Source organism: Panthera onca, chromosome A1 (assembly GCF_046562875.1).
Source record: "Panthera onca isolate mPanOnc1 chromosome A1, mPanOnc1 haplotype 2, whole genome shotgun sequence".
NCBI lineage: Eukaryota > Metazoa > Chordata > Mammalia > Carnivora > Felidae > Panthera > Panthera onca.
Window position 1 is genome coordinate 104,635,477 of NC_138339.1, and position 72,089 is coordinate 104,707,565.

The following is a 72,089-nucleotide window of genomic DNA, read 5'->3' on the forward strand; positions in this document are numbered from 1 at the left end:
AATTTCAAGTTCCTGTAGGGTAGAAAAAGGGTTGTATGATCTTGGTGGTTCCTACACCTGCCAGGCATCTGATGTATTCTTGTTGCTGGGCGTGGGGGTGAGGTGAGAGTACAAGACAAAGGAACCAGGGTGAATATTATCATTCAAGATTCCCCTATTAGCAGGATGCCGGGGTGGCTCAGTTGGTTAAGCATCTGACTCTTGGTTTCGGTTCAGGTCGTGATCTTGTGGTTTGTGGGATCAAGCCCCACATTGGATTCTGTGCTGGTCCCCCAGATCCTGCTTGGGATTCTCTCTCCAACTCTGCTGCTCCCCCGCTAACACTGTCTCTCTCTCTCTCTCAAAATAAGAAAACTTTGAGGAAAAAAAGACTCCTTATTAGCAAGTAATGGCCTGCAGGAGCGATTATAGCTATACATTGGTGGTGATGAGTGCTTAGTAAAGAAACTGAATATGAGACTGAAATGAATATGTATAGTTTCTGAGGGGCAAGAGACAATATGGGGGAAAGCTCCAGAATACTGTAGTGCTTAGATATGAGTAGGGAAGTTAAGAAGCAGTCACCTTAATCAGGTTTTCATTGAATGAAAAATGGGGCAGAATGGTAGCAGCACCCACAATGAAAGCGGAGACTGAAGGAGAAACTTGCATTAGAAGAAATGTGGCTGGTTTGGTCTCCACTCTATTCACTTTCGAGTCCCAAGGGTCTCATGTTCTAGCTACAAAAACATCTTCGTAATGCAAAAAGTATAGGTGTAGAGAGCTACTCTTCAATGAAGTTTATAGTTTCGGTGAAATCCAAGTAACATAAACATATCTACACCCTATTTTGTATCAAAAAAGTTCAATACGTGTAAGAGTTATCATTTCCTCAGTGTCTGTATATTTTAGGGTTTTGGCTAAGTCTCTTATAAACATCATATGAAGTCCTCAAACTACACTGAGAATGGAGTGTTGTGATGTCTGTTTTATAGAGGAGAGACCTGAGATTAAGGAATTTGTCCAAGGCCACAGAGTCAATAAGGGGAAAGAGCATGAAAGTGAGCCAAATCTGTCTGACACCAAAGCTCAGGAAGTTAGTCACACCTGGCTATCGATGACTACAAATTCACCATCTTTGACCTTTTGATTTAGAATTTGTACTGTGCATTCCTTAGTACTTGTGTTTTATGCTATTGACCCGTGATCTTCCTGACTTCTCTCATTATTTTTTTCATCTCTTTTGGATCTCTCATTTAAATAAACAAACTTGGCCAATTTAGAAGTCTTCCTTTTGAACCTGAGCTGGAAAACACAAACACAATAAAACCAATGAGAGTGCCATCTCTGTACATGTTTTTTTTCTGGGTCCTGGATTGTGCCGGACTTTCCGAGAGGCCGAGAAAGGGGGTCCCAGTTGTTTGATGATGAGAAGCAAAAAGGCCAACCTGACAAAACAGATCTCTCTGGTAGTTTCTCTTCTGTAACAATTAACCAAATTTGATTATAACTTGCTTGGACTCTGGCGCTGATGATCTATGCACACAAAGCTTATCCAAGAGTGCTCATTCAATAGTCCATTGTCAGCAATTAAAAAATGTAACTGGAAGTAGCCTGCAGGATAAGAGGAAGATTCTAAGACATGTGAAACAATATTCATGAGGTCTGCTGGGAGAGAGATGAGAGAAAGACTGACCAGGAGGACCTTCTGGGAAAAGCATACCACAGCACACCCTGTCAGTGCTCAGGTAACAGCAAGAAGCATGGGCTTCCAGAAAAAAAAGAAGTACACAGAGTGGGTGGGGTTGCACTGACGACAAGCTTCCCCTCAGCCAGCCCTCCGCTTTACTCCTACAGCCCCAATCTCTCTCCTGTTAAGAACTGTTTCTCTTCCATGAGTTTAACCAGCAAAAAAATGAACCCTATGGAGCAGAAAAAGCCATAGGAATGAGAAGGAGCAAGAAGGAGAATTCACAGCCTCTATTAAGCCTTTCCCCATACTGTATTAATAGTTCTTTAGTTGGAGGAACACTTCAAACGTGTACATTATAATATACACATCCTGAAATGTGTGAAAAACCTCAGTACCAAGGAGAAGGGGAAGTGGTTTTGCAGAGTATAGATGAATAATAACGAAAGCCACCCGAGCAATGCCATGGGCTGTGAGGGCTTACAAATGGATGTACAATAATAACAAGGAGGCTGGATAGAATATCAACTGAGTAAGGGGGAATGTGAGCTTTACTGAGTGGGAGTCTACCCGGAATAATGAAAGATGGCTATAAAAAGATCAGCACCATAGACAATGTGAATCTGCAGACAAGAATCTTTTTGGTCTTCCTGGAATCATATACATCAGATGGACAATCATGATAGGCACAGAAATAGGTAAATAGAAAGGTCTAGGCTAGACCCTCCCCAGAATCCTGAAGAACCTATGGCCCATCACTCATGAACAACACTCTCCAGTCTTCAAGTGAACCAAACCTGGAATGTCCAAACTAAAGAAAAGAAATGACCTTCATTTTTACAAAGATACTCAGTAAGGGTAAAACCACAGAGAGACTAATGGACTCCTTTAAGTGGAAGACAATTTACATTATTAAGAATGCCTTTCCTGTTATTATCTCAAATACTTCCCAATATGGCTTGAACTCACATAGATTTAGGCAACAGTAATTCAAAAGGAACAGTTATAACTCTGTCTTTGAGATAATCTTCCTACTATGAGGAGGGAAAAATCCAGAAAACATCAGTGTTTCCCACAAAGTCTTATTTTTACCTGGTACCATGTATGTCTTTCTAGTTAAGTGAAGGCTTTAAGGGAGAGAAAAGTCTCATGCCTTATTAGATTAGATTTATTGTCTTTATTTTGTTTCTCTCCATTAGCTCCACAAGGGAAGGGATTTTGTTTTGTTTCATTTACTGCTATTCCCAGCATCTAGAAAAGTGCTTCACACATAAGAAACATTCAATAGATTTTCCTGAAATAACAAATTGGACTTGGAATATCATCTAATCATTCTGGCTCCCATCTTACTCTTACACAATCCACCCTCATCTGAAGACAGAGTACTACTTCCAAAACATGAATCTTTGTTTAAAAAAATGTTTATTTATTTTGAGACACACACACACACACAGAGTGAGTGACTGGGGGAGGGGAGAGAGAGAAAGAGAACCCCAAGCAGGTTCTGCACTGCCAGCGCAGAGCCCGATGTGGGGCTTGAACTCACCAACTGAGAGATCATGACCTGAACCAAAACCAAGAGTCAGAGGCTTTAACGATGGAGTCACCCAGATGCTCCTACAGAGCACTCAACTCTTGATCTCAAGGTCGTGAGTTCAAGCTCCACGTTGGGTGCAGAGATTACTTTAACTTCCCAACGAATGCACGCAGTTTAGGATAAACTCATTATTCTTTAATAAGCTATTCATGGGCTTCTGTGATCTGGCACCTGCTTGTGTTTCAAAATTCACCTGCCATAGTCTTGGGCCTTCTGCGCCAAGGTTGCAGTGTCTTATCTGATGTGTCCTCTCTACCCAGAACACTCTCTCCCTGACTCCCCTGGTCTCTTGGCAAACTCTTATTTGCTCTTCAAGTCTCACAAAGAATGTCCCTTCTGGGAAGTCTTCTCGGACTAACCTCAAATCTGGGCTATTTATTTTGGCACATACTTCTACATAAATGACTCTATCAACATGTTTATAATATATTGGGATGATGGACTTATATGTTTGTCTTCCCTACCACTGTGTTCCTTAAAGTTACCTCTAGGTTAGGTACTGTGGCTTCAACACTGCTCTGTTTCCAGCTCCAGATAGTAGGTTTGCTACAAAATGAACAGTCAATAAATATTTGGGGAGAGGAACACTGAAAAGGGACTGTAGAATTAGTGGCATTATAATTTTTTTTTTTAATTTTTAAGGTTTATTTATTTTTGAGACAGACAGAGAGAGAGAGAGAGAGAGAGAGAGAGAGAGAGAGAAAGCAAGCAGGGGAGAGGCAAGGAGAGAGGGAGACACAGAATCTGAAGCAGGCTCCAGGCTCTGAGCTGCGAGCACAGAGCCCAATGCGGGGCTCCAACCCATGAAACGCAAGATCATGACCTGAGCTGAAATCCGACACTGAGTAAGCCACTCAGGTGCCCAGCATTACAAATTTTTTAGTTAAATGTTGATTTTCATTTATAAATCTTGATGTTGTTTTTAAAAAATACATGGATGACTTTTGCAAGTTTCAATTAAGTTCTACAAGGCACACAGTCTACCTTCAGAAGTCATTAGTTTTAATTTTTGTATTGTGCTAAAAAATATATATAAAATTTGCTATTTTAACCACGTTCAAGTATACAATTCAGCAGCATTACATCACATGACTCTGTGCAACTGTCACCATTTCCCATTTCCAGGACTTCTTCATCATCCCAAACAGAAACACTGTACCCCTTAAATAATAAGTCTCCATCCCCTCTGCCCCCAGCCGATAGCAATCTCTCTTTACCTTTATAGCTCTATGGACTTGTCTATTCTGGGGGCCTCAGAGAAGTGGAATCATACAGTGTGTAACCTTTGTGTCTGGCTGCTTTCACCCAGCCTAAGGTTTTCAAGTTTCACACATGCATAACAATTTCATTCCCTTTGAAAACTGAATAGCAAAACAGAGGGAAGCAAACCCTAAGAGACTCTTAAATACAGAGAACAAACTGAGGGTTGCTAGAGGGGTGTTCGGGGGCTGGGGGTGGACTAAATAGGTGATGGGCATTAAGAAGGGCACTTGCTGGGGCATCTGAGTGGCTCAGTCGGTTAACTGTCCGACTTTGGCTCAGGTCATGATCTCGCAGTTTGTGAGCTCGAGCCCCGCGTTGGGCTCTGTGCTGACAGCTCAGAGCCTGGAGCCTGCTTCAGATTCTGTGTCTCCCTCTCTCTCTGCCCCTCCCCTGCTCACGCTCTGCCTCTCTCTTTCAAAAATAAATAAACATTAAAAATATTAAAAAAAAAAAGAAGGGCACTTGTTGGGATGAACACTGGATGTTACATGCAAACGATGAATCTCTAAATTCTACTCCTGAAACCATTATTACACTATATGTTAACTAACATGGATTTAAATAAAAAAAAAAAACCTGAATAGCATGCCATTGTATGGATATACCACATTTTGTTTATCCATTCATTTACTGTTGTTGGTAGACATTTGTGTTGTTTCTATTTCTGGCCTGTTGTGAATAGTATTGCTGCGAAGCTTGGTCTCAGAAGAAGTCTCTGTTTAAGTCCCTGCTTTCAATTCTTTTGGACATATACCTAAGAATGGAATTGCTAGATGATAAGGTAATGCTGTTTACTGTAAAAAAAAAAAATTAATGTTTACTTATTTTTGAGAGACAGAGAGAAAGAGACAGAGCACGAGTGGGGAAGGGGCAGAGAGGGAGAGGGAGACACAGAATGGAAAACAGGCTCCAGGCTGTGAGCTGTCAGCACAGTCTTATGTGGGGCTCAAACTCTCAAACTGTGAGATCATGACCCGAGCTGAAGTTGGATGCTTAACCGACTAAGCCACTCAAGTGCCCCTTTTTCTGTTTACCTTTTTGAGGAAATGCCACACTGTCTTCCTCAGTGGCTGTGACATTTTTACTTTCCCACCAGCAACGTAGAGGGACTCCAATTTCTCCACATCCTCAGCAACACTTGTTATTTCCCATTTTTCACAACAGCCATCTAATGGGGATGAATTAGCGGCATTCTGTGGGCACGGAAATTCAAGTTTTTGCTATGTTTATGTTTTCAGCTTTGAGAATGAAATCTAAGTGATAAATAGCTCTGCTTAAATTGTGAAAAATGATAAATTCACTATTATTTATAAAACTCTGTCCCCCTGTGTTTGAAAAAAGTAAAGATATGATATATAAGTAAAAAGAAGTGGGGGAGGGGAGTTGGTAATACTCTCATGACTTGCCATTCAGCAATGTGAGTTAATAACCTTCACAATGCGGTCCACAGGCACTTCTGAAAACATATTCAATTGACAAATGTACGAAGGAGGACCATTCTAGTAATGGCTTCCAGTGAAATTGGTTCCATATTTTTGCATTAGCTTGAGCATTTTTACGATTTCAAGGATGGAAAAAAGCTTACAGAAAACCACATACATGCAAATGCGGTGGATTTGGAGATATGCATAGAAAATGTTGCTTATTTTTAATAAAACTTTTTTTTACAGCATGTTAGGGCAAAACCAATGTTATTGCAAAAGGAAAGTTCACATTTTCAGCCATCTATGACCCCTGGAGGAACATTAGTTACAGCAGGGAACTCAGGCACTTTAGACGGCTGCCAGGGGGAAAAGACTGCTCTCTCACAGACTTCAATGAGGGAAGCATTTCATAGGAGGAATTCCATAAAAGTGACTTTACAGCACTCTTTGAAGGCAGTCAAATGCTCAGAATTGATTGATTTTGACCTCAGTGTCCCGAAATGAGTCAACACGCAGACAGCAGTATTCCCACGAGACAAGTACTATGAAGATGACCATCCCTTATACATTTTTTTTCTTTTTCTTTTTATTTTTTTGACCATCCCTTATATTATATGCTGGTACCATATGAAGTATTATCTGCAGCTGCACAGTTTTGTGAACTTTGCCATACAGTTATCTCACAAAATCCTTACGCAGCCCTGTGAATAAGCATTGCGCAAGTCCATTTGTGCAAAGCGGACCCCGGGGCCCAGAGATGGGGTTGTTCTTCCCCTGGCTTACAAAGCTGGTCACCAGATGGGCAGCTGGCATAGAAGATGCATAGTCTTTGCAGAGAGACAGAGTTATTTCTGAGATATTCTATTACATTGTCTTCCATCCATGTCCAGGTCAGACACTAATCAATCACAGCATGCTTTCTCACAGCATGGGGCAACCTCAGATTCCTTCTCAAGCTAGCTAGCATTCTGGGCTTATACAACGACTGAACGGAGTAGGCAGCAGAAGAGAGACTTATTTGTCACCCGGGGCCTCAGCGTTGCCCGTGTTGCTTCTTTAATCTGTCCCTCTGGAATGCCCTGTCAGTTTACGTGAAAGTCAGACATTTTGTTGCGTGAGACATTTGCTTAGAACTCCCTCCTTCCTCCAATTTACTACTGCTGAGCTGATCTAGTCCTATGTATCCGTGATGCTCTCCCAGAGTCTGCAAGAGGCACTCAGAAGAGGAGAAAGTCAACAGTTAAATGGAAAAGAAGCGTGAGATAGGCAAAAATATCCAGACCAACTTGGGTCTTCGTTATTTGTTTTCTAATTTTCTGGTTCTACCAACATTTTTCATTTGAGGAGTTTTGCCAAGTAATGGTATTCATCGAAATAGTCAAATCCATCAGTCTGAAGCTTAGCTGTTATACCAGTATTTGTAGGAAAAACAAACAAACAAACAAAAAACCAGAGGCACTGAAGTGTTCAAGGTCACCCAGTGAGACATAAATGAAAGTGGCAGATAGCTGGAGTTTGGCATCCTTGATGAAGCTGAAGTTACAAAAACGGATTGCTGCGTTTTAACCTCTAAGTAATTTTTTGAAGTAGTCAACTCTTCTTTGAGACTTTAATCTCATGATCAAAGAATGTACCTTTTCTTCTGACTACTTTGGAAATGAAGTTTCATTTCTCCCGAGTTACACTGGGAAGAAAACATGAGTTCCTCTGCGTCCTAATGGTAAACAAAGGAAATGCTATCCCTCCCAGTCTCTCAGGCTCGAAAGTAGCTGAAAAGATTTTACTTAAACTGTGAAACAAAACAAAAATAGCTATCTGGGGCTTACCAAATATGTGTTAGGAACTGGCTTGAAATCTTTGTGTGGAATTCTTCTTGCCTTGCAATGCTTCCTGACTTAAAATCAGTGTTCAAACTATGAGTAATTTTCTTATTCAACCCTTCCACAGTACAGTGGGATCTTTGACCTTACAACCGCGCTTTGGGTTTCAGTGTCTCCCAGATTCATTTGTCATTAAAACTTGTCCTGGGCCGCGTTTCCTCCCGAGGCTCCCCATATAAGACACAGAGAAAAAGTCAATACAACATCATCTCAAAGTCTATACATAATTAATCAGGTCAACTTCTTCATACCTATAGGTTGAGGCCTGGAGTAGTGGAGACGTGGTTTACTATACGGTAAAGCCCTTCATAAACGGCTACAGATGTGGACTACGTGGGCCAGGATGGATGCTAGTCCGTTTGAGGGTCTCAGTGGATTCATGCTAATGGAAGACCCTAACAAGGCCCTCACCATCCTGAGGCTACCCGTTGGGCTGCAGACGCCAGCCATGGTAATTCTCTGTGAGCACCATTTGGCCCTTGCTCTACAGAGAACAGATCACTCCAGGGAGAAGTAGGATGTTTTAAAAGCTTCATTCCTGTTTCTTAAACGTCTTCGTGAGTTGAAGGAACATTTAAAAATAAAAACAGACATTTGTTTCTCAATAGTCACGGTCCAACATGGCATGTACGAGTCTCCCTGCGGTCATTTTTGAAGCTTAAAAAGCTTTTCATGTTGCTTTTTAAACAGAAAAGCAATTGGAAAATGAAGGAAAGCATTTGGCATTCCAAAATAGCGAACTGAGTGTTGGCCCCTGTGGAGTGCTATCAAGTAACCCGATTGTCCACAGTGACTGGAGGCAGAGCCTGGGAACAGGGCATACGGTAAAAGACCCACTTTGCAGACAGATCTCAATTCTGGTTGTCATGGGGGAAGGCTCCAGGGAAAATTTGGAAAGACAAGTTTACCTTTAGCATTTCCTGCACTGGGCCACTGTGGAAAAGAACATGGGCTTTGGGATCAGACAGATCTGGGTTTTCATTCTAGCTCCACCACCAATCAGCTGGGGGCCTTGGATCATTATTTTAACTTCCTGAGCCTCAATTTCTTCAAAACTAACAGAAGGGACTAGGATACCTACTTTGCAATCTAAACAAGAGATGGGAAATGTGACATGATGAACGCGTGAAAGGAACGCAATGGGTGCCCATCTTTTCCTTGCACCCATCCACCCTCCCCGGTCACTGACATCTCCACTGGTGGCAGCCTTCCTGGGCCTTAGCTGGTGATACTGTACCATGGCATTCTCAACAAAGTTTCCTGCACTGTGGTTTAATTGTGTCCTTGGGTCCCTATCTCTGGGAGGGAGGCTAACCCCAACTCCCCACTGTTATACCCTTTCACAGAGCTCATGGATCATCAAAATGGGTGCCGACAGGTTGACCTCTCACTCCTGCCAAGTAAGTATATCATTTTAAGATGTCAGAAAAAGTGCCTCGCTCCAAAGAAATGGTTGCAATGGGGGGGAATTCAAGCAAAGCAGGGAATTCGTTTAAGAATACACATGTACCGGAGCACCTGGGTGGCTCAGTTGGTTAAGCGTCCAACTTCAGCCCAGGTCATGATCCTGCACTTTGTGGGTTCGAGCCCCACATTGGGCTCTGTGCTGACAGCTTGGAGCCTGGAGCCTGCTTCAGATTCTGTTTTTCCTTCTCTCTCTGCCCCTCCCCTGCTTGCATTCTGTCTCTCTGTCTCCCCAAAATAAACATTAAAAAGAAAAAGAATGCACATATATGGCATCATCTGTCAATACTCATCCTTCAAAGCACAAACACAAGAGTCCCCCTTCTATTTCCACACACAGGGCTGAGCTCTGGCATTCTGATGTTAGTGGTGCCCTAATGGCAGAATATTAAGACAAGTGACCAAGTATTTGCAGTGCATATTCTGGAGGTCTCCCTGACTCTAGACCTCTGCCTACCCTATACTCTTAAGTTGGAATACTTAAGTCCCAGCCAGGACCCAGGAACATTCCAGATTTCTAACAAGGCCAGAGGAGCTTTCAGTCTCTGCCTCCCTCTGGACCAACAGCTGGCCTGGCACTGGCCTCACACCAGCCTTCGCTGCTGACCTTCCCCTTTGTTCTTCCACTCCCAAGCTCCACCATGGCCCTCATTTGTGGTAAGTGAATCCCTGTTTTGGGACTCCATGATCAACTCCAATCCTCTTTGTGTGATATTCCTCTAAGGCTATCATCTCAATTCCTTTCCACCCAGACTAGACCAGTCCTTCCCCTTCGCATTCTTAGAGCCCAGGGTTCTGTCCCTGAATTCTACACCACCAATAAAAAGCATACTCGGTTTGGGGATTTGTTGAGTCACTACTATCAGGGAAACTATGGGCCTCGCAGATATAAATAGGCGGTACCTTAACCTACCAGAAAAATGTACACCGAAGATTGAAAAGGCAATAGAACCAATGGAGAAAAGCTTTGATATTGATATCAGACAGAGCTAGAGTTGCAGCTGGGAATGAGTTAGGTACAGTCCTATTAGTTTCAGTGATTTCTTTACCTTTCTCCTGCTCTGATTTCCTCATCTCAAAGCTAGGACTAATAATATTGATCTCACAGGGTTGTTGCAAGCGTGAGATCACAAATGAATATAAAGTAATTAGCACCCTGCCAGGCACAGAGTAAATACTCAAGACAACCCAGATATTTTCATTAGTGTTAGCATGATGGTTATTTGGTAATAGGCACGCAGGAACACCAAAGAGGAGGTTTCTGCCTACTGACAGTGATGCATCCAAAAATGGAGAAGGCAAGGATAAGACACCTTGTGTTCATAAATAATCGTGGCCTCTGAAGTTTCAGAGGAAACTGGGCACCCAGGTAACACACAGGCCATATAGTGGCCGCATCAACAGGCAACTGCAATGCACGCTAGGAGGTTACCTCCTAGAGAGGGGAGATGTTTCCATAGAAATGGAGAGATAGCAAGACCACAGCCAGGGATACAGGTTTTTGCTTTGGAATGATCCCAATAGACACGCGCGCGCGCGCGCACACACACACACACGCACACACACACACACACACACACACGACATTTGAGATATTTAAAAATGCCGAGCATTTCAGGTCAGTTTTTAACTGTATTTCAGAAGAACACCACCTAGACTTCCAGAATTTAAGTTGTTTGGCACTCCTAATCCCAGATACAGAAACAATAAATTCTACCTTTATTTTCTATGTTTTATAATTATTTGATATTTTACGCCCTGGGGACCTGGGAAGGGACCGCCCCTCTCAAGGTTAGCTAATTCCTAGAGAGAACAATTTGCCCACCCAATGCACATACCTTTCATATACAAACCACCCACCCACCTGCTTCCTGCAATCTAGGATGTGATCTCTCTGCTTTCAGTCACCCGGGGTTCAGTACCAGACAGCTGGAGACCACCAATAGCCCAGAGCCTCCAAAATTATTCAAACTATCCAATCCTAAACCTGCTCAGGGGCTTACCCTGCCGCACCCATCTCTTACTACAACCACCACAATGAAGCATTGTATCCATGCTTTCCCTTCCTTCCGTCTGCCTTCTAACCAAGCCTGGTGTTTCCTCACTGGGCCTGCGTGGCATGACATGCCCCTTCCTCTTGGGAACTATGGCAGACCCCATCTTTTCAATGGTAATTATCTCCTAATCTGTTAACCTCACCAGACCTAAATAAAAACCAAATCCCAGGTACATTTTTAAACAACGCAAAGCAATAGAAATTCATATTCACAAAGTCTCCAGGTTCTGGCCAGATCATCTTGGGCAAGAATCTCAACCATTTAGAACCTCAGTTTCCGCATCTATAAAACTGAAATAATTTATGATCTCATGGATCCATAGGGAGAATCCATGCACATGAAAGCACACATCATCATCAGTGATTAACTGATGTTTGTCCCTGCATTGTTCAGATACCCATTCATTCATTGTTACCCACCCGCAACCCATAAACACAATTCAGTTATCACCTTGTCCCCACTAGTTAGTTCCATAGTAAATTCTGACATCCTTCCAGATGCATCTAGCTGGTAAACACTGCAGTAAAATTTCTCTTTTTCACTCTTTGTGACCACACTGGGTCTCCTTCCCTTGAGTCCTTCACTCGATTTCTGCCACAGCTGCCCCAAAGCCATGCAGTTTTGGAAAAGGCCAGTCTCCCTGGTTCTGCTAACCTCTATCAACCTTATCAAGCAATTCTGGCTGCAAAAGGGGAGTCAAAAACCTTCTGCCAAGCACAAAAGAGATCACGTTGTTGGCAGGTAATTAGCAAAACAAACATCTGAAAGGCGCAGATAATTTGTATTGCACTACAGGCTTTGTGGATGTTTTCCCGCCTACCCTCTTCTAATTAGGGAATGGGGGCTGATAAATGCTGAAGGAGAGAGAGAGATTTCCTGAAATCAGAGAGTCAATGCTCGTGTTTAACTGAAGTCACCAACAGGATCAATGGAAAGAAGGAAGAGGATCAGAAAAAACCGTGCAGCGCATAGCTTCAGGGCAGGGTCAAGTCTGACATAGATGGCGAATAAGGCAGCTTTGAGAGAAGCAGCCGGTCCTCCATTTGTACTTGTATTTCTGGGGGGATAAGGCTAAGGAGAGAATACAGCACTCCTGAAGAACTGTGCAACTGTGCAAAAGGAGACAGGGGACACTGGTGTGGGATGCCCCAGAACTGCTCTTGGGCTCAAACAGTCCTGCCCACGTTGAGGTTCCACTTTTTACAGACACAGACAACCCCATGGCATTCCTGTCATTCTTGTGATGGTCATCTGAAATATGAGCCTGGGTGGTTCAGGCAGCTAAGAGTCCGACTCCTGGTTTTGGCTCAAGTCGTGATCTCAAGATTCGTGAGTTAGAGCCCCATGTCGGGCTCTGAGCTGACAATGCAAAGCCTGCTTGGGATTCTTTCTCTCCCTCTCTCTCTGCCCCTCCCCCTTCCTCAAAATAAATGTATAAACTTAAAAAAATGGAAATACGATTTTCAAAGCATTTCATAAAGTCCGAAGAACTGTGTGAAAGGGGTTGTCCTCTGTTACAGAATTACTATGCTTCTGTCTCCTGCTTGAAAGAGTAAGCAGGAATGTTTAAAAGCACAGGTTCTGAAAGCAGATTAAGCAGGTTTCAGTCCTGGCTTTGCCACTTGCTGTCCGTGTGAACTTGAGCAAGTGGCCTGATTTCTTGAATCCTCAGCCATCTGCCTGCAAAATAAATAAAATCAGAGTGCCTGCCTCGCTGGGTTGTTGTAAGGGTGAGAGGAGGTCTGCAGAGAAATCTCTTAGCACAGGGTCTGGTTCCTGGTAAATCCTCAATAAATATTATTAATATTTTCCCAGTCTCCTTAGGTTCCTGTCTAGTAAAACTGAAGCCTCTGCTACCCAGACAAGGCTTTCTCTAAGTGCAGGTGGGTCTGTTCACTTTCACGGTGGGGGTTGAGGCTGACTACGAAATTCCTATGATTGGTAGCAAGTTCCTGCAGGGATGTAACAGTGTTGAATGTGATAGTTCTAAGTCTACACCATATTGCACATGGATATTTCAGATCTCGGGTCAGTCTACAATTTACTCTTCTATGGACTTGCCAGGCTCTCGGACTGATCTATAAGTGTTGTATGGGTGTTATACCTCACCTTGGTGATTATTACCTAATTAACAATGTAGTGAACTGTGTTTGTGTCTGTGTGTGCGTGTGTGTTTTCAGTTAGTTAGTAGGTACACAGTATAGAACTTCTCCACACAACTTCACTTAAGAGTTGTTATGGCAAGCCTGAGGACTGAAGCCCTTCCTATTTTTTGCTTACTTTTTTGGTCTCTATGAAAACAATACCCCTACTATGCATGTGTTGTCTGAAGGCCTGCTGTTAGCAAACCATGCCTCTGTCACTGTCCAGTTCAATACAAGATATTCCTTTGCAGTAACCTTCGTATATATCTCCCGGAGCTATGCAATTATCAAATTCTCTCTGACTTTAAGGAGTTCTATATACTCTAGGATTTCAAAGTCCTGGAATGTGGATGTTGAATTTCCCCAATAATCATAACAAAAAGGTCCTGAAAAGTGCTTATTACTTTTTTTTTTAAGTTCTTTTCTTTTCCTGCCTTTTCAGGTCCCTGAAGATCAACAATTTTGCAATCTATGCAGTACTCACTAACCTTATTTTTGCCGATGGAAAACACATCCAGTGTTAAGTAGTTTGGGACAGCAGTCTCCTTTTAAATTTTCTTTAATGTTTATTTTATTTTTGAGAGAGAGAGAGAGACAGTCAGACAGCATGAGCAGGGAAGAGGCAGAGAGCAAGGGAGACATAGAATTCGAAGCAGGCTTCAGGCTCTGTGCTGACAGCACAGAGCCTGACACGGGGCTCAAACCCACGAACTGTGAGATCATGACCTGAGCCAAAGTCGGACACTTAGCCACTCAGCAGTCTCCTTTAAGCAGCTAAAATCCTCCCCACCAACCCAGTCAAACATAATCCATGGTATACTTGTGAATGAGAATTCCAGGATTTGGGGAGCAGACAAAATCAGAGGGTCAGGGCTTATACTAAGTCAGGGCTAGGCTCCCATGTTGGGTGAGTGATTGTGTAAGAAAACCAGGCATCACTGGGGCACCTGGGTGGCTCAGTCGGCTAAGCGTCCGACTTCAGCTCAGGTCATGATTTCGCGGTTTGTGAGTTCGAGCCCTGCTCAGGCTCTATGCCAACAGCTCGAAGCCTGGAGCCTGCTTCAGATTTTGTGTCTCCCTCTCTCTCTGTCCCGTCCCAACTTGTGCTCTGTCTCTGTCTCTCTCTCTCTCTCTCTCTCTCTCTGTCTCTCTATCAAAAATAAATAAAATGTAAAAATCAAAAAAAAAAAAAAAAAAAAAAAAAAGAAGAAGAAGCAGAAGAAGAAAAGAAAACCAGGCATCACCAAAGCCAAGTGAAGAGAGGGGACAAGGACTCGGTTTGCTGGGCAACTGGTTTTTGTCTATAATGAAGGCCTTTGTCTTCAGTGGCCAAGTTACATTCATTAACATCTTCTGAACACTAGAGAGCTATGCATTGTAAGGTACAATCAGGGCTATTTTCACTATTTTCACTACTATTACCTTATTGAAAACTGGTAGACAAGAGGATTTGCAACATAACTTTAAAATTGTGTCTAGATGTTCAAAGAATAAAGAAGTAAATTGCTACAGTTCTTGGAATATTTTTTGATAACTTAAGACCATTTAAACTCCTAATTATTTAAAAAATATCACATCTATAGAAAAGTTGAGAAATAGTACAATGAACACTCATGCACTCTTTACCAAGATTCTGCAGTTGTTAACATTTTACCACATTTGAGCTACTTTTTTCTTATTAAATTATATTTAATTACTGAAGGTGTATGAAAGAAAAGAGCTGATATTATACCTCACTGCTAAACATTTCAGTTTATGTATCGTAGGAATATGAACAATTTTCTATCTCACCCAGTAAATTCACATTTATTCTACATTATTTAAGGTGCTGTCTACATTTAAATTCCGCTAATCATCCCCAAGATAGATTTTATGGCAAGTTTGCTTGCTTTTGTTAGTTTGTTTTAAACTCAGGATGTAATCAAGTTATCATCCCCAAGGTAGCACGTTTATAGCACGTTTGCTCGTTTGTTTGTTTTAAACCTAGGATCCAAATACACCATATTTGGTTATATTTCTTTAGTCTCTTTTAACCTAGAAAACCTCTATGTACTCCTGCCTTTTTTCCTTTTCATGACATTGACTTTTGTGAAGAGTCCAACGACTGTCTTGCAGAGTGCCACATATTCTGTATTTATTTTATTGACTTCTCATAATTATACTACTTTTAAACATTTTTAAAAAAATGATTATTTTTGAGACAGACTGCATGCAAGTGGGGGAGGGGCAGAGAGAAAGGGGGAACAGAGGATCCAAAGCAGGCTCCACGCCAAGAGCAGAGAGCCTAAAAAGGGGCTTGAACCCAGGAACCGTGAGATCATGACCTGAAGTCGGACGCTTGACCAACCAAGCCACACAGGTACCCCTACTTTTAAATATTTTAAGCAAAAATACTAATGTAAGGTGACGTTGCATATGACCTTGTGTATGCGTATGTTCACGTGAGGAACATAAAATGTCAGCCTGTCCCTCCACTTGCACCTGTGATAACTTTAAGATTGGATTTTGCTAAGCTCTCTTAGGGAATATTCTAGGGAGCATTAGCACCAAGACTTTTGGCCATTCCCTTTAGCATACTGCCTTTCATAGCCCTCCACTGAGACACACCCAAGCTAACAAAACTGGGGACCAAGTGAGGGCATCAAGGAATGACAAGTAAGGGTAATGCTAGAGAAACTTCCCTTATAGCTTGAACCAATCTATCTAGAAGCATCCTATTGAAAATCACACATGTTAGAACTTATCCCCATAATACTAGATTCCTCCTGTAAAGACAGTAGGCAATGTACTGGCTGGTTCCCAGTTCTGGACATAACTAGCTGGGCAATGATATACCTACTAGAGCATCACTGACATTTGTTTTTGTTCTTTAAAACATTTCTATGTCTATCAACAATGACAACAAGCAGGTGACTACATGGCAGAGATCAAAACTTGGGACAAAGGCAGGAGTTGACATTCTGTGGGCCACTGAGGCGAATATACAACCCGTTCAGTACCAGTGATGCACGCGTGCCAATCCAGCTACTTAGCAAGCTTGCCGTTTTATGGATCCCAAAGCTCAGCCCGCATACAACTTGTCAGAACACTCTTTTCTCCGGAGACAGTTCTCATCGAGTTACTCGGGAGGGCAGGCCCAAGGGCTTTTCTCACTATGCATAATACATTGAAATGGAATCCAAGAAGAAAGGCTCAAATGGTTTACTTTCGTCTTTCTGGCAAAAGATGTACAAAAAGAAAACATTTCTCTCCACTGGGGAGAATCCAGCAGGCTAGATTTGGACACAGCATGATATGGAGGTTAGATGGATGTATGCAGAAGACAGGATTTTGCCTTCCTTGCTTCTACTTGACAAACGAGGAACAAGCATAGCTGTCTTTCTTCCTCCAACTTAGCACCCCCAATGCTTCCTAAGGGGCTCAATTCTGATAAGGAGGAAGCCAAGGAAAACCCTAAGTGAGAAAGGGCTATGTTAGCAGTTTCACTGAGGGCAAAGGTGATTCTGTGCTTGTAGATGTATTAGATTCCTATTGCTGCTATAACAAATTATCACCTGTTCGGTTGCTTAAAACAAGATAATTTTTTTTTTTCTCGGACAGGTCTAGAGGCCACAATTCCAAAATGAATTTCACTGAGCCAAAGCTATGGTGTCAGCAGGGCTGGTTCATTCCAGAGGCTTTGGGGAAGACTCTATTCCCTTGCTTTTTTCAGCCGTTAGTGGTCATTTGTATTTCTTGGCCTGTGGCCACTTTTTCTGTCTTCAAAGCACATCACTCCAGGGTCTGCTTCCTGTGTTAGATCATCTTCTCCTCTTTTATAGTCAAAGCCTTCTACTTAGCCTTCTTGTAGAAACATTTATGATTCTATCTAAGACCCACCCAGATAATTCAGAATAATCTTCCCATCTTGATATCCTTAGCTACTCACATCTGTAAAGTCCCCTGTGCCATGTACAGTTACAAGCACAGGTTCTGGGGATTAAGATATGGACATTTTTCGGAATTTATCAGCCTACCTCAGTACCTTACTAATAATATACGTACCTTTCACCCATATATGTCATTGGATTCTCACAACAAATTTTATGGTATCTGATTTTATTGTCTATTTTATTTTTACATGAGGCAATGGGAATTCAGAGAGGATAAATGACTTATGTGGAGGAAACCAATAGAACTTAGGTTTCAACGTGTCTTTTCATCCACGGCTCTTTCCTACTAACTCACAGTGAAAAGGCAGGAAAATGTCAGAAGACAGAAGGATTTCTAATAAGCTGGTATATCTGTCCAGTGCCAGTCAAAGAACAGAATCCACACCTTACATAGAATTTACTACAAAGAATTATTAACCAGATACAAGCAGTGTTTGCTCTGTGTGGTAGTCGAGGATTACAAAAATAATGACGCGAGCCACAACCATGCAGAAAAATGTCAATAATCAATGAGAAAAATTGTAATTGTGCTATGAACTTTAGAAATTTTCATTAAAGTATTAAAAACTCTTGTCTGTTACAAATATGTAAGGAAATGCAAAGCGGAGTAAAAGATTTATTTACTAAAGTATTATGTAAGGCATTAGAAATATGGAGGTATGAGGTCTTTTATATTTTCGAAAAACCTAAGAATGATTTGAACAGTGCTCGCTTCTTTCGGTCCTATAATTTATTGTCCTGAGCAAGCATCTTTTCTGTGCCTTGGCAAATTGTCATACTCCTTTCTGAGTTTGGATCAGCTCTCAACTTCCAATGTCATAAAAAAAAAAATCTCCTAAAATTCTTTACTGTGAAGTGTCTTGCCAGGGTCCCTTCCTCTGGGACATCTTCATTCTTTAAGCCAAATCCACTTTTCTCATTTGTGTTGGTAAGCTTGTCTCATTAACTTCGTCTGGCCACATATCCACAGTCCCTCAAACGACAGCAATGCCAATGTTCCTCAATGGTCAGCTATTTCTTCCTTAACTCCATTTATATTTCATTTGAATTTCACTGCTAGAGGTACCAAGTTTTGTTTCTTTGTTGCCTTTTCATCTTTACTGGCCAGTTCCCTCTTTCCCAGACCTGTTTTCGTAAAATGTTACGTGAGTTTACCCCTGGGAAACAGGGAGCCAGCACCACCACATATTTTGCTGTTTGTGTGTGTGGACTGAATAACAGATGCACAGTAATCATCCAGGGGGTTCTGGAAATAAATGACATGATTGGTCACTGATCATGATGTGCATCTGTTGCTTACATAGTAACATGCAGACTAAAGGGCTAGGAATGAAGTATATCTTTGTTGTGATCACTCACAGTTAATATACCACGGTAAGTAAAATTTGTGTTGTTAGGGGGTTGATGCAATTAACTAAACTGTGGTAGCTAAAATCAGGCCTAGGCGGACTCTGCAGAGAGCAAGGACTGTCTATATTAGAGAAGCTAAGAGGGAGAGAGAAGATCCGGGGCTGTCACCCAGGCAGTACTGTAGGGGAAGCTATTACATCCAGGGATGAGGAATAAGGGGAAATGTTGGTATTTTAAAGTTTAGAGACTTGGAGGAGGGGCCGTGGGAACTGAAGTTAGTCTTCTGAATAAGAGCTACCATGAGACTACTGCTCCTGGGTAAGAAGCGATGCTACAGAGACAAGAAGCACAGAAGACAGAGCCGGCCCGTCCCTGAACCCTGCACCCCTCCCTTAGACCCCTGTGAGAAGAGCCTAGGGTGGAGCCTGCAGAGAAAGGAGCACTGTGTGCAGTTCACAGGGCTGCAGCCTTGCGGAGTGTAGGACAGAAGGCGGGTCAGAAGCCAAGCCACGGAGCTGCAGGAACACCGTAGTCCCAGCCTGGGTCAGCATTCCCTTCACATTCTCCCTTGCGAGCCTTTCCTGCTCGTGCCCTCTGCAGATGTTCAGGACCATGGAGAAGCTATACAGTAAAATCTTGGTTTGTGAGCATACTTTGGTCCAGAAACATGCTTGTAATCCAAAGCGTCTCTATGTCAAAATGAATTTTCCCCATAAGAAATAATGGAAACTCAGATGACTAGTTCCACAACCCAAAAATATTCATATAAAATGATTATAATACTGTAATATAAGACAAAATAATAAAATACAAAATATAAAGATAAAATAACCAGTACGTATCTTTGAAAACCTTTGTGGCCTTATAAAGGAGACAAAAGAGAGGACTTTCACCGTCACTATTAGAATCATTGTCATCTATTGGCTCAATGGAATCTTTCTGCATGGGGGACATCGTATATATTCGCACAGGTGTTGGCTACAATACGGTATTAATAAACTCTTATCATATACTGTAGCTAATGTAACTGGCAATAAGGCAGCCGAGGAAAGGGTCTATATCTGCAGGCAGCCTGACCTAGAATGAAGCAAAGCATTCCTAAGCTTACTCTTGTCTGGAAAAGCAAAGGACCGTCCATAGGTGCTTTGAAGTGACAAAAAATACACTGGTGCCAGTTGTGGGCACCTTCCAACATTTGGAAAAATCACTGATTTCTGCCAAACATCGTGGCCTGAGACGGAGCATTCGAGCATGGGAGACGATCACCCACAATCCCACAATGAGACAGAGAGAGTGAGAGAGAGAAACAGAGAGAGACAGAGAGTGAGGGAGGGAGAGAGGGAAGAACCAGTGACTCAGCTCTGATCATGTGACGTTCGGTGTCACATACTCCCCATACTGCAAGACATTGCTCGTTTATCAGGTTAAAATTTATCAGAAACGTTTGCTTGTCTTGCAGAACGCTCACACAACAAGTTCCTCACAATCCAAAGTCTTATGTAACTGGAGCAAAGTTAGGGGTGGGCTCTCCAGTGGCAGGTGGGGGCTCTGCTGGCCCGTCTACCTGCAGAGGTGACAACTGGGGCATCTTAGCCCCATTTTCAGTCATGCACTCAGGAAGGGCAGGAAAGCAGAGGAGAAAGCAGCGTGTATGGTGACCTCACAGGAAATGGGACTAGTGGACACAGCACACACGGGGCCAATACCTGGCTGACCTGTGTCATGGCACACTGTGCCAAGAAGGCCGAAGTGCCACCACCCAACATAAACCTGAGATCGCCGACTACCCAGGGCAGATCACAGACTCTTCCACTGAAATGCCGCTGCTGGACTTATCCTGGTATAACTGGTATCCTTTTCCTGGGCTCTTCAAACTTTCACTCCGCTCTAATAACCGATTTTTCCACAGTCGTCCTCGCTCACCTCAGTAAGAATGTTAACTGTTTGGAAAGAACCTAATGTCTTTCCAAGCACTCAAATTCTTGAGTTTCCTTATTCCATACAGCAAACCTGTGAGATCTGCAAACAGGAATATTATTAGCCCCGTTTTACACATGAGGAAAACGTGCCTCTGTGGCTTTAAGTAAATTGTATCCAGGACTTCTCACTCCTAGTCTCATGTTCATTTCTCCCTAGGGAGCTACCCTCCAAACCTAATCCAGATCCTTCTCTCTGCACACGTCAGGGGTGAGCACAGGAGGAGTTAATTTTTACAAGCCAGTCTCCACGTCTGTTCTTCTTTTTCTCCGGGCAGTTTATCAAGGTCTCCCGTGCCAGAGATCCTATGCGAAGTCTCTTGCAATCTATTGCAAATCTGGCTTGCTTGTTTACATCAGTAAGGGACTTTATAAAGGATTGCTAGGGCTTGCTCCTGACTGTATTATTTTTTTAAATATATATGCTGAATAGAGGTCCTTTATTCTGGACTTCCTGGAAGTCCAGGAATGCTATACTTTAACATTTTTAATTATGCTAGAATTTCTTCCTGTGTATTCACATATCTTGAATGACACTGGTGCATTCAACTTGGTGCATTAACTATGAATCATCTACTTTTCTAAAATCCTATTAATTTTCTATAGAATTAAATTAGCTTTGCTCTTAATGAGCTGTTATTAGTTGGGATGATGTTTGTTCTCAAAGGGAACATTTTCTGTTAGATAAATATCCACACTCCAAGCAGAACCTACTCATGGGATCTTTCGATCCAGGCACGATCCAACCACTGATCTAACATTTTGTGAACAGGGAGAAAAATGAAAGTGGTAGTTATCTTCTCCCAACTGCAGATTATATGAAAAGCACTACCTGGTCAAATTCGGAACAGGAAGAGAAGACAGTGATGATGATTTCAGAAGGAAGAAAAAGAAGTAGTGAAATTATCTCTCTGTTCCCACAGGCAAAGAAAGCCACAAGGCTCACTTTTCCCAACAATTTAAAACCCACGGCTTTACAGTTTCTGGACAAACTGCCAGGGTGTCTGCAGCAAAGTCAGAAATAGAAGCCAGGTGCTGGCTTCTCCTGTTAGTGCTGCCATCCTGTTGCTCTTAGACGACATGGAGTCAGTCCCTGCCATTTGTCACTCATGATGCTGAGAGTGTCACACCCAGAAGCTGCATGGTAACATGCACTGGGTCCACTGTGCTCAGGTCCCTTGGTTACAGGGGAAGCTTTGTAACATGTCCGACGTGTCTCCTGTGTCCCGGGTATGTTACAGAAATTCCGTGTGTGTTTCACGTCAACCACCATTCCAGGGTCATTTTCACCAATGTAGATGCCCCTGCAATCAGAATGATTATTAACCAGATCTTGTTCTCGAATTTCCAGAGCAGGCTTCTTCCCACTTAGACCTGGAGAGAGAGAAAATCTCCACCTTCTGGATATTTGGGTCCTGAATGGAAGCTGTTGGTGCACAGTTTGTCACATCGAGGGTAAAGAGCAGAGAAAGAAATGGTCTTCCAAGGAGGGCTTTAAGGAAGAGATTCCTCATGTCCGCTGATGGGCAGTGCTAATTCAGAAAGAGGACATGGTGACAGAGACTCTATTTCCGGCTTCTTCTCTTGGAATGGTGATCGTTGTTGAATGAACACTCTGACAGCATTTTCCATTTTCCATGTGCTTTCCCACTTTTCCCACTACATGCTGGACACTGCTACCATTACTTCCATCACACAACTCTCTCAATAGGTAAGAAGTTTGATTTTGAGGACAGGCAACAGTCTGAGGCAAATTGATCTGGTTTTGCCTCTGAATAAAGTAATCTCTTGGGTAGAAGTCGCCAGAGTGAAACCTAATTCTTTGCATCCTAATCAAGACTGCCCTAAACATGCTTTCTCTAGGAAACCTCCCTTCTCTATCCTGATGAGTTTTTCCTTCTTAATTGTGTATGGGAATCGCTCGCTAATTTTGCCACCTATGCAGGTTTGCGTCCTCACGTCAGTCCAGGGGGCTCTCAGGGCAGAAATTATATTTAAAACATTTTCGTGTGCATCTAGTACAGTCCTAGGCATGTGGCAGATACCCCAGAAGCTCTTGTTGACAAGTGATGGATTGCTGGCTTCCTTCAAATTTCCATAATTATCTCTCAATCCCCTTGTACTTACTTCACATATTTTTTAAATTTACGTTAGCATATGTGCTCCACTACAAATGTTTCTCTGCAGTTTTGGACATTAATTGCTGAGAGTTTTGTCAAGGATGTTCTTAATCTATCCACTGTTCTCCACCATATCTAAAATCCATGAAGGGAAAAAAAAAAAAAACCTTTTCTTTACAGCACCCAAAATGTCCACAGCTAGTTATGCGGCAGTTACTTTAGTGAACAAAATTTACTTTAATGAACAAGAATTACTTCAGTGAACAACTGGATTATTTTTAAGTCATCCGAAAACGTAAACTCTTGACCAATAAGAAGGGACGGGACAGCCTACCCATTGCCATCTTTTTCCCCCTGTGGATATCTCATGGTCTTCTATGGGTTACTTAGCTGGAGAAAACATGTTTAGGTTCTCAGAGGCATCTCTTCCTGGAAAATCCAGGATTTCTATTAAAACACACACACACATATGTACACATGAAGAACATTTAGATTATGAGGGGTAAATGCTAAAGTTTCTTCTGAGGACTAAAACCCGTGCAATCTACAATGTTCTTTGTGGATTTCTAAACCATTTAATGTCACAGGTACACAGTATTAACACCAATAAAAATGCATGTATCCATCCAGGTTTTTTTAATGTTCCTCCACAAGCTGACAATGGTGACGTTTTCATGAGCAATCCATCTAAAATGAGTAGATTCTAAGCAGCCAGACGATACTCCAAATTTCTGTAAGACATCTGTCAACCATTTCAAATGAAGGGCAATTTTCAAGTTACTTTCCCCACGTTGTTTTTTGCTTGAAATTTTGTTTTGAATTATTTTTGCGTGTGTATGGGGGGTGGGGAAGATGCCTGCTAAAACTGAATTTAAAATAGAGTTGGGTTATTTTCTCTGGCAAAATTTCATTTGGGTAAGGTCAGTGACTAGCACCTGCTTTTCTTGAGAATTTGCATGAACAGTACAGTTATGGATTTATTCCATACCTAATGTCAACACGTTGTCTCAAAAAAATGCCCATGGGGAGGGCCCCTCATCATTTGTCATCTGGGGTCTGTCTGCTCTTCTGGCTACTCTGGAAGGCCATCTGGCCACTTAATAAAACCAGTATATCTCTTGGGTCTGTTCAGTGATGCCTACCAGCAATTTAACTTTTTTTATAGACTTTCCCAATATCTGTCCAGACAGGCTCGGCAGATAATGTCCCTCTGCTATTTCCTACTTTCCGTGCTCTTAGTCTTGGAAAGTGTATGTAAGGCCTCACTGTGTGTGAACATAACCATTTCGAATGTATAGTCGTCAACAGTGGGTGGAAGGTACAGGATTGTGTTATTGGTCAAGTATGTTGAAAGCAGAGTCTGTACTTTGTGTTCTGTTCTTAATATGAACAAGACTTGGGGTGGGGTGGAGGTTGGCTATGGAGCAAGTAACTGGTTCCAAGGACACTACACAAAGCCTGACTGTGTGAGTCTCTTCGGACTCCCTTCCTCTGAAGCTGGAACTTCAGAGGAAGCTCGGACTCTGCAAACTCCCTTCCTCTGAAGCCGGACTGCAACCTGCCTTCAAGGCCCAACACGGGGCCCATGTTTATTCAACAACATTCATCAAATATATACTGATCGCCTAACTGTATGCTGGACAGTAAGCTAAGTGTTGGGGAGGTAGTGAAAAATAAGACAGAAATTTTCTGGCCTCAGGGAACTTCCATTCTGGTGGGAAATGTGAAAAAAAACAAAGCAACAAATCAACCAATAAATACAAAGAACAGGCACTGTTGGCACCTCCTCTACTCTCCCCCTCCTTTCCAATTCCCCTTGGCATTCACCTCTACACACAGAGGCCTGCTTCCGCTTCCTGCCAATACTTGTGACTCTGCCTGAGGGCTTTTTTTTTTCTTCTTCTCCTTTTTTTTTTTTTTTTTATTTTTTATGGTCAGGAGACTGTGCTTGGCCCCTGCACAGAGCAAACTGGAAGGAAAGGCCAGGGTGTTAAAACTCCTCCATCAATGCCAAACTGGAATCAATGCATAAATACACTAGCTTCCTTGCCATTCAGGTAGGACAACTCTGAGGCATGTTTTACACCGCGGTGAGGAAAAATTGTGAAAGATTCTGAAAGGAGCAAAGAGATAATTGGATGTTTCTTCAAGGGAATGCTAGGTATGGTCTGGTGACCCTTAGGGCTTGGTCTACTCCATAAGGGTGTGCTCCTTGGATTGTCTTTGACTAGATATTCTATCCCTCCAGAGAGACAGAAGTGAACTTCTACAGCATTGATGGTGAAGCAAATGTTTCCTGCTCATGACAAAATCAATGGATTCTCCCAGCAGAGAACAAGTCAAATTTTCATTTGAACTCGAAACATCTTACCGATTTCCTTAATAATTGACGAGTTAGACAAAACCTTTGATGTATATTCATTTCACATTTGCATGAGAGGCATGATTTCCCTTTTGAAAAATTTCCTTCAGTACTAGCTTCCTTAGCACAATTAAGCTCCCATTGACTTCCTTCCTTTTCCTGTCCCACTTCTTCATGGTTTATCCCTGTTTCCTGGGATGACATTCTAAACAAAAAGCTTCTTTTTCTCAGGTCTGCTTCAGGGGGATCCAAGACAAGTAAATCCTACTCCCTGCATTCCTGAAGTAACAGACTCATTACCTCCCTTACCTTTTATGCTAGAATACCTATACTGTTCTGTGAACCACTTTGTGTGAAAAGGGGAAAGAATATTCTGGTTACTTCAGAGACTGAAGGAAAGAAACAGAAAAGGTTAGGAAGGTGAGGAGGGTCTAGCAGTGAGAAGTCAAAATATGGAAGACCTCATGATGTAATCCCTCCTCAATCTTTTGTGAAGTTACTAAACTCAAAACATGAAGGTCAACCTTTGACTTTGAAGGGGCAGAGCTTTACGTCTGGTGATGGTACAGGGACAGAACTCAAATTGCAGGAATACGGAGACAGAGAGAAAGATAAAGAAATAAACTTCGCTTGGGAGCCTCAAGGTAAGTGCAGTGAAAATCTTTAATAGGAAGGTCCTAACTAACAGAATATGGCCCCTGAATTGGGTTCATGTGCATTAATTTGTCTTTTTCAATAAACTTTAAGGTGCTAGAACAGGACTATTTTACATCGCATTTGGTCCCTTTTAGAGACCTAGCATCAAGTTATGTCCCCTAGTCCTTGTTCAATTGTATCATACAATTAAGAAACCAAGAGGTAGTGGTATTAATATCCCAGATTAATGCAGACAGAGAACCACCATTAATACAGAGTCTACAATATAATACTGAGTAATGATTTGATAAGATATACCCAAAGATAAATGTGGAGGAAAGAAGAAGACTGATTTTGCCACGCAAACCAGGTCTCCTTTAGATGGTTCATGTAGAAATTTGAGAGACTCCGGGATTTTCTAAAAACCCTATGTCAGTGTTCCATGGATGGAGATAAAAAGGGGGAGGCTGGCAGGCTGCATACCAAAGCCAACCTACCTCAAGAGTGTCTGTCTTCTTATTTGTTAAGGCGGGCAACAGTACCAATCCAATTTATTTAAGAAATTTACCAATAACAAGGCAAACAGAAACAGGGCACAATCATGGTTTACTTTTTTTGAGTTGAAATTACATCTGCCACACACCTGTTTTACTCAGGTCCTGCATGTGATATTGGTAAACCATTACCAAGTTGGAATTTCTCCAAGACTGACCATTTTGGAGCCCAGACTCTTATGGCCTTGGAATAAAAGGCAGACTAGGGAGAAACAAAAACCTTTTAAAGAGCTTATTCTTAACACTACCCTCAGGAGGATGAAACATCCCCAGTATTCCTACCATGGATTTAAAGGTCCAAAACTACCACTTGTGAGAAAACTTGAGAATGTGACTGAAGTCATGTTCTATTGATTAATGGATGAATAACATAAGGCAGAAGGACCTGGGTTCTCTTTTTCAGTTGGGTTGTACTTTCTCATGGATCTATGTTGAGGAATATCAAGGAAACACCTTGGCCAGACTGTATTCCAGGATTTATGGTAACATATGCTGGTTCTGGTTTCAAGAGGGCTTCCTTTTTCTGGTGCATACTGTCTTAAAATTAAGTGATCGGTTAGAATACACAAGTCGGCAGGCCAGTCAAAACTTGTAAGTCCTGGAGAAATAGGAACAGCTTCAAGCACCAGCTCATAGGTCAGCACCTCGCACAAGGTAAGGTCCAGTTAATCTGCTGGATGGTTGACAAGTACACCCTTCAATTTGTTAGCCATAGGTCATGGGCATTCTATCCTCATATACAGGCTTTGTCATGCAGTCTCCGGACTAGCACATATTGAGGAAATGTCTGGAAAACAGCCAGTTTCATTACCAAGTAAAGAACCATCATTCTCAGCAAGGGAAAGATGACTCTTATCTTGCACCAGTCTCTCCCACGCTCTGGCCTTCCTTCTGTTCCTTAAGTAGTCACACTCTTCTTGCCTCTGAATTTTTGTATATGCTATTCCAGCTGCTTTGAATTTTATCCCACCTCCACTTCAAAATTCATCTTGAGTGTCACTCCTTCGAGAAATCTTCTCTGATCTTGTTGACCAAGACAAATCTCCCCACTATATACTGTCACAGCACTGAGTACCTCTCCTTTGTAGCACTTAGCACAGTTGTGATTTTGATGCTTGGGATATTATTTAATGTCTGTCCCTTTTCTCTAGTAGCTCCATTAAGGCTAAAAATGTACCTGCTTTTCCTCACCATTGTATCCCTAGCACCCAGCATGGCACCTAACACTTAAAAGATACTCAAATATTTGTGAAACAAATGGAAAATTAGGTTTCCCATAAAGCTGTCCATCTTGACATTGCCTTGACACCCTTAAAATCTCCCCAGACTTTGTCTTCTGAGTTCTACCCTTTTTTTTTTTTTTTGCAACTGCTCACTTCTGTGGCCTTTCACTTGGGGTTTCTTCAAAACTTTTTGCCCAGATGTTCTTTGGCTTCCTGATTTCCTTGTCTCTACCATAAGCATGGTGTTTGGGGCTAGTCGTGATTGGTCAGGTCAGATATCAATCAGACTTTGAATTGAATTCCTGGACAATTTAGAGCCCTGCTGATATCAATAATTTCTGACCCCTCACCAACCCAGCCCTCTGCTCTGAGATCCCAGTGATAGCCCAAGAAGAATCTTCCTCCCAAGAAAGCTAGTTTGAAATTCATCCATTTGTTTCTGTCTCTTGGAGCTGCTCCTGAGGCCATTAATATCTTTGTAAGAATCTTAACAAATAAGATCACTTACTGCCATTTTCCTAGGAATTTTGAGGACACTTACCTGGCATTGAAGTGAGAAACTGTCACTCCTATTTAATGACTTAAAATTTAAATCTGTGCCATGTGCAAGAAGAGAAAACCATAAGGATGGGTCCATCTAATTCCCTTGACATGTGCACAGAAGCATAAGCACTGAGAATTGGCAGTCAGAGCCTGAGGTTCTGGGGAGAAGGCCAAGGCAGGCTTCACATTTATAGGTACACCTTCCCTTTGCAATTCTCCCTAAATTCTGTGTGTGGATAACCTCACTTCCTAAAGGCCTTCTAACTGCTGTAAAGGGAAAGAAACATCTACCAAAACTTTGTTGTTGCAAAAGCAGATCTGGCCAACTTAAAGTGCTGTTGAGAAAAGCTGTGTCCTTTCTAAGCATCAGTACCCAAATCCCCATGCCTTCTGATATTCTCCTTAGCCAACTAGAATGGAATTTCTCATTCTACCCCTCTTTTGTGTGTGTGTGTGTGTGTGTGTGTGTGTGTGTGTGTGTGTGTGTGTTTATCTGGCAGGGTTAGGTCCTTATGGAATGGGGGATTATATAGGAAGAAGAGGAGGAACGTGACTAATGTATCTATGAAAGAGGCCATTCTTCACTCAGCCATTGAGGACTAGAGCTAGGTTATATAAACTTCACTTCGAGACAGCATGGAAGGTGGAAAGACCACGTTTTTATGGGTTAGTGACTCTCTTCACAAATGGCAGAGTAAATAGCATCAGAATTTTAGCTGACTGTAGTTGGAATAATTTTTCTATTTCATTATTCTTAAGTTCATATTTAACAAGAAATGATGACACATTTAATCACTTCTTTTTAAGTGTTTGATGGATTGAGCCTATTTTTCAGTAGATAATAAGTTACACAGCTCCATGACATGGTAGATGGAAAGTCTCCATTCTACCTCTGCTCTCATCTGTCCACCTGTCACTTCTTCACAGTTCCTCTGACTACTTTTGGAAGACATCATTTAGTTTAGCCCTCTATCTCCCATATTGCCTCTAAACAGGAGGGAATTTACTAGATTTAGGGACACAGTGCATTTCATGAGACATAATTTATTCTTATTGCATAGCAAATGGATTGCCCCACCATTCAAAAAGCTAAATTGAGCATAAGTAACATTTTTTTTTTGAGACAGAGAGAGAGAGAATGAGTGAGCACATGCACAAGTAGGGGAGGAGCAGATGGAGAGGGAGAGAGAATCTTAAGCAGGCTTCACATCCAGCACAGAGCTCAATGTGGGCTCAATCCCACAACTGTGAGATCATGACCTGAGCCAAAATCAAGATCAGGACACTTAAACAACTGAGCCACCCAGGTGCCCTGAGCATCAGTAACATTCTGATTTTTCCATTGCTAGCTTCTCTCCTGTGAGTAGTGTGGGGCATTTGGGGGGTACCACACCAACATCCAGTACCTCATCAACCATTCACCTGATGATCCCAACCTTTGGGACATGATGGCAGTTGGAAAACAAAACAAAACAAAACAAATCTTTACTGATAAGTAATTATTTACCTACCTGCATCAAAATTTTCTTTTGTAGTTGTAGAATGACATTTCCTAAATCTACTATTCTTTTCACATATATCAATTGCCATTCTTCTATGACGTAGAGCTCTCTCAGCTATCAATTAGAACTATGTGGTAAACTTGAAACACAATTTCTCCTGGAAAAACAGGATAAATGCTTCATTTTCTCCTTTCAAATTACTAGTTGTCAAAGTTGAATCAGTTCAATAGTCCCCTCAAATGGTGACCAATATGTTTTTCGCCTTTCTTGTGAGCATTCTTTTTTTTTTATGTTTATTTATATTTGAGAGAGAGAGAGTAAGAGAGCATGAGCAGGGGAGGGGCAGAAAGAGAGAAAGACACAGAATCTGAAGCAGGCTCCAGGTTACAAGCTGTCCTCACAGAGCCCAATGCAGGGCTTGAATTCACGGACTGTGAGATCATGACCTGAGCCAAAGTCGGATGCCCAACCAACTGAGCCATCCAGGCACCCCTTTCGTGTGAGCATTCTTATAGATGGATGCATTTTCAAATATTCGGTGTCAGTACAAATCCTATTCTTTCTGATGCTTAAATTGTCATATCTTTGGCCAGTTGGAAACTCAATAAGCTGGATTCTGTGTCATTTGATAGGATCCAAATAATCCAAGAAAAGTTTGATTGCTCATGACCCTATACCCTCCTTGTTCTAATTGAGCAATCAGATATTTCTTAAAGAATCTTAGCATTTTTGATAGGGGCCAAAGATATTAAAAACCAAACACTGGGCATGAGGAGTGTGTATGCTCACAATTCAACCTTCTTTCTAGGCATTTTCAGCGCTAGATAATAAATAACTTTAAAAAAATACTAGTTCATACTGATTTTTCCAACTTATTTTTAATATTATATTGTTTTTATGTAACTTCTTTGATTTTATAACTAAAATTTTCTTTCACACTAGAAAATTTTAATTCTAACATTAATATAATAATATTATATTGTTATAATTATAATAATATATGATATACATTATATATAATGTATAATTAATATAATTATTTTATAGAAAAGAACATAAAGAAAATAATTTCAAAAGAGTAATACCAGTGCGACTAAAATAAAACTTTTGAGTGTAGTTTGCAATTTATTTGTGGTATAGAGGTTCCTCAAAAAATTAAAAATAGAATTACCACATGATGCAGTAATTCCACTTCTGGGTGTTTAACCAAAAAACACAAAAACACTAATTGGAAAAGATATATGCATCCTTTATCTGCAGCATTATTTACAGTGGCCGAGATATGGAAACAACTCAAGCGTCCGTCAATAGAGGAATGGATAAAGATGTGGTATACATATATAATGAAATATTACTCAGTCATAAAAAAGAATGAAATCTTGCCATTTGCAAGAGCATGGAAGGATCTAGAGAGCATAATACTAAATGAAATAAGTCAGAGAAAGACAAATCCTCTATGATCTCATGCCTCCGTGGAATTTAAGAAAACAAAGCAAAACAAACAGGAAAAAAGAGACAAACAAACTGCCTTTTAAATACAGAGAACAAAAAAAGTAATTGCCAGAGGGAAGGTGGGTGGTGGGATGGGTGAAATAAAGGAAATAAAAAAAAATCAGTTGTGGTTTTTGCATACAGAATATATCCCACTAAAAATATATACCCTCTACCCCATTTTCCTCCATCCTCTATAATAATCATTTTAGTAAATATTTGTTTATACTGCCAAAAAATAACTCACCAGAAAGAGCTGTGTTCCAAAATATTTGTTTTAATTATAAGCAAATACATATTTAAGTTCTTATCATTCTACTTTCTTATACAAACAAAGCACACTACATAGCCATTCTGTCCCTTGGATCCTTAACATTTATGCCCTGAAGAGAACTCATCATCTTAACACAGAACACTGTAATCTGTTTCGTTCTCTCTTTCTGTCTCTCTGTCTCTCTCTGTCTCTCTCTCTTTTTAATGGTTGCATGTTACTACATTCTGAGAATGTATAATACTTCACTCAACCAAATACCCTATTGGGGTCACTTGTGTGATTTCCTACCTTTTGCTATTGCAAACACTGCCACAACGAATAATCTTCTCTATATATCATTTTGCACGTGTACAAGGGAATCTGTAGGCAAGAATCTCAGCAGTGAGATTTCTGAAGCGAAGAGCAAAGGCATCTGTAATTTTGATAAATTTGCTAAATCTTCCTCCCTCAAGGTTATTTGGGTTATTTCAATTTTGGACTTCCATCTGCAATGTATTACAGTACCTTCTTCCCAACAGTCTCACCAACACAACATGCTGTTTGGGGTATTTTCCCTTAAGCTTGTTAAGTATTAAATGCTATCTAAGTGTTAATTTGCATTTCACTTATTATGAATGAGACTGAGCATCTTTTTAGTTTCTTTTTGTTTCAGGCACTCGTGTGTGTGTGTGTGTGTGTGTGTGTGTGTGTGTGTGTGTTTTAACTGTTCATGCCCATTTATTTTTATTTTCACTAGAATTTTTCACTTTGATTTCTAGATGTTCTTTGTGTAACTAGAAAGATTAGCCATTCGCCTGTGATATGAATTGCAAATACTTTCCCAAGTTTTGATTTTGCTTATGGCGTTTGCTTTCATGCTGAATTAAAAAAAATAATTTATGTGGTTAAATGTATACTGCCTTTTTTTTTCTGGATTTCTAATTACTTTCAAAGTTGTCTAAGTTTACTTTTTTTTTTTTTTTTTTTTTTTTTACAAATCTGTGTTAATAAATTTTTTTTAACGTTTATTTTTGAAACAGGGAGAGACAGAGCATGAACAGGGGAGGGTCAGAGAGAGAGGGAGACACAGAATCTGAAACAGGCTCCAGGCTCTGAGCTGTCAGCACAGAGCCCGACGCGGGGCTCGAACTCACGGACCGCGAGATCATGACCTGAGCTGAAGTCGGATGCTTAACCGACTGAGCCACCCAGGCGCCCTTGTGTTAATAAAATTTGAGGAAAACTTTTTGCCTGGACCTTTATTATCAATATAGCCCCAGAAGTTCTATGGCGTTTTTAAGAAAATCATGTAGAAAACTAACCGTTTAGCTTGGGAGAGTAAAGGAGTCAGAGGAGAGCACTGTGTCTACCACAAATGGTAGAAATAAGCCCAGGTGTCTGTGCAGGATGTAGAGGTTGTCCAGAGAACAGAAAGAAAAATGGGATAGGAGAGTTAACTCCAAACTCAAACTCTTCTCCCTTAAGTCTCAGTTGCCTTGTACTTCTCCTTCTAGTCTCTCCTGGATTTTCTAGGCTTTTACACGAATAACCTACCTAATCCAAAAACTCCTCAAAATTTATCAATAGTCCAGGTTTCTTTTCAGAGAGCCAGATCCAATTCTATCGATCTTCAGAAGGCCCCATTCGAAAGTTCCCGGGTACCTCAAAATTCACACATCAATAAAATGAACTTACTACTTTCCCCATACTTCCGACTTCTTGCACATCTTCTTACTCAGGTTAAAACTACTGCCATCTGTCCCAGTCACCCAAGTCACAAGCCTGGGAGACCGCGGAAATCCTTCATCCTGCTGTGACACAATTCTATAAACTCCTCTCTTTAGTTATTCTCAAACTCCCCTTCCCTCTTACACGCCCCTATTCTAGCTTATTTCCTCTTCATTCTCCACCCCAATCATGACATGGCAGTGCCTTTCATATGGTACTTTCATGGCTTCCCTCTGACTCTAGAATAAAGACTGAATTTCTTCAACTAACGTATGAGTATTAGTAACCTTACATTCAATGACAAGTTATTTCATGCCAGCTGCTGTTTTAATCTCTACATGTGTTGTCATATATCATTTAGTTTCCTTAATAGGCATAGGCACTATTTTATCCCCACTTATTTTTTTAAAATTTTATTTTAGAGAGGAGAGAGAGAGAGAGAGGGAACATGAACTGGGTAGAGGGATAGGGGGAGAGAGAGAATGCCAAGCAGGCTCTGCACTTGTCAGCACAGAGCCTGATGTGGGGCTTGAACCCATGAATAGTGAGATCATGACCTGAGCTGAAATCAAGAGTCAAATGCTTAACACACTGAGCCACCCAGGCACCCCTGTAAATAAAATTTTTTAATAATGCTTGGAAAAGGCCAATACTCCCTCTAGTTCTTGGTCTTATCCCAATCTCCCAATCTATTTAATTTTTCTTCCACAATATTCACCATACCTTTTAGGAAATGGAATATTTTTTTCCTTTCCTTTGTTCCAAGCGAAATAAATGTAGTCCAATGATCTCTAGATTTTATCATTGCTAAAATGATAGTACTAATCCATTGGTCAGGTTAAAAGAAAAAGCCAAACTCTTCAAGCCTGAGGGCAACTTCTTCTCACAACAAACTCACTTTTAAATATCATTACTTTATTTACTTTGTGCAGAACACCTTTGGACATAGTGTTCTGTCTCCTACCCTGCCAAATAAATCAACCAATTCTCCTCTCATTTTCCCCCTTTCCAAGCATTCCTTCAGCCTGCCATCATCAGGAACCCAAAACTTTTAATCACCGAAAAAAAAAAAAAAGGTTTTTAACTAGTCTGCACAATGTCCCAATGAGGTCAGCACGATGGCATCATCCTTGTCATTTTAGCAGCAAGCAGACCCAGCACAGAGACTATGCCGCTTAGCCCAAGGCCATAGCACAAGTCGGTACCAGAGCTGGAATTCAATGGGAGGAACCCTGGCCCTTAGCCCTGGACGCAGACCCAAGGTCATGTTAACCTAAGAATCCATTTCCCTCAGTTTCACGCTCAAATGAAGATAAGAGGATGGGAAAACAATACAGCTATTAAAGAAAGGGGCTCTTCCTTACTGCCGAAGCCAACACAATTAAGAAACTTCTGAGTTGATGTACAATGATAGGAGATTCTTGTGCTCCACTCGTATTCATTTTATGTTTTTTCCCCGCAAGTGATGGAAGTAGCCATCTCTGTGGTCACCAGAGAATCGACACTTCATGGTTCTGATCCTCCAAAAGCCTGTCCCTAAACATAAGCTTTCAGACTTGCCCCTGGGACTATTTGAATTCAGAGCCTTTAAAGGGAGGAGAGCTGGGTTCCGTGCTCTTACCTTCTGTAAGAGAAATTAACCTTGGCCACTCCCTAAGCCAATGTCTCACCTAGCAGCTGTTTGCACCTTCTCTCTCAGAAGAAAGGTACAAGCGGCTCCTCTCTGTAGTTGCTCTGGGAACAGGGGGCCCAGCAGCCTGTTGAGCAGGCAAGTGTTCTCAAGAACCATTTCTTGGCAGCAAGCAAAATTTCCATAAAGCTCTTAAGTATAATAAAATGTAATTAAAGTGCCACGTTGTGTTAGCGCTCTTTGAAGTTTCATACTTACATAATAAACCAAGTCATAAACCAGGACTCGAACTGGAGATTGTATTCCTTTCTACAGATTAATTCTCATTAATTATCTACTTGACCCCTCTGGTTATGGAGAAGTAAGTACCTGATGCACCGTCATTTGTGCCGATAAAAGTTGTAAATGATGAACTCACCCCTAAAAATGCAACTCTCACACACACACTGTCACTTTGTAGCATTTTGAAAATTAGCACCTGTGCTTGGATATCATATTCTCGCAGTCTCATAAATGACTTCAGAGACAGGAGTATATTCTGCATTTTTTTTTTGGCCTTTATTACCCTTGAGTATTTCAATTTTTATACCAAGTGATACGTTCTCTGATGAAAAAGGCAGCCCCTTACAAAGCTGATTTCTTGCTAACCCAATGTGCACAGATCTTAAAACCACAGAGCCAGCCACAATACATGATTTGGGAGGTTTTCTTCTCCCCATTGCCATGGAGAAATAAGGTTTTAGGGCTTCATTTCACCTTGCCATGCAATTTTACAGACCTGCTAATAACCAGACGGACCAAGGAGGCTTTTTTCATCAAGACCAGTGAGAATTTACTAACTTACAGGTTATGTCACAAAGACTGATTACCTGTGACTCACAGTCAATGAAAGCTACTTTCAGTGAACTCTGAATCTCAGAGCTGAAAATTAATTTGCTTTTTGTGCAGGGCTGTTTATGTGTATCTGGTACACCCATGTGTGTTTCAGCTGTCTACAAGTACTTTATGTGTTCTTTCTTCCTGGGCTGCAGAGACTGGGGTAACTCCAAGGATGGGAGTACCTCAATATAGTGACAGAATTAGCAGAGGGCTGCTCAGAGAGCCAGAAATGAATGACGACATAAAAACACAGTCTAGGAAAGTCTTGAATTGAATTGAAACAATGCTGTTGTTTTTTTTTTTTTCAAGGACAGAAGATAGTACAATTTTTATATCGATTCTTAGCACTGGGAAAATGGCCAGACTCAAACAGAGAACAAGACACAGAAGAGAATCACACAAAAGGAGGATGCACCAGCAGTGGTGAAAAATTAAGCAAGAGTTGAACAAATCAGGAGACTATAGACGCTGGAGAGGATGTCGAGAAACGGGAACCCTCTTGCACTGTTGGTGGGAATGCAAACTGGTGCAGCCCCTCTGGAAAACAGTGTGGAGGTTCCTCAAAAAATTAATAGAACTACCCTATGACCCAGCAATACCACTGCTAGGAATTTACCCAAGGGATACAGGAGTGCTGATGCAGAGGGGCACTTATACCCCAATGTTTATAGCAGCACTTTCAACAATAGCCAAATTATGGAAAGAGTCTAAATGTCCATCAACTGATGAATGGATAAAGATGTGGTTTATATATGCAATGGAATACTACTTGGCAATGAGAAATAATGAAATATGGCCCTTTGTAGCAACACGGATGGAACTGGAGAAGGTTATGCTAAGTGAAATAAGTCACACAGAGAAAGACAGATACCATATGTTTTCACTCTTATGTGGATCCTGAGAAACTTAACAGAAGTCCATGGGGGAGGGGGAGGGGGGAAAAAGTTACAGAGAGGGAAGGAGGCAAACCATAAGAGACTTTTAAATACTGAGAACAAACTGAGGGTTGATGGGGGTGGGAGGTAGGGGAAAGTGGGTGATGGGCATTGAGAAGGGCACCTATTGGGATGAGCACTGGGTATTGTATGGAAACCAATTTGACAGTAAATTATGTTTAATATAAAAAAAGAAAAAAGGAAAATATTTACTTTGTCAAAACAAAAAAAGAAAAATTAAGCGAGAGTTAACCAATGAATAATTCAACCCAATCAACATTTTATTGTGTTCCTTTGGCAAAATCCTACTGTGTCAGGTCTCAGGGATCAGTCACCTTGAGCACACTTAAGGAGCTACACCAGATTCATCAGGTGATAATTGCATCATAAAGGATAAGGAACACTATCACGTCAGAGAAGAGCAGGTGGTTATTGTAGGCAGAGCAATGTCAGGCTGCATCAGCAGCTTGACTAAGCCTTTCATAGAATATTTGGAAAATGGATTAGTTAGAACTCTTTGGGTTATAGATAACTGAAACTAAAACTAGTAAATTTAATTGTAAAAGGAAACATTATTATTCTAATACAAGATTAATTCATTGGACCCTGGGGCAGGTATACAGCCAGTCTTCAAAAGGGACTAGAACCAGAGGCCGGAACCTTGGGAATCCTGTAGGTATCTTCTCTCCAACTTCCATCTCATTTATGTTTCTCCCTGTTTATCTCCTTGGTTTTGTACTCAGAGACTAGTTTTCTCTCCTTCCAGGGTGGTAGGGAGCTCTATTCATCCCCCACAGACCTCAGTAGCCAACAGTTTGCCATGTTCTATCTTTTTTGTCTAGGAGACCAGCATGGCAGAGATTGGAATCTAAATTCTCTGAAGAGAGCATTTGATTGGCTCAGGTTGAATCTGGTGCCCACTAATGATCAAGCAACAGTTCCTGAGAGTAGGTGTGGAGTATGGGGTGAGGCCAGAGGGAGGTCATGAACCAGTTACAGAATTTAAACTGTGTTAGAGAAGCAGCAGAGGTTTCCAGAAATCAGGGTCAGAGTGAGTTGGTTGATCAGACCAAACACAGGCATTTACTACGGAGAAATAAGGTAGATGAGAGGACTTGCTGGAGAGACTAAGCAGACAAAACAAGAAGAAATGATGGTCATCTACACATAGCTATGTAAAAAAAAAATTCTGGAAAGGGCTTGAGAAGATTTGCCGGCAGGTGCGTAAAGGCAAAGTAGTAATATTTTTAATATTTCAGTTATTTGGCGAGTTTATGTCCTTGTCATAGTCACGCTGATGTTATGAACAAACAACACTAAGCAACATAATCAAAGTTGTAGTAGGGTGCTGGAGACTATGTTTTCATAGATTTTTAGCCGGTGAAACCTGGCTCGTTTATCATGTCTAGAAAAGAAGGGGGAGGTGGCAACAAGAAAAGGGTGAAGACTTCTGCTCCACGCCTACTTTCTGCAATTTCTCAAAATGTCACCAGAGCTAAGGCAAAGGAAAGCATTGTGAAGGCAACTGGGTCTATGGAGAAAATGAGTCTTTTTCACTCACCATGCATGCAGTTTGGCGGAATCAAGTGTTTCACAGGGCTATATGGCTGTGCAAAGGGCTTCCCCACAAGCAGCACCAGCTTCCTCTGGGGTAAAGGCTTACAGTGTCAATGTTCCCAGGAAGACCTGTAAAAATGAGCGAGGTAAGAAATTTATGAGGTCACCCCCCCTTGTCTTTGCCAGCCAAGGTAGAACTCTCCCCAACCTACTCCCTGGTGAATCTTATCTAGTCATTCTCTGAATAGGAATGAAAAGAACAATTTAGGACTTTCTCAAATGGTAAACATGACTATGCAGAAGGCTGTCTGTGTTTGCATTCTTACGCCTAACCATTTGCCTGATTAAATTGATATTTGTTTTTGTTTTTGTCATTTTTTCCCACAGTAGTCAAAATTGGTGTTGGCCATGAGCATGGTACACAACTGGAGAATGAGGGGGAAGGGGAGGGGGTTGCTGCAGTGATCATATCAGCACGTGACAGAAAACAGCAAAGATATAGAGATTATGCAAATGTCCCTCTCAAAATCTTTAGACATCTCTGTAAGCCTGACAGCGCATGGGGCTAATGGAGGGAGCCTCTGGACACATTTTTGTGTATAGCAGGCCTTCACACCAGGAGATCTCACCCTGCCTTGCTGACTAGGAACCTGACTGGGATCATGTTATGTGAAGGAAAAATGTTCTTAACCCTTTCTCCAATATATTAGGTAGACAGGAACAGGCTTCCCTTTAACCCCAAGCATTCAAATCTTCTTTTATTTGCCCAACAAATACCGAAGCTGGGGCGAGGAAACTTGGGAACACAGTGAGGAAAACATATTCTGCTTTTTTATACATTCTTGATTGCTTATATAGACCTTTCTGACAAGAACAGAACATGAGTCCCATTCCACTAGCTTTGGTAAGGACTCCAGGACCAAAAATTCATTCTTGACTTTGAGTAGTAAGTAGCCTCTTCTTGTGCATCTGAACTGACATTTTAATTCTTAATCAATACCCTGACACCCTTTCCCCAGGCCTTCATTCTTTTGACTCAAAAAACCCAGATTAAAAAAAAAATAATTCATAAAGAGTTGGGAAACAAGAAACAATTGAGCAAAAGGGGAAAATATTAGAGCAGGAAAAAACAATGCAAACCAAAACCTAGGAATGCAAGCCACTTCTCTCACATCAGATGAATGACCCATCTTGCAAGCAAAACAAATTGTACATGACTTTCCAGGGAGTACTGACTGCCCCTACATAGTTGCCTTATTTAGGCAAGGGAAGGCTCCCTGCTTGTTTTGGGTTGTTCACCTGGAAGAAAGCAGAGCAGGTGACCCTCTGCCCAAAAGCTTCTCCAAAGATCACATTATGCACACAACCTCCTGATTTCTCTACAGCCTGGCAGAGAGTTGCTTGCTGGCAGCGTGAGGAAATGAAGACTCATGAGGAAACAGGTGCTTGGAACCTCTGAAGATCCCCAAATGTCCACTGGACCATTTCAAAAGAAGTGGCTGAGGTTCTTCTGAAGCTTTGTGAGGCCAGGGATTGTCGCATCCTGTAGAATATGGCCAAAAGACTCTGATGGGATAGATTTCAGAGACAAAGGCAGCAGAACCATTTTTAATTGTTGCGGTAAAGTCTATTACTTATATACCACAGGCAAATAGACCTCACACTTTATTAAAAGTCTGAAAGAAGAGCAGAGTTAGAAGGGAAATGACAGTGTGCCTGTTCCTCCACTGAAGAAGCCTCTGAGCTATTGTGTAGTTATGGAAGGCAGGCCCCACATTTCCAAGTACTGATACTAAGAGGCAGAAGCAGACAATAAGGGGATCTCATGGCAGCAGTGCATGTACTTGGCTGTTAAGGGTCTAAAGTCAAAGAACACTCCGGGGTCTGCATCGTGCCGTGACCTATAGGAATCAGTACCATGAACTGAGCTTAAGTTTTTCAGACTTGTAAGGCCTGTATTGGAGCCCATCTCTACCCAGCATGCCAACTGATCACCCCTCTGGTTCGGAACAGGGAAGAGGCAAAGCTCTGGAAGAGAACATGGGATAAGGGCAGATGGAAAGAGTTCGGGTGGAGAGAGAATAAAGCGCCTCTTCTCACTCTGCTTAGGGAATACATGTTCCCTGAGGCCCAGGGAGCATGGGGCTTTGTTCACATCTGTATATACTAATGACAGTGAGCTTGGCTCCATCTTGGGAGAAGAGCAAATGGCTTTGAGAGCACAAGTAAAGAGTAGGCATCCCAAAGTCATTGACCACACATGAGGGAGTGGGTGAAGCCATCTGCATGTTAGACTTGATAAATGTCTTAGAGAACTTTCCAGTGCCTTTGGTTTAGCAAACCCCAAAACACATGTCACCAAAGAAGTTCTTTATTTGCCTTTATTTTAAACCCCTGTGTATTTTTAGGACAATGATATCCATATGTTCCTGTTTCATTTACACTTAACTCATTAAAGTGATGTTTGGTGAGTGTCATTTGACAGATGTCCAGAGAGTCCTCTGTTACAATTTTATGAGCATTTTGAAAGGTTTGCACTCAGAATCCAGGAGCCAGCTAAACCAGATCTGAACAAAACCCAGTTTGGCTTGAGATTTAAAATTTGTGAGGCTCTGCTGGATCTCATTCTTGGCAAAATCCCTTCTCCTGTCCTGGATCCAAAGCCAAAAGGCTGCTGTGCAAGCCCAGCCCCGGAAGAAGGGTTAAGGGAAGTGTGTCAGAACACTTAATTAAAACAACGAACCCAAGAAATGTCTCAAGCAAATAAAATATCCAAAGGAAAAATTTCATTTTGAGGTTAGTTCCTACCAGCTTTCGTCAAATGGCACGTGAAGAGCAATTATCAGATTGAATCAAGACAGGGAAGAAATAGCAATTGATTGGGATATGAAAGTCAAGTTTCTTTGCTCAGATAGATTCCATCAAATGCTTTATATTTCTCATTAAGGTTATCAAAGGAAAATATAAAGTGTTTTATGGGATCTGTATAAGCAATGAAAAGGAGAGAAGAGTATCAATGATAAGCCAAAGCAATAAATAATTTTTAAAGATCTAGTATGAACTGGCTAGATAGAGAGAAATAGGGACTCATCTATGATTCGTGCATGCCGGGGAAGAAAGTGGGTCTTTCCCTTCCAATATTCTTCTAGATGTGAAAGAGTTAATGGCCAGCAAATCAGGCATGCTTTCTACTCAGAAGGAGTTCATGGTGTAGTGGGAGAGACAGAAAACCCAATTCAACCACCCTAAGAGGAAATACCTGATTATAAATCATGATGGAATCAATGAAGAATAAGAAAAGGGTGATATGAGAGTGACAAAGAGGAAAGCTAACTTAGTCTAGGGGATCTGGAAAGGCTTCTCCCAAGTAGGGATACTTTTAGAAGATACAGAAGAAAGTAGAAATGAGGTAGAAAGTGGTCCAATTACTAGGCAAAGGAAAATGTATGCACAAAAACTCTGAGCTGGAAGTTGGTCAAAGAAGGCAGCTGAGAGCTGGAGAGGAAGCACACAACCAGACGATGCTAGCTTTATCCAACTTTCAAGTGGTGTATTCCATTATCTATGCTGGACGAGGTTTACACAAGCTACATTATCTGCTAGGCTATGTTACTCTTGGTTTTGTTTTCCCCCTGAAGCTCTGTACCCTGCCTTTCAAGGCTGTATTCATGCATTTTTTTCTTTGGCATCTCTTCCAAACCTAGCTTTCAGGTATCTTCATCCTCTTAGACAGTGGTCCTCAAAAGCTTGGTGGTCTCTGGGCTAGTGGTATCAGCATCACCTTAAACTTGCATGAAAGGAAAAAGAGGAGAGGGGCAGAAGCAAACATTTGAAAGCTGGGCTGGCCCTCATGGTAAGCCATGTCATTCTCCTACTGAACACAGCAATCTCACAGAACAACAACCTCATGCAAGGTTACTCTGAGACCATGATAAAATGACACAAAACAAGGCCACTTCACAATTTTATCTAAACACAGACAACAACAAGGTCATTGTGCAGCCCACAAATGACTAAACATTTCCACTCCTGGCCAAGATGAGTGGCTGCTACTTCTCTCCCAATTATAGCTTATACTCTTGCAAGTCTCCCCTTCTGAAAGATAAAATTTATTCTAATGTCCAGTCAGAGAATTGCCCTCATTTTCTGACAACATCGAGTCTAGAGCAAATTCCCACTTGTTTATACTTTCCCTCAAATCACTCAAAGTTCACATCCTATAGTAGAGCCTTCCTAGCACCCTCATACTGAGACATTCAGGGTTCCCTAAGGTCTGTGTTCTCCCTCACTGTGATGAATAATAAATCCAACTTAACTACAGGTATGCTCCTGGTGGTCTTTGGCTGAAGGGCATTGACATGTAGGCCCCACTTCAGATCTAATGAATCAGAAACTCTTGCGGTGGATTCCAGCAACCTATACTCTAATAGGCTGTTCAAGTGATTATGATGCACTCTCCAGTTTGACAACCACCCTTCCAACGCAATGGTTCTAAGTCCTGGCTCCCCATTAGGATATGGATGCCTGAACCTCCCAGAGATCCTGATTCAATTGGTCTAGAAAAGGGTTGAGAAATCTGTACATCTTTTTAATGTTTTTATTTTTTATTTTTGAGAGAGAGAGAATGCGCATGTGCGTGCAAGACACATACACCCACACACACACACACACACACACACACACACACACACACAGAATCCAAAGCAGGCTCCAGGCTCTGAGCTGTCAACACGGTGCCCTACACGGGGTCTAATTCACAAACCACGAGATCACGACCTGAGCCAAAGTTGGACGCTTAACCGAATGACCCACCCAAGAACCCCGAAATCTGTACATTTGTAAAAGCTCCTCAAATGATTCTATTATTCAGCCAAAGTTGAAAACCACTGCTCCAAAATAGTGATTTTGACAACAATACCACTGAAGGAGAATGTCTGGATTTGTAATGTGTTCTTATCAGTAATAGCCACTTGCTACAGTTTACAACCAATTGCTGGGGGACCCAGTTGTAGTTTTGCACCTTCCTATCCATGATATGACACTATGTCCTGCCACAGAGGGTGAGAACTTTGCTCTGGGGGACTTTGGTCTAGTGCCTTGGTTTCTTGGTCATATGTCAACAAACTTAGTCACATGCCATATCTTCTCTCATACTCAGCTACCTTCCTTCTTTCTTTCTTTGTTTGAACAGAGCTCAGCCATGCACACAATTATGTAAGTGTAATCTGTATATACTAATATGTCTGTATCGACCTATCAAGAGGCATGCTCATTTTTTTAAGTCTCAAGATAATTATAGCTTATGTTTACCTTGCGCTTAACTTTGTACCAGTCACTAGGTTAATAATCCTTAAACCATCCTAATGAGGTATCATCTTTTTTCACAGATCAGGAAACTGAGGTTTGAAGAGGTTGAGTAGCTAGTCCAAGTCATACAGTTGGCGAACTGATGGGGTCAGGTTTCCCATGCAAGCTGTTATGCACCAGAAGCCACACTTCTGGCCACCTACTCAGCTTCCTCACTCAGATGGCCACATCTCCTTCATCGGTTCCCCTCTTGTATCTCCATAATCTTCTTTGTGTTTCTTGACTCCCTTCTTGGCATGATGTTTCCAAGCTTTTGTGGGGTAGGGGTGGAGGTGGGGAGGGAAGGAAAACTTCTAGCATGCTGAGATGTCTGTCCTCTCAGGAACAACAAACTCTTTCTCTAGGCTTCCCCTCACCCCCCGTCCCCCAGAGAAACGTCCTTCTCTGTCCACAGCTGTGTGGCAAAAGGAAAGTGGTCTCGCTTAGTATTCAGACAGTATGGCACACATTCAAACTGCTGTCCTGGTACAGAAGGCCCTTTCAGCACTTTAAAATGTTTTAACTGTTTCCTGCCCCAATTTGTGGGTTATATTAACATCACGGGATAATTTTGAATAAAACATCTACATATTCTTTCTTTCCTGTTTCGATTTCTACAACATGGTCTTTAGGCTCAGGATCACTTATTGTTTCTCAAATCCTTTTGATCAGTTTCTGTATTTATATCTTTTCAGAAATAGTTTTCCACCAGATTTTCCAAAGGATTCATCATCATGTCTGTGAGACTTGTCTTTCCATGAACATCATAACCTGGCGTGAATCCAAGGACTGGAATATAGTGGCCGTTCTGCCATCCAATAATAAGATTCCTGAGAAGCTAGTGGTAAAGATGAAATGAGTAACTATTCAAATCACTCTTAAGAGTACAGGATATGTACCATATTTCCAATTCTAATATTAATTTTTATTTCACATTTAAACATCTGTGAAATTTGAATGTGTCTTAGAAATGATGATTGCTGTTAAAATGATAATTGACATTTCTGGGGGGCATCTTTCAGTCTTCAATTTGATAAAAAGTATTAAAAAATTCTCCATAAATCTTATTCTTCCTCCTCTTCTTTCTCTTCTTCTCACTCCTACTTTATATCCAAAGATTACCAATTCTCACCAGGCATCTAAGTATGAGAACTACACAGAAGGTTCTTTCTCCAGGTTGTGTGACCAGGCTATTAACTTCTCCCCCATAAGGTGGGAGAATAATACTCAGTGCTTTTTTTTTCACTCCTGAGTGAGAAGGTAATTCCCATCCATGTACCTACAGAACAGATATTGAGAGTCTACTATGGGTCATAAACTCTGCTCTATATTAGGGATACACCCTGCCTTCAAGCAGCACATAGAGCAGGACAACAGTGCAAAAAAATAATTAAGAACAAGTGACTGGACACCATAGCCCTCCCACCTAGGAGTGTTAACATCTTATCTACTTCAAAGCAGGACTTGGAGATTCCTGCGCAATCTTAAAAAGTAAACACAACTCCACAGTAATAAAAATTTTTGAGGTAAAATGAGAATGTTCAATTTTATAGTACAGGGCAAAACTCAGTAAGAAACCTGAATAGATGTTTTTAACTTCCTCAAATTACCACTTTAATTGCCAAACATTATCTTCCTCACAACTTTTTTTCCATTAATCACTCTCCTTTCTCTGGCTCCAACCCATTCCCCTCTACAGCATGGATCGATATCCCCTTCCCATCATTTTCCATGCCAACACACAAATATGTGCATGTACACTTGCCTGCACAAACACACATACACGTGCATCGATTCCCTCTGTATCTTTTCCTTTTCTCAAAGATCTTTAGCTTTTTTTTAGTTCCTCCAAATTATTTACATCCTCACACCCATTAACTTTCTCCACCTCTTAACATTCACCATTCACCTTCATCAGCACATAACTTTTCACCTGACACAAGTTGTGTATGTGTGTGCACGGGCGCACGCCAGAGAGAAAGAGAAAAAACAGGCAAATAAAGGAAAATAGAGTAAGTGCCAATATAATAGGTATATAGAAAATAATATAAGAGCAAAAGCACTTCAGAGCAGTTCCTTATCCTGATCCCAGAGGAAGGATCAAAATATACCAGTTATTCTCTATATCTGGGGATATCTGGAGAAAATTTTAGTTGTTACAGTCAGAGAGGAAGTGTGGTACACAGCTAACATCTATTGAGTGGAGACCAGAGATGCTGCTAGACATTCTATAATACACAGGACAGACTCTGTAACACAGATTTTTTCTGGTTTCAAATGTCAATAGTGAGGTTGAAAAACCCTGAGTTACACATTTCATAAGAAAAGTGGTAGGTGATTACAGTTTTGAAGGAGGAGTAGAAATTTCCAAGAAAAAGAGTGAGCAGAAGAAGATTCCAGCAAGGAAAAACTGCACGACAGAATTTTAGAAGATCACTTAGCTTGAGAACTCTTTCAAACACTTACAGAAAGTTCATGTCGAAGATGTGGAAAGTCACAAGAGAATGTTGCTCCCAGAAAAAATGCCAGAAAATTGAAAAATTGTTATTATTTTAAGCCCACCAGAGAGCTGAAATTGGAAAGTGACCTGATGAACTAAAATCCAAAAGTGGACCAATCTCTCCTAACAGAGATGGGAACCACGACTGTTTTTATCTCTAGAAGAACGCAAAAAGAAGGATAGATGAATCATAAATGAGGGTCAGAAGAAAATAGCTGAACTTCCAAAGAATTTTTGAAGGCAGAGTGTGGGCTGAGTATGAGATTGAGAATCTCTCACGTGTTTTGTGTTTTTCTTTTCTTCTTCTTTCTTCTCTTTCTTCTTTCTCCTTCCTCTTTTTTGAGTACTTACTTTCTCACTTTCCCACACTACAAATCACTCCAGGTTCATCCTGTGTATTTCCCAGCCTCAGCAATTTCTCCCAGGATTCTGTTTCTTTACATTGGAGAACAGTATTAGAAAATAAGACCTGAATGTTGGGTGTCCTTATTTGTTTTTACATTGTCATTATATTTTCCTTGAATTCTTTGGATATATTTATAACAGTTGTTTGACCTCTTTGCTAATACCAACATTTGACTGACTTTTTTCCTGAATGAGGCTCACACTTTATTTCTTTGAATGTCTCCATATTTTGTTGTTGAAAGCTGAATATTTTAGATAATACATTATAGCAAAACTGGATTCTGATTTTCTCCAATGGGGATTTTCTTTTTACTCATCTGGGTTTAATTTTGTGGAATCTGTCTCTCTGAAGGTATGCAACCACTGATATATCCACCCAGATTTTTTAAATTCTTATTAATTTTTTTACCTGGCTTATTAGGGGTGGCTCAGGAGTCTCTACAGCATCTCTTTTGCTGATTGATGAGCCAGTGGTAGGACAGATATTGTGCTTAAAAGTTCCATCCCTAAGGTGCCTACCCTTTTCTGGTGGATCTGTATGTGGGTTGGAAAATGCAATCAAAGTTCAGGCTTCTGTGAAGTCTGTTCCAGCTTCTACCTTCTGCCAAGACTTCTCAGGTACCCCCTGCACATGTTAGTAGTTATAGATGTATGAAGATGGGATACGACAAGTGCTTGTACATCTCTTCTATGATTTTCTCTAGGATCTCGTTTAAGTTATGGCCGGTCCACCATTCTCACTAACTGAGACTAGAGCCTCAGGCTAGCAGAGCTCTGTTTTTCCCTTTTTGTTGTCTACCAAGTTCATTACTTATATTGACAACACTACCAAGTATGGATTTTCTTTATCTGCTCCAAATCATGTAAGCCAACCAAGCTTACTGATTTTCATGGATAGCCGCACCCTGATAATATTCTAGCACAAAGTGAGATGTTGCCGGGTAGTAGAAGTGTACAGCCCCAAGCAAGATGACTGAAGATTCCCAGTGTGTGTACCTGAAGTTCTAGCAGTTGTTCATGAAGAAATTATTCACTTCTGCCATTTGCCTTTGCTTTGATCAATTTCCCAAGCGCTGAAATGGTTTTCTTTTTGAGAATTTTGTCCAGTGTTATGCTTTTGGTGGTGGGGATATTAGCCTACCTCTTCACCCCACTGTTGCAGAACTCTGTCTCTTCTGGTTTCCAATAGTTTTATTAAAAACAAAACCAAAAAAAAAAAAACAAAACAATTATACTCTCGTTTAGCAGAGGAGACTTGGAAGATATGGACTCAGTAAATGTACTGCCCTATTAAAACCAGACACAGGTGACCTGATTATTTAATATTTTGCAGTTTGAGTGACAAAAGGATACAGGAAAAGAGAAAGTTGTTATATGAGGGCGATGTCTTCTATAATTTTTTTTTTCAGAGTCTCCATCTAGTAAGTAATTTCCCTGTTGTATCCCAAATGAACATCTAACAAGAAGAACCTACTCACCTCCCCTAGTTCACCAATAATCCCTAAGCCCCCAATTAATTACTCCTTTTCATAGCTGTGGAAAAGAGCAGTCTCAGTGCATCTTATATCTGGGTCAAAGAAAAGCCACAGAATGAATAGCGAGGACCCTGTTATCTAATGGGAAAATCCAGTGGTTCCATGAGTTTTGAATTTCATAAGTATGTTTTTGTTTTTTGTTTTGTTTTAGAAAATCAGGGCAACTTTTACTTTATCAAAGACATTTTTTAAAACAAACATATAGGCCACTAACTGTCACCATCATTACATAAAGGCATCCTATCACCTCCAAAATAGGAAGTTTTTGATTCCAATAACGCTTGTAGTTGTTTCTTATTTTTCCATGTAAGACAGAATTTTCAGCTGTAAATACATCTCTAGGAGGGGCATAAAAACATATTTCTGGGTTACACAATCAGGGACAATAACCAAACATGCTTTCAGATGACTCCAATGGAGCCCATCTTGCCTGAAGTTGGCATAGGTATTACAGTTTATGTTGCTGACATTAGACAAGAGATAATACCACCAAGCCATCAGCCACAGCTCCCTCCAACATAGAGTTCTGCTACTTCTATCTTATCCTGGGTTCCCTAGAAAACAGAGCCTAAGGCAAAGCTTACATGCTTACATTATGTAGGCATGGTTGATTATATCATTGGCTATATGACTGAAGTCAGTCTCTAGCCACCCTTCCTTCTCTGGGAGTCAAGGAATAGAGCTGAAATCCCCACCCTCTTAACATGTCAGTTTTTCTGGCAAAAGATCCTAACCTAAAGATATCTAGGGGCACAGCCTTGAGTCACCTCATTAGCTTATACTCAGATGTGATCCAAAAGAGCTCTTTATGAGTAACAAAAGACCTTCTTAGTACTCAGGAATTCTCAAAGTTTTTTGAAGTTCTGTGCCAAGAGAATCTGAGCCCCTGGAGTAAGCATGTGCCTACCTGGGGGACAAAGACCAAATAGAGTGTTTGCTATATTACAACATGGATGAGTGAATCCAAGGAGAGTATAAAAACTGAGTCCAGTATAGTTACCAAATGGGTTTCTATGGCTCTTGCTTCTCTTTCATGTTACTGGCTTCCAAATAGAAATTTCAAAGGCCCTGAGTAATGAGTAGAAGGGCATATGCCTGCCTCTGGACATATGGATACAAGTACTCAAAATGAGAGATATTCCTACAAATATGGGACATGTTCAAATGTGTCAATTGTCCACTGTACTGTAGACCTCTGAATTTTTATCAGAGTGCCCCCAAAACTGCTTTTTTGGAAAAGGGTCATTAGACAACATATTTTTTTCTATGAGCCCTTTTGCTGCCCTGCTATAAATGGGACCCATTCTCTTCTTTGTGATTAGTGAACGGTATTCATGTCTTCCTAGGGGACTTCAATACAGTTGACTTTGCTTTAGACTTGAGGTTCAAACATAAATTATGTGAAGCAAAAGTTAATGACACCATTAATTTATTTCATCTAAGTGTAGATTAATTTAAGGAAGGAGAGGAATGCAAACTAAGAAAAAACTTAATTTGTATTTATTAAGTCCATATTCATTGGTAATTTAGTCAGTATCTAACAGACGTCAATCACTCTCTCTTATGTTAACACCAAATCTCACAGCAACTCTAGGAGATAAGGATTTTTATTTTCATTTTATAGACAAAATAACTGAAACCTTACTATTAAAAAACTGATGGCACAGATGCTCCATGGAAGAATAAGAATTCAAACCCAGGACAGGTGACTTCAAGACTGATGTTCTTATTAATCTTTCTCAGCTGCTTTTTGAAATGCAAAGTGGCTTTCAGCTACTCTAGGAATCTAGATAGAGTTTTACAGCTCTGCCTTCTTTTGTGATTTTACAAAACCAGTTAAATATGTTCAAAATGGAAATAATTCTCTCAAAGGCTCTTCCAGGAAACTAAAGAAGAATTCCTTCTTCCAGTTTAGAACAGAGTGATCTCAAATACCACTTTCATTTTGACTCACACTTGACACACTATTATCTTCCTTGATTTTATCAATATTGATAAGGGAAACATTTACTAACCACAGCCATGGTCTAGGCTTTGCACCAAATAGTTCTCATTGAACCTTTCTCTTCTAGTTCATTCTGGCCCTTGCCTACATGCTCCTCTATGGTAGGTTTAAATTGTTTGGGATGCATTAAATGTGTTTGGGATCACACCAACTCTCATCAATGAGTTGGTGTGATCCATGAGCGAGGGGATATAACCTCCACAGTGTTATCCTTGAGTGAGGATGGTCCTTGAGTGAGGGGACACACACCACACTGTTAACCAGTAGCTTACGTTGAATCAACACTTCTTGAATGAAGATTCAGATCATTTAATGAATGACAAGAAGCAATGCCTCATGTAGGAATTACCTGTTTATTTCCTTTGCTATACAACCTTCTCAAACTGAATATGAAGTTAGTTGTCAATAATGCAAAATACTGTGAGGGTGATGGGTAAAAAAGAGGGTGCAAACAGGGTCACTTTTGACCTTGAATTGGTAGGTATCTTGGTGCTACAGTAATGGAGGGGGGTAATTTGGCAATGGAAGCACAGTTTTTCAGCCTAATTGTCCCTCTCTGCAAGGAACAGAGGGAGGATATGAGTCCATTGTAATACTGAGTCCTTTTGGTGAAAACAAATAAACACAAAGGACTTAAAATCGGAGCATCTTAACTTTAGGAGGGGCTCTAGCTGTGAAAGATATATTTAGGAACAGGTTTGAGGCCTGGGAGTTGTCAGGATAAATTTTTTTTTACATAATTTTTTAACATAATGTTGGTCTCATCCATTTTGGTTCTTGACTTTGCACATGATCTAATAGCAACCTCTCACTCTTACAAAGGTCTCGTTACCCAAAATATGCTTTCTTAAAAAGTGAAGTGAGAACTACTCTTGGAATAATGTCAGTCAGTGGTGTCTTGCTTACAACTGTCCCACTATCCTACGGAAGTAGGGAGAATAGTATGGAATTAAAACAATGGCTTCCATTCAGCAAGGCCAAGGCTTTGAGGCTAAATCCATAGGAAGACACCTGGTAAGGCAGAAGACAGTTTCAGCTCCTCTATGGAAACATATCTCAGGTCCACTTGGCCTACATAGATTTTTTTTTTAAGTTTATTTATTTTGAAAGAGGGAGAATGTGAGTAGGAGAGGGGCACAGAGAGAGAAAGGGAGACAGAGAATTCCAAACAAGCTCTGCACTGTTAGCATGGAGCCCAACAAAGGGCTCAAACCCATGAACTGTGAGATCATGACATGAGCCCAAACCAAGAGTCAGTCGCTTAACTGACTGGGTCACCCAGGTGCCTCCAACATATATTTTTTAAAGAGTAGACATGTCAACAAGGCAAGACCAATAATTTTCATCAGTAAATATGAAGATGAAAAAATCTGCTTCAGAGGTCAAGACAATTCAAGGATGAAGAATAGTCTTTACAACAAAGGGTGCTGGGGCAAATAGTATCCACGTGCAAAACAATGAAGCTAGACTTCTCCTTAGATAAAATATAGGAGTAAAAATGTAGGAATAAATCTTCATGACTTTGGGTTAAAGCCTTCCTAGATAGGACACTAAAAGCACAAATAAAAAAAGAAAGAAAAAAGAAAAAGAGATAAATTGGACTGCATCAGAATAAAAAAGAATTTTGTGTTCCAAAGAATACCATCAAGGAAGTGGAAAGACAGCCTAGAGAATGGAAGAAATATTTGCAAATCACCTATGTGTTAAGAGACTTGTATCTAGAATATGTAACAAATGGCCAATGCGGTCATGAAAAGATGCTCAACGTAATTAGCTATCAGGGACATAAAAATCAAAGCCACAATGAAATACCAAACCATACCCACTGGGATGGTGAGAGTCAGAAATATAGGTAACAACAGACGTTGGTGAGGATGTGGAGAAATTGGAAGCTCTACACACTGCTAGTGGGAATGTAAAATGGTATTGCTATTCTGAAAACACTGTGGTAATTCCTCAAAATTGAGAAGTACCTTATAACCCAGAAATTTCCCCTAGCTATATACCCAAGAGAAATGAAAACATGACCACATAAAAATGTCCACACAAATGTTCAAAGCAGCATTATTCATAATAGGCAAAAAATGGAAAAAAAACCTCAGAATGTTCTTCAATTGAATGAATTAATAAAAGATTATGTATCTATACCATGGAATATTATTAAACACTACACTTTCAAAATTCTTCAAAAACAATTGACTATTTAATGCAAAAACAATAACAATGCATTTATGGGCTTATAAATTATCATAATCAAAATATATGACAGCAATAAGACAAAATGCAAGAGAAAATAAACAAAATACAGTGTTGTAAATTTTAATTTTATATGTAAAATAGCATACTACTACTTTAAATTAGACTGTGATAGTTAAAGATGTTGTAATTCCTAAAGCAAGTAATCACATACATTCAAACAAAATTATGTAACTAAAAACACAATAAAAAAGATAAAATGGAATAATAATAAATAAATGATAATTCAAAGAAGAAAGGAGGGGAGGATGAATAACCAAAAACAGACTGGACAAGTAAAAAATAAATAACAAAATAGTACACTTAAACACAACCATATCAATAATCACACTAAATGTGAATGGATGAAATTTTTTGATTAGAAGGGATAAAATTGCAGATGGGATAAATACAGTAAACTTCACTTACATAATGTTTACAACAGATGTACTTAAATTACAAAGACACAGATTACAAGTAAAAGATTTGAGAAGATATACCATTTAACGTTACTTAAAAGGAACTTGGAGTGGCTAACATCAATGTCAGACCATACAGACTTTAAGATAAGAATTAGCTTTAGAAACAAACATAGACACCAGGAAGACATAGCAATCCTAAATGTGCATGCACCTAATAACAAAGCTTCCAAAATATGAAACAAATAGTGACAGAACTGAAGGGACAAATAGACACATCCATTAACTTTCATTGGAGACTTTAAACATTTCTTTTTCAGTATTTGATAGAACAAATGAAAAAAAAATCCACAAGATAATAGTATTTTAACTGCACTATGAAATAAATTGATCTGATATTTATAGAACACTGCATTAAACAAGATCATAATATATGTTCCTTTCACAAGCATTTATTCTTTTCATGAACATGTATTTCTTTGAGGTGCTCATAGAGCATCCAAGGATTAACAAATTCTTATTTATAAATGACACTCGATAAATTGTCAAGGATTAAAATCCTATGTGCTCTTACTTCAACATAATTAAATCAGAAATTCACAACAAAAATATCTGAAAAATCTGAACATCTATATATGGAAACTAAACATACTTTTTCTTCATGTTTATTTATTTTTGAGAGAGAGAGACAGCACAAGAGGGGGAAGGGTGCAGAGAGAGAGAGAGAGAGACAGAAGATCTGAAGTGGGCTCTTCTCTGACAGCAGTGAGCCTGATGCGGGGCTTGAACCCATGAACCCTGAGATGACGACCTAAGCCAAAGTTGGATGCTCAACCAACAGAGCCACCCAGGTGTCCCTAAATAACATACTTCTAACCCATGGATAAAGATGAAAATGCAAGGGAAATCAGAAAATACGTTGAAATGAACAGCACAACTTCTCGAAAAATATGGCAACTAACAGTGAGTGCATGGAAACTTACATCATGAATGCATGTATTAGAAAAGATACTTATTTAAATATTTAAAATCTACAACCTTAGCTTTCATATTAACAAGGAAGGAAAAGGCAAATTGAAGCCTAAGTAGTAAAAGGAAAATAATAAAATCAAGAAGAGAAATAAATGACATAACAAACCGAAAATAAAATAAGAATTAACTTTAAAAATGATTAATAAAATTGATAAATCCTAGATTGGGGGGATGAAACAGAACATCCCAACACATGATCTATAAATTAAGAAGATAACAAGAGAGGGTTTGTAAGAGATGTATGCTACAAAAACTGAAATTTTAGATTAAAAATTAAATTTCATTGAAGAATACACTTCAAAACTGACACAGTGAGGGGCGCCTGGGTGGCTCAGTCGGTTAAGCGTCCGACTTCAGCTCAGGTCACGATCTCACGCTCCGTGAGTTCGAGCCCCGCAGCGGGCTCTGTGCTGACTGCTCAGAGCCTGGAGCCTGTTTCAGATTCTGTGTCTCCCTCTCTCTCTGACCCTTCCCCGTTCATGCTCTGTCTCTGTCTCAAAAATAAATAAATGTTAAAAAAAATTAAAAAAAAAAAAAAAACTGACACAGTGAAATAAAACAAAGAGAAATAAGTAGCGGCAGTAAGAAGAAATAAGAAACAAAGAGAAGTAAATCTAAATAGCCCATTATCTATTATGGAAATGGAATTTGTAATCAGAAACTTTCACAAAGAAAAACTCCACACCCAGACGGCTTCCCTGGTGAATTCTAAAAATGATACAATTTATACATATTCTGTTCAGAAATGAGAAGGGACTATCTCCCAACTCTTGTAATGAGGCTGGCATAATCCAATACTGAAACCAGACAAAGGTATTGCATTGAAAAATTATAGGTGTAAAAATTCACAACAATTTAACAAATTCAAGCTTGCAATATATATTCAGAATGCTGCATCAAGACCAAAAATGTTTATCTCAGGAATGCAAATTTGCTTTAGCATTCAAAAGTCAATCAACATTATTCAACAATTTAAAAGAAAAGAGAATTAAAAAAATCATCTTAATAAATGTAAATTCACTAGCCATTTATGTTTTTTTTTTCAGTCACAAAACTAAATACAGAAAAAAGATTCTCTCTTAAGACTGGGAATAAGACAGAAATAAAGTCCCCCACTATTTCTATTTACCACTGTGTGCAAGAGAATTTAAAGACAACCTGCATAAATTGGGAAACACACTGTATTCATACATTAGAAGATTCAAAACTATTAAGGTGGCATTTTATCTGAAATTCATCTATAGATTATAAAAGTTCTGAACCAAAATTTCAACAGTTTTTTTTTCTTTTAGAAATTGGCAAGTTAACTGCAAGTTTATATGGGAACTTAAAGACCTAGAATATCCAAAATTATATTAAGGAAAAACATGTTGAAGGATTTCTACTACCTAATTTTAAGACAATATAAAGCTACAGAAATTAACACAGCGTGGTAATAGTGAAAGTAAATGGTAAATGACAATGTAGAAATTAATTACTGAAATAGGAAACAGGGTCTAGAAATAGACCCACCCATTTAAGATAAGTGAGCCATACTTTAAGTGGTCCAAATAGTCCTTATTTTCTGTACATACAACTTTGTGTAGCCCTTTCCCACATTGTATCAGGGCTGGTCTGTGGGACTAATGAAATATGACAGCACAGAGCCTGCTTGGGGTTTAGTCCCTCCCTCTGTCTCTCTCTCTCTCTGCCCCTCCCCCACTCAGGCTGTCTCTCTCTGAAAAATAAACTTCAACAAAAATAAAATAAATTATGACATTCTTTATCTGCCATCTCAAATTTGCGATTTAACTGATTAAGGGTTTCAACTTATTGTAAATTTTAGTTTGGAATATCCACTTGTTTTTCTTTCCATAGCTTCTATTTCCTATTGAGTCATTAACAAATTAAGAGAACTTGGCATGCTTTCTTCCAACTCTTTGAATACTTCAATAGCTGCTTTGAGGTCTTTGTTTGCTAAATTCAATACCTGGGACCACTCCGTCAGACTTTACTGACTTCTATTTTGCCCCTAGGAAAATGGGGTACATTTTCACGTTTCCTTACATATCTGGTAGTGTTTTTATTGAAAATTGTACACTGTGGATAATAACTGTACAATTCCACCATCTATTTTATGTTATTCTGAGGTTTGTTGGCTTTTTAATTTCAGTTAATAGTTAACTTGGTGATTTAAACTGCAAAATCTGTCTCCTATGCAGTGTGAGCCACTGATGATTTTGCTTAGTATTTTGGGGAGGAAGGTGAGAATGTCTGGGTTCAATAACGGTCTTCCCTGTACTTTTACAGATCAGTTATTAGCCCATTATTTGGGCAGAGATTGTGTTCAGACACCTCAAGCCTGTAAGTCTTCTACCTTCTGCTGACCAAGCTGTGTGGGTTGAAGACTACAATAAAAGGCACAGCAAGTTCATAATTCTCCCAAGGCTTTCTGGAATCTCTGACATCTACATTCATACATACATACATACACATATATGTATGTATGTATACTGTATACTAGATATATATAGTATATATACTGTATACTGTATGTATATGTATACATATACTATACATGTATTTATATATGTATGTACTATATCATACATATACATATATATTCACTACACACATATATACTATATATACACATATATACACTATATATACATACATATATACTATATAACTATATATACACTATATATGTACATATATATACACTGCATATTTACAGTATATATGTATATCTACTGTATGCATATAGTGTATATATGTATATCTACTGTATACATATAGTGTATATATGTATATATACAGTAGATATACACTATATATACACTATATATAGTATAACAGACATGCAAGAATGTAAGAAGAGTTAATTTATTCTGGTCTTCTCTGCCTCTACCTTTCTTTTAAATATTTTGTTTTTTAAAATTTATTTATTTTGAGAGAGAGAGAGCACGTGCCAGCAGAGGAGGAGCCAAGAGAGAAGGAGACAGAATCCCAAGCAGGCTTCATGCTGTCAGCTCAAAACCTGACACTGGGTTCAAGTTCACCCATCATGAGATCATGACCTGAGATGAGATTAAGACACCCATGCTTAACCGAACGAAGCCACCCAGGTGCCCTTCTCTTTCAAATCTTAAATTTCAAGTTTCTCCGCCATCTTTCCTTAAGCTGCCACTTCTGCCTGGTCAAACTGTAGATGTTTAACACTCATGCTGTGGTGAGGTGGGATCAAAATTTCCCCAGGAAACAAGGCCGCTAATAGCCATTCTTACCCAATGTGGTGGTAATTTTTCCAGAAGTAAACACTATTCAAAGACTTATCTACTTTTGGTCATTTTCCAGTGCCCTAAAAAATTTGTCTTAAATAATCCTGTCATGTTTTATTCTTTTTTTCTCAGAGAGGGATCAGCCAACAACATCATGCCATTACTGAAAGTAAACTTTCTGTGTAAGTATTTTCATTCATTAATTGAAATTCCAGATGCTTAGCCTAAGGATATAATTGAATACATGGACAAAAAGGTTATTTTTTAAATGAGAAATTCTATCTCAATTGCCAGCAATTGGTTATTTGCTAACTACTTTGTGTATCTATAGAAAATTAACAGTACTGTGTAGCCATTAAAATATGTAGAGGGGCACCTGGGTGGCTCACTCGGTTAAACCTCCGACCTCAGCTCAGGTCATGATCTCACAGTTCGTGGGTTTGAGTCCCGCGCCAGGCTCTGTGCTGACAGCTCAGAGCCTGGAGCCCGCTTCAGATTCCGTGTCTCCCTCTCTCTCTGCTCCCCCCCTGCTCGTGCTTACCCACTCTTTCCAAAAAGAACATTAAAAAATATTTTTAAAATATGTAGATAAAATTAATTGATTTGGTATAATATTTACAATATGATAGAGTATGTTTATATTACTAAAAATATAACATAAATATACCCATTCGTACATATAGATATTCTACAGAAAAAGTTTAGAACATGTAACAAATATTAAAATGGTTTAAAGTAAGTAGTCAGAATATAGGTGGGTTGTTTTCATAATATTCTACACTGAACATTTTTCATTTTACAGTAATAAAATAATGAGTAAATTCATTATGAAAATAAATTACATACATAAGGAATCCCTTCCCTTATGATTCTAGCTCTCAGGTGAGTCTTTTCTAGATATTCTTCCTTAAACTTAGGTAAAAAATCTGTTTCTGCTTGATATTATGGCATAAAAATATCCACAGCATGAATAAACATGGTAAATTATATCAGAATTTTTAAAAGACACATTACAAAGGAAGCACAAATGACAAGTCATTTCAAACCTTCAAATCCCAAATTTACTAATCTAGCCCAACTCTGTCACCCAAAATCTAGATCTAATTGATATTAAGTATCTCTAACTGGAGAGCATCTAAATTCAAGATAACAAAGATGGAGCTCATTTTTTTCCTAAATTTATTCTTTCTGATCTTCCATTCTTGGAAAATGGTATTATGGCCTACCTAGTTATTCAATCTGAAAGCCTGGAAGACTTCTATTACTCTTTTCTCTGTATTACTTTTCTTCATAATTGGTCACCAATTCTTAAAGATTGTCTATTCTTAATATCTCTGAACCTGTTCTTTTCTCCCCAGTTACTAAGACCTTTGTCTTATTTCAGAACGTCTTCATTTCTTAACCAAAATATTCAACAGCCTACAAACTGGTCTCACTGACTTCAGTTACCTGAAGTCCTTTAATTAATTTAGTATTATATTAAGGTAAAATTTACTAACACGTATATCTTAAATGAATACATCGTAAACATTTGGTTACTTTTGACAAATAATACACTGGTTATTACCACTTTGAAAAAAAAAGAAAACATTTTCATAGAACCCTTCCTAGTAAATTATCTTCTCCATTAGAAGCAACAACTGATAATATTTCTATTACAGTAGATGAACATGGTATATTCTAGAACTTCATACCAAAAGAATCACATAGTATGTACTTTTTTGTGTCTGACTGATTTTACTTCACATTATGTTTTTAAAAGCATTCATGATGTTGTGTTCATTAGTTTTCTTTTTTTTTTTTTTTTTTTTAGTATTCCACTGAATGAACATACCTCGTGTTTATCTAATCTCTTTGGAATGGACATTTAGGCTAGTTCTGAATAAAGCTGATAGAAACATTCTTTAATAATGCTTTTCATATACGTATTTTCTTTGGGGGCATTGAGGGACAAAAAGGTAGGCCTAGAATTGTGGAGTCACACAAGATTTTCACTTACCTTTTTAAGGCACTGCCACACCGTTTTCCAAGATGGCTATACATTTTATACTACCACGGACCATGTAGGAGAAATCCAGTTACTCCAATTCCTCTTCAAAATTAGGTGTTGTCTTTTTTTTAGGCTAGCCACTCCATTGGAAATGTAGTTTTGGGTGGGTGACAAACTATTGTAAGCATTTCATTTTATCTCCTCTACTGGCCATTTGCTACGCCTCCTTGTACTGACTTTTCTGTGGCTACTACAGATATTTCATTATGTATCTTTAACTTGTCAGAATCTATCTTCAAAAATGTTCAATTACTGGGGCACCTGGGTGGCTCAGCCGGTTAAGTGTCTGGCTCTTGATTTCAGCTCAGGTCCTGATCTCACGGTTCGTGAGTTTGAGCCCTGCGTCTAGCTGTGTTCTGACAGCATGGAGGCTGCTTGGGATTCTCTCTCTCTGCCCCTCCCTTGTTAGCTCTATCTCTCAAAATAAGTAAACTTAAAAAAATTTTTTTAATCTTCAATTACTCCACAAATAACATAAAAACCTTTCTACAATATACTTCAGACTACAGTCCACCCATCCTTTATGTTCTTTGTCATGTACTTTATTTTCATACATGCTACAAAACTGACACTTCTTTTAAGTAATTTAGTCAATAGTCTTAAAAAATATTAATGGTATATAATGATATAAGTGATTTTTAAATGTCCTGGTATTCTTCATGTCTTCTTACAGGGCCAGATTTCTATCTGATACCATTTGTGTTCAGGAATTATAAGCTCTGCTCAATAATATAGTATTGGATTATCGCTCAATGTATAAAGTAATAACCTATTTCCATATATATACAAATATACTATTGAATAAAAAAATTGGACAAAGTGAACAAATCTCCCACACAGAATTTCAAATAATTTACATAGATATTCTCACCTCAAGGAGACAGAGGTTAGCTCCCCCACTGTAAGTGTAGGATATGGATAGTCACTTACTTCTCAAGAGCATAGTATATAAAGTTGGACAAGAGTAACTTCTCACTAGCGAAATGATACACACTCCCAAAGCCAAGTGATCAAGATTAATATAATCAGTGATATATTATGTTAATACTATGGCCCCTTGATATGATGTGATAACAATAACACTTTATTATCCTCCTTTAAAAAGCCCATAATTTCAGTCCAATCATGAGAAAAACATAGGAACAAATCCAAATTAAAGGATGATCTACAATATCCCAAGTAGTATTCCTTATAACTCTCAAGATCATCTAAAACTCAAAAGGCTGAATATGTATCATGGTCTAGAACAGTCTAAGAAGATATGAAAACTTAAGATAATGTGATTTCCTGGATGACACCTGGAACAGAGAAGGGACTTTTCAGTAAAAACTAAGGAAATCTAAGTAAATAAAGATTTCAGTTAATAATAATGTGCCAATATTGGCTCAGGTATGACAAATACAATATGTTAACAATAGGGGAAACTGGATGTGGGGTATATGGGAACTCTCCAATATTCTTACAATGTATCTGTATGTGTGAAACTTCGCCAAAATAAAGAGCTTATTTTAAAAACAAATGGAGGATCTTAATAGACATATAGAAACTGTAAACAAAAATGTTAATTCTCAAGGTTAAAAGTGTAACTTAAATTAAAATATATTAGAGAAGATCAATAGAAGATTTAAGACTGTAGAAGAATGTATCTGGGAACACCAAGATAGAGCAATCGAGATTATTTAATATGAAGAAAGTAGAGAATAAATATCAAGGAATAATGGACAGAATATCACAGACCTGTGAGCCATCAAGCACACTGACATATGTGTAAAAGATATCTGACCGGGAGAAAAGAAAGGAAAATAGTTAGAAAAAATATTTCATGAAAAACACTAATCTACAGATCCAAGGCCAGAGAACTCCAGGTAGCATAAATACCAAGAGATTAATGTCTAGATACATCATAGTCGAACTGCTGAAACACGAAGAAAAAATATTATATGACAAGAGAAAAACAATTTTTAACATATAGGTAAAGAACAGTAAGTAACAGTTAATACCTGTCTTCTCATTAGATTAGAAGACTGTGCAATATATTTTACATGATGAAAGGAAAAACCTATCAACCATGAATTCTATATTCAACAAAACCAGCCTTCAAAAATGAAGGCAAAAAAGAAAAAAAAAGACATTTCCAAATATACAAAGACTGAGATAATATGTTGTTAGCAGACCTGCTTTCTAAGAAACACTAGAGAAACTTCTTCAGGTTGAAAGAAAATGATACCAGAGGGTAACGTGAATCCACAAGGGAAAAATGGAGAGCACTGGGAATGCTAAGTATGTGTTAAAATGTAAAAGAATGCAAATACATTTTTCTTTTTTTATAATTTAAGATTGTAAAACTATACAAAGCAATAATTATGTCCCACAGTGATGACTTTATATTATATATAGTTGTAATACAAATGATAATGATAATAACACAAAGTGGGAGGGAGAACTATGTTATATCAGGGCAAGATTGTTAATGGTTACTGCAATCAAGTCATAATTAACCAGACATAGATTGTGATGAATAAGAAGCACATTTTAATCCCTAGAGCAACCACTAAGAAGTAACTTTAAAACCATATGGTTAAAAGTCAACAGAGGAATGTAAATGATACTCTAATAAGTATTTGTTTAACACAAAAGAGGGTAGTAAAGGAGAAAGAGAGAAACAAGAACATATGACAATACAAAAAACATCTAGAAGAATGGCCATGTACATCCAACTTGATTTACACTAAATGTGAATAGACTAAACAGTGCAATCAAAAGATTATCAAAATGGAGAAAAGTAAGATCCAACTGTATTCTGTCTACACCTTAGATTCTAAGATACAGATAGTGTGAAAGTAAAAGGATAAGACAATATACATTATGCAAATAGTAACCATAAGACAGTTGGAGTAGCTATATTAATATCAACCAAAACACTCTTTAAGACCAGAAATATTACTAGGAAAAAAGATATTTCATGATAAGAATGTCAATACATAAGAAAGATACAACAATTATAAATATATATGCATCTAAAATTAGAGCCCTAAAATACATGAAGAAAAAAAGAATTCTAAAAAATTTTAGGTTTTTTTTTTCAAATTTTGAGAGAGAGAGAACCAGAGCATGAGTGGGGGAGGGGCAGAGAGAGAGGGAAACACAGAATCCAAAGCAGGCCCCAGGCTTGAGCTGTCAGCACAGAGCCCAATACAGAGCTTGAATTGATGAACCACAGGATCATGACCTAAGCCAAAGTCGGACACTTAACCGACTGAGCGACCCAGGAGCCCCCAAAAAAACAGAATTTAAAGAAGAAATGTACATAGTTTGAAATTTCAATAACTTTTCTCAATAAGTGATAGAAAAACTAGACAAAAAATTACTAAGAATATAGAAGAGCTGAACAAGACTATTAGCCAACTTGATTAATTGACATTTAAAGAACAGTCTACCCAACAAAATAATGTATTTTCTTTTCAAGCATACACAGAACATGCTAAATACAACAATAAGCCATAGGCTAGGCACTACAACCAGTCTCATAAATTGAGAAGCATTGAAATCATACAAAGTATATACTACAATCACAGTAGAATTAAATTAGCTCTTAACAACAAAGAAAATTTGGGAAACGCCCAAATATTTGGAAGCTAACACATTTCTCAATAGCTTATGGATTAAGAAGAAATCACAAGCTTGGACCAAATGAAATTGAAAAGAAGACATCTATCAGAATGTATGAAATGCAATAAAAGCAGCGTCTAGAGATAACTTTATAGTTTTAAACTCCAGCCTAGAGAAACTAGTAAAGGAAGAACAAATTAAACTCATAGCAAGCAGAAGGAAGGAAATACAGTAAAAACTTGGATTGTGATAACTTGTTCTGCAAGGATTCTGCAAGATGAGCACACAGTTCTAATAAATTCTAACTTGATAAACGAGGGTGATGTCTTGCAATACAAGTAGTATGTGATGCCGAATGTCACATGACCAGACCACAACTGAGCCAATGGTTCTTGAAATTTGCTTTGACATATGAGTGCTTTGGATTATAAGCATGTTTCTGGAATGAATTGTGCTCACAAACCAAGGTTTTACTGTAGTAAAAATCAGAACAGAAATCAATCAAATAGAAAATAGAAAGCAGTAGAGAAAAATTGGGGCACCTGGGTGGTTCAGTTAGTTGAGTGTCCGACTTCAGCTCAGGTCATGATCTCATGGTCCATGAGTTCGAGCCCCACGTCGGGCTCTGTGCTGACAGCTCAGAGCCTGGAGCCTGCTTCGGATTCTGTGTCTCTCTCTGCACCTCCCCTACTCACACTCTCTCTCTCAAAAATAAATAAACATCAAAAAAAAATTCTTTTTAAAAATTAAAAAAAAAGCAGTAGAAAAAAATCAATTAAACCATACACTGGCTTTTTAAAAACAAAAATCCACCAAAGTGACAAATCATTAGCTAGATTCACCAAGAAATTATGAGAAAAGATATAATTGTCAAAATCAGTAATATAAGAGGAAACTATAATGCTAAACTAAAAGAAATCAAAATGATTATAAAGAAATATGAAAAACAATCTCAAATTCGATGACGTATATTAAAGGAACAATTTCATAAAAAGACCTAAATAATCAAAAGTAACTCAAGAAGAAACAGAAAATTTGAATAGACCCATATCAAGTAAAGAAATTGAATTAGTAATGAAAGATCTTCCCACAGTGAAAATTTGAGGCCTAAATGTCTTCACTGGCAAGTTTTATTAAGTAAAAAAAACACAAATTAAGAAATAATACAAATCCTACTCAGACTTTTTTTCAGAAAGACAGAATACCACACAGCAAGATCCTTGAGTAAAAATTCTTCACAAAATATTAACATACCAAATCCCAAAATACATAAAAAAAGTTTTATACCATGACCTAATTAGATTTATTTCAACAATACAAATCTGGTTTAATACCTTAAAATCATATAATTCAATACATCATATTCATAAAGGAAGAAACCACATTATCCACTTAAGTGAGGCAGAAAAGGCATTTGACCCAACCAAAAACCCAGTCATGATAAAATCTCCCCACAAACTAAAAAGAAACCTCAGCTTGATAAAAGACATCTTAAAAAACAAAACAAAACAAAAAAACTTCCTGACAACTGTTATCATGCTTAATAGTAAAATAGTAAAATAGTAAAAAATAGTAATGTAGGAATGCTTTCCTCCTAAGATGAGGAGCAATGCAAGGACGTCTATTCTTAGCATTTCTAATCCACCCTGTCCTTGAGATTCTAGACAGTTGACAACATCTTAAATGTAAATGAAGAGTCATTTAATGTTAATGTATTGGAGACTCAATATGAAGGTGGCCATTCTTCCCAAATTAATCTGTAACTTCAAAGAAATCTTTATCAAAATTTCAGCAGGCTTTCTTTAAAATTTTTTTTTTTAAGTTTATTCATTTTTGAGAGAGGGAGACAGGGTGTGAGCAGGGGAGGGGCAGAGAGAGAAGGGAGACACAGAATCTGAAGCAGGCTCCAGGCTCTGAGCTGTCAGCCCAGAGCCCTACGCTGGGCATGAATTCACAAACCGTGAGATCATGACCCGAGCTGAAGTCAGATGCTTAACCGACTGAGCCACCCAGGTGCCCCAAAATTTCAGCAGGCTTTTATATTTTCTTTTGTAGAAATTAACATGAAGCTCCTAAAATTTATAGGGAAATGTAAAGGGCTTAGCGTAGCCAAACAAATTTGGAAACAAAACAAAACAAAACAAAAACAATAACAGAGCAAATGTAGAGGACTTTTACTTCCTGATTTCAAAACTTAGTAAGGTTAGTTGCACCAGTCATGACAGTACAGTATTGGGGTAAGGACAGACATACAGATCAAAAGAATACAATTGAAATTTTAGAAATGAAGCCTTGTATTTACGGTCAATTGATTTTCACTAAAAGGGTCCAAAGTAATGTAATTCGATGACTAAAGGACAGTTTTTTTCAGTAATGGTTACAGGAGCATTGAATATCCATATGCAAAAAAAAAAAAAAAAAAAAAAAGAGAGAGAGAGACAGACAGACAGACAGAGACAGACAGAGAGAGACAGTGGACTTACATTTTTATCTCACATCCCACACAAAAAATGACTTTAAATGGATCACAGACTTAAGTAAAAAGAAAAACTATACAACTTTAGAAGAAAACAGGAGAAAATCTGTTATCATATTATATCATAGGACACCAAAAAGCTTTAAGAAGAAAAACTGATTAACTGGACTTCTTCAAAATTAAAAAAAAAAAAAAAAACAACTTGCTTTCAAAAAAAAAAATCACTGAAAAAATGAAAAACGCCAACAAGGCACACACTTCAAAGACATATACGTGATAAATGACTTGTCTCCAGAATTTAAAAACACTCTCACTATTCCATAAGTAGGCAGCCTGATTGTAAAGGAGCCAAAAGATTTAAAGATACTTCACCAATGGCATATGGATGGGTAAATGGAACATAAAAACATGGTTAACATCATTAGTGGGTAGAAAAATGCAAATTAAAACTTCAGCTAGAGGCCAATGTATACACACTGGACTAGATATAATTTAAAAAAAATGACAATACCAATTGTTGGGGAGGATCTGAAGAAGCAGGAACCCTGCCTTATATGTTCCACATGGGAATACAAATTACTGGAGCTGCTTTTAAAAAGTTTGAGTTTCTTAGAATTTAAGGTATATTTATAATATACCCCAGCCATTCCATTCCCTAAGCATCTAGCCACGAGAAATAAACACATAATATCCATCTAAAACCCTGCACATAAATGTTTACCCAAGCTTTATTATAGTCGCCCCAAACTGGAGGCTAACCAAACCCAGGAACAAAATATAGAAATAAAGTAATACTCTTTACTGACAGAAACAAATGCACCATTGATACATGCTATAGCATTGATAAATCCCAAGATAATTATGCAAGGTAAAAGACGCAGACTCTAAAGGCTCATACTGCAGTATTCCATTTAAATTAAACTTCTAGAAAATGCAAATGTTATAGAGAGAGGGGAGGGGCACAGAGAGAGGGGAATAGAGGATCTGAAGCAAGCTCTGTGCTGACAGCAGGCAGCCTGATTTGGGGCTCAAATTCATGAACTGCCAGATAATGACCTGGGCAGAAGTTGGACACTTTACCAACTGAGCCACCCAGGCACTTCACCAGAAATGTTCAAACACTGGATTGGAGGGTCTGTTGCACAACTTCTTATACATTTTCTAAGAATTATTGAATTATACCTATATGATGAGTGAAATTTTTAAAAATGTTCTTTTTTTTTAATTTTTTTTAATGTTTATTTTATTTATTTTTGACAGAGAGAGACAGAACATGAGCAGGAGAGGGCAGATAGAGAGAGAGGGAGACCTAGAATATGAAGCAGGCTCCAGGCTCTGAGCTGTCAGCACAGAGCCCGACACGGGGCTTGAACTCACGAGCTGTGAGATTGTGACCTGAGCGGAAGTCGGATGCTCAACCGACTGAACCACCCAGGTGCCCCTAAAATGTTTTTTTTTTTTTAATGTTTATTTTTTTACAGAGACAGAGACAGAGTGTGTGCGGGGGAAAGGGGCCGAGAAAGAGGGAGACACAGAAATCAAAGCAGGCTTCAGGCTCTGAGCTGTCAGCACAGAGCCCGACGCAGGGCTTGAACTCAAAAACCTGGAGATCATGACCTGAGCCGAAGTCGGACGCTTAACCGATTGAGCCACCCAGGTGCTCCTGAGTAAATATGATAGTAAATTATGCTTCAATATAACTGTTTTAAAAATTACTGCACCTGGGTGGCTCAGTCGGTTAAGCATCAGACTCTTGGTTTCAGCTCAGGTCACGATCCCACAGTCATGGAATTGAGTCCCGTATGGGTCTCTGCACTGACAGCATGGCCTGCTTGGGATTTTCCCTCTCTGCCCCTTCCCTGTGTGTGGTCTCTCCCCCTCCCTCCCTCTCTCTCTCTCAATAAATAAATAAACAAAAAAATAAATAACACTTTAAAAAAATGACTGCACATACATTAGAGGCTCACCACTGCAATAACGGCCTCAGAGATGATGCACAGTGCTTTGCTTTAGCCAGGTATGTTCTAGATGGAAGCTTCAAAATGTTCATGTTCTTTCCACCCAGTAGTAAAAACTCTATGTGTACACGAGAAGACAAATCTAGTTTAATAAATGCAATTAAAAACCAACTCCTACATTTCCATAATCATTCAATTTTTTTTTAGAAACTATTGGATTTTATACCACACTTGAAGAATGAACAGTCTTAAAAGAAAAACGCTTTGGGATTTTTGTTGTCATTATTTTTGATTACGTGTGTAATAAAGAAGCTGAAAAAGAGCACATTTTAAAGGTAAGACATTCTTTCACTTCACTTCTCATTTATATGTCCTTTACTTATCTCCACAACAATGCCTCTTTATATTTTCTAAGCTCAGATTTTTCAAAACTCTCTGCTTTCATTTTTACTGAACCTTATTTTTTGCTTGGGAACGTTTGTACTATTCTATTAGTCAGGGTTCTCCAGAGAAACAGAGGTAATAACAGAACAGAAAGAGATTGATTATTTGAGAAACTGGATCACAGATTGTGGGGACCGAAAAAGCCCCACAGTCTACCATCTGCAAGCTTGGAGACCCAGGAAAGTCAATGGTGCGACTCAAGGCAGAATTTGAAGACCTAAAAGGGAGCTGATGGTCTAAATCCCAGCCTGGGGGCAGAGAGAGGCTGACTTCCCTCAGCTTAAGTAGGAAGGCAGGAAGCTGTGAATCCTTCTTTCCTTTGCTTTTTTGTCCTATTGATGTCCCAATGAATTGGGTGATGCCCACCCACACTGGGGATGGCCATGCACTCCACTGTCTCCAGATTCAAATGCTAATCTCTTCCAGAAATACCCTCACAGACACAGAGAAAGAATGCTGAACCAAACATCTGGGTATTCCGTGATCTGGTCAAGTTGACACATAAAATGAACCACCATAATTATCCTCTATTATGTCTGCCTTCCTTAGAGATAACAACATTAATTCTAAGAGGGACAGCCCCCCCCCCCCCCCCCAGCCCCATATCCCCTTTCAGGATCTGGTTCTACTGCTTCTTTCTGCTAGCTCTTGACCAGTGCCCTCTTTATTGGTTTGGCCATTCCCATGCTATGCTTCTGGGTTCTCATCTGTAAAATGATGGATACATAGAAGAACCTTTGAAGTTTGAAAGAGGTAAAACACTTAAAGTACATAGCACATTCTTAGCTCTCAGTAAAGACTGACTTCCTTTGCCTTTTGAACCAATATTTATTTAAACAATCAATGTTGAAGATTGGCCATTTGTAATAAAATCCCTCCGTGGAAATAATATTACATGTGAAAATTATTAGATTTTTGTTTATGTCTCTCTATAAGGTCTAGATTAACCCATAACATCATTCTGTGGTTCTCAGTCTGGTGTCTATATATTGCCAAGTATATAAAATAGCATACAGAATATACTGAAGGACCAGAATAACTGTGACTCATATTTTAGAAGTGACTATTTTTATGCATATAAATAATCTAAGACGTTTTCAAATTTAGATAAATACAGCAAGGAGAATTAGAAATGCTCAAAACTTTTATGATAAGCCTTACATCTAAAAAAACACAGTGGGGGAGGAGTTTGGGGGGAAATGAGAGGATTACACAGCTTCTGCCCTTTGATGGATGCTTGGATAGAAAAACTAATCATTTCTCATCCAGCTTCAGGATGGGATGCACACAGTGGCACTTGAGAACCAACCTTCCTAGTGTAATATTGTGGCTATGGAGTAATTTTGCACTAGACATTAGTTACAGAGAAAGGAGTCTACACCATTCTCATTTCTACCTACTACCCTTTCAGTGGCCGTAATGCACCTTGACTTCTCTGCCTCAGTGGGTAAGGAAACCACACAGAGAGTCCTCACGCAGGAGGAAATGGGAGTTTACTGTTCTTGAATGAGGATCCTAGGCAGCAGGCAAAGGGATTGAGGCAAAGGTCTTGCAAGATTTAGAAGGGGATTCAAGTCTTCCGTAAATCAGCTTGGGAAGTAAAATCTTGGGGAAGAGGAAGGGGACGATCAAGCTGCTTAGCAGTCCCTGATAAACGGCAGTGATGGCTAAGGTCCTCAGCTATAGGAAGCCATCCACACATGAAGGATCTATAGCTTCAAGGACAGCCTGTTGACCCTCTGCCATTATAGGGTAATGGGGTAAAATAGAGGGAAAGCAATGGTAAGGAGGAAACAATAGCCACAACGCTTGATAGTGCAACGCACTGCTCTACTGGCAGCAGAAGCAGAGTCTCACAGAATGGAAATGGGTCCCTGGTCGGAGTGGCCATTCTGACTGATCATCTGTAATACGTCAGGCATTCCAAAGCTGGGGACTTCCTGTCTACACACTAGGAGATTACCTGTGAGAAGACAGTAGTACGCGCGACATGTGCAAACAAACAGCAGAGAGCAAAGGTCATGAACTGGAGATCAGGAAAGCACATCTGTCTCTCAGATGTATTGTGTTTGGCCTGGCTAGCACTTTACACACAAGAGGGGATATGATATACCTATTGAGATTTCTGGATTTCGTGGAAGAAAACATCACACGATCAGGTAAAACCTATCCCCGTTTCATCAAGGTGACAATCAACTAGAATGTGCTTTTCAGCGGTCTGCAGTCTGCTCCATTCCCTACACCTCACACCCAGCTCTCGGCTCTCCTCACTCACGTATTGCAGGCCCATGGGGTTTTAAGCCCAGGCAAAGACAAAGCATACCAAGGAGGCTCCAGGACATTCGTTTGTCTATGAGAATATGGTTAGGGAGTCTTCTCACTTGGCATGTTTCTAGTCACCTATCCTAACACAGCCATTGTTAAATTAGATGTTATAACAGTGTCTGACAGAGCAGATAATAATATTTATTATAATTCCCAGGAAATACAAATAAATACTGAAAAACCTTTTTTCCCCCCATTCAGATTTTTTACTGATTGAGTCTGGCTAATTCTCACCACCCAATAATACTATTCCCGTGACCCCCCCCCCTCCACCAACCCCCCAGAATCTCTTTTCCTAAAACTCAATCAAATCTGCACTTATCAGTGAGTCAATATGAGCCTGGGTGTACATACTAAATTCTACCAAGTATAATGTTAGCCTGATGTTACTTATTAACCTCTTTATTCATGATCTGGTAATGGAAGAGGGAGCCTGGTAAGCAAACTGGATGTCTGTGGCTCTCCTCTGGAGACTAAGATTTAAACACAAGTTACCATTTTTTTTAAATAAAGCAGGACACCTCTAAAATGGCTTTCACAAGGAGTCAATTCTTCGTACTGTATTAAAGGAAGAAATTAAAATCCCTACATAAATATGAAATGCTGTCAGAATTGCTTGGTGCGAACACAGCCCTGGAAGATGTGATAGTCCCAGAAGAACTTATCTTGGAGCCCGAAGCAGTCTCCACCAGGTTACCCAATCCTTTTCTTCAGCTGAAGGAGGTGGTGAACTGAAAACAGGGGATGTCACCTGAGCAAGGGCAGGGACCCATGGTGGCTCAACCAGCTGGGACCACATCTGCTGTCTGCAACCCAGCTCTCTCCCCACTTGCAGAAGACACCTACCCACATTGTCAGGTGCTTCGGGTTGCAAAACGCAGAGACGGCCACCTTGGGTGCTTCTCTTACCTCAGCATTAGTCAAGCTTTTATTTGAGCCCACTCTTCAAGGTCACTGCCTTCCCCAGAGACATAATGGTGGCCAAGTGCAGAGAAAAGCTGTGGAAGCTATTAAAGTATAGAGGAATGGTCCCCAGGAAGAGAGGTAGGAGAATTTGGAGCGTATTGCTAAGAAGAAGGGTAAAACTTGACTGGTCTCTACAAAAGAGAATAAAGAGGTCGGTAAGTAGGCAATTAAGGTAAGGGTTAATAAGTCAAAGAACCGGGCCTTTAGAACAGTAGAGAAACTTAAAGAGAGTGTATTTAGATCCCTCCTTTGATCTACAATAAAACTGAGGCTCAGAAACAGTCACCAAGTCATCTACGGGTCATGACAGAAATGGGTCAAGACCAGAGGACTCCTTACCTCTCATCTTCTACACTTCCCCTGTAGGAGCCACTGCAAGTCATTTGCCGAAAAAGAAAAATAACAAATACAGTCCCAAGAAGACTAAGAAAATGGTCCCAATTTCCCCGTGAGTAAGTGATGAATCACTAGAAGACAAACTTCTACATTCCCCTGTCAGGCTGGATCACTAAATCATTCTCTTGCTTTGAAGCTGTGCTAAAACCTGGACCTTTCCAGCCATTTTTAAGCCAGAAACTACTGATCTATCTTGCACAAAGTTTCTCTGGCTCGTAGCACTTTGAACAAATATGCCCAAGGCCTCTCCCTTTAACAGACTTTGCTCAAACCCTGCAAAACAAAACGAAAAGCATTTTCTACCATGAGAAGATCGGGTTTATTCTGATGGTATCATATTTTTCTCTCTTTTTCTGTTTTGGCTAGTGAGAATTCCAGCTTTCCATATGCTTGGTTATACCACGTAGGCACCAGGATGGGGCAAAGTTGTCTTCTTTCTTTTTTCATTTCGCTCCCCATCTACCCCACTACAGTCTTTCTCAGTAGTGAACAGGATCTGAATGTTGTCAGCATGCTATTAAGCTTCAAACTAGAAGCAAATGACTCTTTGATTTTGTTCCAGGAAACATGGCCAATATGAAGCTAGGGACCCAGGTTTGCAATTCTGAGGTCAGATTTAATATCTCAATAGAGAGTGGACAACTTGTCATTTTAGCTGGGCTGAACCCCCAGAGGGTACGGTGGGGGGTGGGGGCCACATGCACTTTTCCCATCTCAGGCTTGCAGTAAGCCTGCTCATCAAGCAAAAGCCTTTTACGCAGCGGGTACAATGAGTTCTTCCCCAAATTTATCTCCAGTTTGTTCAAAGAGCTCAGCAACCTATGGGCCTTCTGTTGCCTTTTTAAAAATTTTATTATTATTTTCAGTCTCTTTGTTGAGTTTGCATGTGATTTTACAAAGAAATTACAAAGTAATTTACATCAATAAAATCCTGGTATTTTCAAGATCAAAATGAA